Source organism: Eschscholzia californica, unplaced genomic scaffold, assembly GCF_041429995.1.
Source record: "Eschscholzia californica isolate CP2 unplaced genomic scaffold, dmEscCali1.0.p SCAF_6, whole genome shotgun sequence".
Taxonomy (NCBI): Eukaryota; Viridiplantae; Streptophyta; class Magnoliopsida; order Ranunculales; family Papaveraceae; genus Eschscholzia; species Eschscholzia californica.
This window is the reverse complement of record NW_028238483.1, coordinates 8,406,503-8,478,591: the sequence shown is the minus strand read 5'-3', so window position 1 is coordinate 8,478,591 and position 72,089 is coordinate 8,406,503. Positions and strand designations below refer to the sequence as shown.

General features: G+C 35.5%; 2 protein-coding genes and 1 long non-coding RNA gene across 6 annotated transcripts; 1 reads left to right on the top strand and 2 right to left on the bottom strand.

The window, feature by feature from the left end:
* Positions 1-38,112: 38,112 nt before the first annotated feature.
* On the top strand, positions 38,113-38,622 carry LOC147531573 (uncharacterized). Its single transcript, XM_086649750.1, has one exon. It carries the CDS (start codon positions 38,113-38,115, stop codon positions 38,620-38,622), a length of 510 nt encoding a protein of 169 aa, XP_086505876.1.
* Positions 38,623-40,282: 1,660 nt separating this feature from the next.
* On the bottom strand, positions 40,283-48,702 carry LOC147531572 (kinase superfamily with octicosapeptide/Phox/Bem1p domain-containing protein). 4 transcript variants are annotated; one of them, XR_015227929.1, is made up of 9 exons: positions 45,880-48,702; positions 45,678-45,779; positions 45,441-45,593; positions 44,387-44,550; positions 44,139-44,286; positions 42,618-42,740; positions 42,410-42,497; positions 41,071-41,520; positions 40,283-40,604 (listed from the first exon to the last, which is right to left on the bottom strand). XR_015227929.1 is itself a non-coding variant. In XM_086649154.1 (9 exons), the coding sequence occupies exons 1-8, from the start codon at positions 48,307-48,309 to the stop codon at positions 41,360-41,362; spliced, it is 3,369 nt and encodes a 1,122-aa protein (XP_086505280.1). In that variant the 5' UTR covers positions 48,310-48,702; the 3' UTR covers positions 40,283-40,604; positions 41,347-41,359. The 4 variants fall into 4 exon arrangements, 2 of the variants coding, with proteins under 2 accessions (XP_086505280.1, XP_086505281.1); XR_015227930.1 differs by having other exon boundaries at positions 42,425-42,497; XM_086649154.1 differs by having other exon boundaries at positions 41,347-41,520.
* A 2,481-nt stretch (positions 48,703-51,183) lies between these two features.
* Positions 51,184-54,448, bottom strand: LOC147531571 (uncharacterized). Its single transcript, XR_015227928.1, has 3 exons — positions 54,355-54,448; positions 51,633-51,738; positions 51,184-51,550 (listed from the first exon to the last, which is right to left on the bottom strand). It is a non-coding gene; the product is annotated as an uncharacterized LOC147531571 (long non-coding RNA).
* Between the last annotated feature and the right edge of the window lie 17,641 nt (positions 54,449-72,089).

The window sequence follows — 72,089 nt, the reverse complement described above, 5'->3', positions numbered from 1 at the left end:
CATGTGCTTTACAAGCAGTTGCATACATAGTCATGTAGTGCAATACCGTTTGTATTTGGTATTCTGACATGCCATCTATATTCCATTCATTAATGGATTTTCCATCAAATTGAACAGTCATGAATTCATCATATTTTTCTCTATTCTATTTAATTGATCTCCCATTGTTCTGAGAGTTAGATTTGTAAAATTGTTTTGTTCAACAACAGCCTCAATGTTGTCGCTTTTCCTGTAAGGAGTTGCTACAACTTCTTCGTTGTTGATTCTTATTGCTAATTGGGTTTCCGGAGGATGAACACTCCTAAAAACTTTTCCATTTTTAGCAATAAAATTCTTATAAGAAGCTTCAAGAGAAAATATGAAATCTTGATCCTCGAAGTCAGGAAATTTTTCATAACATTGTTCCATAAAAATGAAGAAATCAATAACTTCTCCTTTAAGGTAGGTCTCCTCAGTTTTGGCTTCTCTGAAAACCTAAGGTAGGTCTCCATGATCTAGAAAAGAAGAATGGAATTCCTTCTGAGTCTGATTCTGATCATGAGTCAGATGAAGAAGAATGGAATTCCTTAAAGGAAAAATTAAATACTTTAACATCTGTTAAAGATAAATCTTCAAAAGACGAAGGATCTTTGAAGGATGAATCTTTAACATATGTTAATATGTTAGACAGGGTTATTACCCATAAATGGCATATTAAAATTAAAATCATTGTTCATAGAGAATATACTCTCTCTGCAATTGCCATGGTAGACTCTGGAGCAGATTTAAACTGTATCAATGAAGGATTGATACCCTCCAGATATTTTTCAAAAACTACTGAAATTTTAAATGCTGCAGATGGTAGAAAAATGCTTGTAAATTACAAGCTACAAAATACTGCAGTTTGCAATAAGGGAATTTGTTTAGAAATGCCATTTATAATGGTAAAGAATCTTTCTCATGATGTTATTTTGGGAAATCCTTTTCTTCACATGTTATATCCCATTAAAAGCATTAATGAGAAGGGTATAACAAGTTCCATTAATTCTCAAGAAATTACATTTAATTTCGTTACTGAACCTCGTTATCACGAGATTGACTTGTTACAAAAGAAAATTCAAAGAAAAGAAAATTTTCTTAACTCCTTATCTCAGGAGATCAGTTACATGAAAATTACTGAAAAAATCAAACATCCTTTAATTCAAAGGAAAATAAATGATCTTCATGATCTTATTGTCAAAACAATATGTTCTGAAATCCCCAATGCCTTCTGGGAAAGAAAGAAACATATTGTTAGTCTGCCTTATGAGCCAGACTTCAATGAAAGGCAAATTCCCACTAAGGCAAGACCTATTGCTATGGGACCTCGCCATTTGGAAATTTGCAAAAAAGAGATTGATGAGTTATTACTCAAAGGTTTAATTAGAAAATCATACAGCCCTTGGAGTTGTCCTGCATTTTATGTTGAAAATGCTGTTGAACTTGAAAGAGGTGTTCCTAGGCTTGTAATTAATTACAAACCTTTGAACAAAGCTCTTAGATGGATAAGGTATCCAATCCCTAATAAAAGGGACTTATTAAATCGGCTGTTTTCAGCCAAAGTTATGTCCAAATTTGATATGAAATCTGGGTTTTGGCAAATTCAGATAGATGAAAAGGATAGATACAAAACTGCATTCACAGTTCCATTTGGCCACTATGAGTGGAACGTGATGCCTTTTGGGCTTAAGAATGCCCCCTCAGAATTTCAAAATATAATGAATGATATTTTTAGTCCTTATACGTCATTCTGTATTGTTTATATCGATGATGTTCTAGTGTTTTCTGAAAATATAGATAAACACTTTAAACATCTTCAAGCATTTATTAATGCTGTCAAACATGCTGGTTTAGTTGTGTCAGCAAAAAAGATCAAATTATTTCAAACAGAAATAAGATTTCTTGGCCATACCATCAAAGAAGGGACTATTTTCCCTATTGATAGAGCTATTACTTTTGCGGATAAATTTCCAGATGAAATCAAAGAAAAAACTCAATTGCAAAGGTTTTTAGGAAGTCTTAATTATATTTCTGACTTCTATAAAAACTTAGCAATTGATGCTAAGCCTTTATTTGACAGGCTTAAGAAAAATCCTCCTGATTGGACTAATGTTCATACAGAAGCAGTCCAGAAGATAAAATTAAAGATTAAGGAAATCCCTTGTCTTGCCATTGCTAATCCAGAAGCTTTTATAATTGTTGAAACTGATGCTTCTGAATTAGGCTATGGTGGAATCCTTAAACAAAGGGTTAATAACAAAGAAACCCTAGTAAGATTTACTTCTGGGATATGGCAAGGGCCAAGGAAAAATTATTCCACAATTAAAAAAGAAATCCTTTCTATAGTTCTGTGTATACAGAAATTCGAAAGTGATTTATTAAACCAAAAATTTTTGGTCAGGGTTGATTGTAAATCAGCCAAAGATGTTTTAGAAAAAGATGTTAAAAATATAGCATCAAAACAAATTTTTGCAAGATGGCAAGGCATATTGTCTGTGTTTGATTTTGACATTGAGTTTATCAAAGGAAGTAGTAATTCACTACCTGATTTCTTGACTCGTGAATTTTTACAGGGTCATGAGCAAAAAGCCTGATAATGGCAAAGGGAAAGCTAAATTTGCAGTTTCTCCCTCAAGCGCGGGTTCTCAGTCTTATAAGACTATGATTGTTAAAACAACAGAACAGCTTAAAGCTGAAGCCTTAAAGGCGACTCCTAAGGAGTTAAAATTAAGAGAAGATGCTTATTCAGCAGCAATTCAGTCTAATCAGACTAATGAATATATCTATCCATATATTCCCTACACTACTATATGGATAGCACCTATTGAGCTAAAATACGCTCATCTTTCTCCGGTAGAAGCTTCATCCTTTTATCTTAGGGAATCAGCGGACCCATTCCTTTATCCTAAGGAATACAATTTTTACTGCGCAATCCTGCAAGTGACTCAATCAGTGGAGTTTGATTCTGTCATAAGGTCAGGCGCCGAATGGGCTTATTCTAAAGCCTTTATTAAGAAAGTTGTTACCCCTGAAATTTGGCAGGGTGATTTATTTAAATATCATGAAATACCCAGAGCTGGAAGAAGAGAGTTGGATAAATATTGGTTTAACTACTTCGACTACATAAAAGCCTGGGAAGGGGCCTTCTGTTATGAGAACAGACTAAAGAAACACAGTTGGTTCCTCCAATTTCGTGATTTCAACACCACTAATCTTCCACAGTGGTTTATCAAATGGTTTTACACTTGGGGATCACACCCCATAATTTTCCCTGACAAAGTCAGGAGTATATTTGATGATTTTATTAAATCCAACCCATCACTAAAAAATCCAGAGCTTATCTTTGCAGCTCATTATCAGGTTCCGTGGATAGTTAAATGGGACGTTATTATTGCAAATTGTCCTATTAAAAAATTTGAAATAACTGTCTCTCATATCCCTTATTTGGGAAGAAGAATTCTCATTAAATGGTGGGATAAATTCGAATTCTTTAAGGATTCGATATTTTCGGAAAAGGGAATTATTTCATTTGAACCAGCACCCCCACCAAAGGCTCCTAAAAAGGATGTCTCAGATCTTCTTAAAGAACTGCTCGCGTCGTCCTCGAAGTCAGACCTAAAGAAGCAGTTGAGGGAAATTTTAAACAACTCATCTGAGGAAGAAGATGACACTGAAGATGATGACTCTATGCAAGATTCTCAGGACCCGTTTGCATAAATGTCTAAATCTCAATTATGATCGCTTTTATTAAAGCCTAGCATTTTGTAATAAGAAGGATATTATTATATCCACCACAATTATTCGCACTTTAAGGTGTCGGCATAAAATGCCAGTTATCTTTGAAACGTGCATTAGCAGTAATTAGGACCTGGCGATGGGGCCCATTGAGCACCCGGGGTTACTTTTACTTGTCGTGATGCGTCGGCGGAAGAGATATTTCAGCAATAATGCATAAAGGAAGAGATTCCTTTACTTTACTTTAATAAAGAGCAATTGTAATACGTCATTGCTTAGGTATTTTGTTTTGTTGTTTTGTAAGTGCTCCATCTATATAAGGAGACTTAGTTTATTTGTAAGATCACCTTGTAATCTTGTAAGAACAATAAGAATAAAATCCTTTTCTTCTTTCCATATTTCTCCACTCACTTCCTCCACTAACTATTACTTCCTCCACTAACTATTTCTTCTTCCACTAACTTTCTTTCTTCCATGATCTAGAAGCGAATGGTATCAGAGCCAAGTGCGTAGGGAGGTATGTAGTATATTAGTTTCATTCATGTTTTTGTTTTAATCTTTGTTTAATTCGTATCATAGTTCTAATTTCTTTTAGTTTCATTTATGTTCTGTTTTAATCTTTATTTTAAGTGTTTAAGTTAAATTTCTTTAAATACTATTATACTTATTTAGTCTTGAAGAGTAACTTTGGTGAACTAAAGCATATTTGTCCTGTGAAACCCGGGTTTCACCCTAAGTCGCGTCGCCTGGAAGTCCCGTGTAGCCGGTGAGGGCATTTTAAGGGATTGGCATTAAAGCGTTGACAGTGATCAGGCAAATATGCTTGGGCTAACTAGAGCTATGTCTAAAAGACAAGATAAGGCTAATAGTAGCTATAATAAAGAAATTTTGATAAAAGAAAATTTCGAAAAATCCTTACAAAACTGGAATTTACCAGTCCAAAGTTCTGTTTATAAACAGAAAGGAACGTTTGAATTCACCTCTGACTATATTGTAAAGACTGTAGAAGAGGCTATACCCTTAACTGAGGGTTACAATTCATTCCAACTGTTGTCAAAAAATTTGATTGATAAACATAGACAACAACAATATAAATTCTTGCATATTGGGTTAATTCAAGTAGGTTTGAAACCTGCTACCCGTTTAGGCTTAAACACGTCCGCAATTATTTGTGTACGTGATAAAAGACACAACAAATTTCATGATTCATTACTTGGAATAGTGGAGTCTAGTCTTTGTGACGGACCCATATTCTTTTCGTGTTTTCCCAATTTTACTCTGTCATTAAATGACCCCACAATTATGCACTCTCTTTGCTTAGACATTAAATCTGATGGATTTAATATGATGCAAGGAGCTGAAAACATAATCCTTATTTACAGGATTCAGTATAAAGTTATGAACACCGTAGTACCCAAGATGAAAAATATTTTACAAGATCAAAAGGGGTCTACTACTTTGTTTATAACCAATTTAGAAAAAAGTAATTTAAAGGTCCCAAAAACAATCACATGGGATCAGGTTAATTTACCTGAAAACTGGATACTTGAGAAGGCTAGTGAGCCTGTTAAAAAAGATAACCGTGAACTCGAAGAAATCAAAGAGTTCCCTGACGGTGATGTTGAAATTGTCTTCTCTAATCAGAGAATTGCAAGGTTAAAATTGGAAAGCCTAAACAACAAAGTTATTCCAGGTAGAAGTTCTACTTCGTCAGTTCCAACAACTAATTTTGAAAAAATTTCTGGAACAAAATTTACCTCAGACGGAGTAAACCAACCTGAATATAGGGTTAATTTACCCACTTCTGAAATTAATAGTGAAAGAACATCCCCCACTCCTTCTGATATGGGTTATTATAGCCTTTCGCCTATAACGATCCATGAAGAAGAAAAATTCAAATTTAAATTTCCTTTTAGGGGACTTCCAAAAGAATTATTTTATTCCAAAGAAAACAAATTTAAGAGAACATGGTTTTTCCTTGCTAAAGACTCTAAGAGTCATGAAAAATGGTTTTCTCGCTATAAAAGATTTCTAATAAAAAAAGGAGAAGTTATTGATTTCTTCATTTTTATGGAACAATGTTATGAAAAATTTCCTGACTTCGAGGATCAAGATTTCATATTTTCTCTTGAAGCTTCTTATAAGAATTTTATTGCTAAAAATGGAAAAGTTTTTAGGAGTGTTCATCCTCCGGAAACCCAATTAGCAATAAGAATCAACAACGAAGAAGTTGTAGCAACTCCTTACAGGAAAAGCGACAACATTGAGGCTGTTGTTGAACAAAACAATTTTACAAATCTAACTCTCAGAACAATGGGAGATCAATTAAATAGAATAGAGAAAAATATTGATTTTGAAAAACAAGAAAAGGCTTCAAATGTTTCTAAAAATTCAGAAACTACTTTTGAAGAAAAGGTTTTATTCAAACCAATGAGTTCTGAAAACTTTGATTTTAAGATGGATCCTCAGAATTCTGAAATGGTAGATGAGATTATGAAAAGATTAAAAAATCTTGGAATTAAAGACAATGAATGTGCTCCTCTAGAGACACATGAGTCAGATTATAATTCTGATGCTTCTTATGATGAAGCAGAAAATTCTTCAAAAACAGAAGATAAAATCAATCTTCTGGAGAATATGTTCTTATCAGAACAAAAAAATAATGAAAATCAATTTCAAGTAAATAAGCTTGCATCTTCCTACAAAAAGAAAATGGCTTATAATATTCCTGCAAAGCCCTATTATCATAGGCCTACACCTGTAGATCTTCAATTAGAACAACATGATGAATTCATGACTGTTCAATTTGATGGAAAATCCATTAATGAATGGAATATAGATGGCATGTCAGAATACCAAATACAAACGGTATTGCACTACATGACTATGTATGCAACTGCTTGTAAAGCACATGGTAATTCTGATCAAAATATTGCCAAAGCCTTAAGTCAAGGATTTACTGGTCAATTGAAAGGATGGTGGGATTTCTACCTTCCTGAAGAAGCCAAAATACATATTTCACAGGCTATTAAAACAGAAGTTAGAGACAATCAGCCTGTACAAGTTACAGATTGTGTCAATACACTTCTGTATACAATAGCAAAACATTTTATTGGCACTACATCGTTGCTTATTGATAGATCTCAAGAGCAACTGATGAATTTAAAATGTCAGAACTTATCTCAGTTCAAATGGTATAAAGACGTATTCTTTTCAAAAGTCTTCACCAGACATGATAGTCAAAATGATTTTTGGAAAGAGAAGTTCTTATCAGGACTACCTCATTTCTTTGCGGAAAAAATACGCAATCGTATTAAGCAAAGACACAATGGAATTATTCCTTATTCCGAATACACTTATGGGGATTTATCCTCAGAAGTGGTTGCTGAAGGCATTAATTTATGCAATGAAATAAAATTACATAGACAAATCCAAAAGGAGAAAGTCCTTGGCAAAAGAATTATAGGGGACTTTTGTGAGCAAATTGGCTTACCACCTATTGAAACCTCTATCGAAAATAGAGGGAAAAGGACCAATAAGGTCTATGCCAAGCAGAAGTATTTTCCCAAACAGAAAAAGAAAAAAAATTTTAGAGGAAAGAAAAGGAGGTCTGAACCTGAGAATAATTCTCGGCAAAAGACTATCCCTGTCTGCTGGAAATGCCAGAAACCTGGCCACTACGCTAATAAGTGTAGAATGAAAAAGAAAATCAATAGCCTGAATATTGATGAAGGCCTTAAGAGGTCACTTGAAAAATTACTTCTTAATGAAGAAGGAAAAAATTTTAAAGTAGCCGCTATTGCAGAAGACAATTCTGAGGAAGAATCATCTTCAGAGGGATCTGTTGATCAAATAGAAGAATCTGAGGATGACTCTTGCGAGGGAAACTGTGATTACTACAAAGCCTTATGTCAGGCAAATGGTTTATTTCCTTTAACAAAAGAGGATAATTTCATCCTTGACCTTATTGATCAACTTTCTGATCCCATTGTTAAAAGACAAATGCTTCAAAAGTATTTGGAAGATTACAATGGAAAGAAAGGTGACAAAAGGTTAAAATTTGAAGAGCCAGAGACTTATAGTCTAAAAGAAATTTTACAAAGAGCTAAGGCTTCAACATCAAAAGAAGAAACTCCTGGAGAATCTTCTCGCATTAATGAATTACTGTATGAAGTCAAAGTTCTCAAAAGAGAAATTAGTGGAAGAAGTAGTAGTAGTAGTAGATACTACTTTTGATGATCTAGAAGCGAGGTATGTAGTATATTAGTTTCATTCATGTTTTTGTTTTAATCTTTGTTTAATTCGTATCATAGTTCTAATTTCTTTTAGTTTCATTTATGTTCTGTTTTAATCTTTATTTTAAGTGTTTAAGTTAAATTTCTTTAAATACTATTATACTTATTTAGTCTTGAAGAGTAACTTTGGTGAACTAAAGCATATTTGTCCTGTGAAACCCGGGTTTCACCCTAAGTCGCGTCGCCTGGAAGTCCCGTGTAGCCGGTGAGGGCATTTTAAGGGATTGGCATTAAAGCGTTGACAGTGATCAGGCAAATATGCTTGGGCTAACTAGAGCTATGTCTAAAAGACAATATAAGGCTAATAGTAGCTATAATAAAGAAATTTTGATAAAAGAAAATTTCGAAAAATCCTTACAAAACTGGAATTTACCAGTCCAAAGTTCTGTTTATAAACAGAAAGGAACGTTTGAATTCACCTCTGACTATATTGTAAAGACTGTAGAAGAGGCTATACCCTTAACTGAGGGTTACAATTCATTCCAACTGTTGTCAAAAAATTTGATTGATAAACATAGACAACAACAATATAAATTCTTGCATATTGGGTTAATTCAAGTAGGTTTGAAACCTGCTACCCGTTTAGGCTTAAACACGTCCGCAATTATTTGTGTACGTGATAAAAGACACAACAAATTTCATGATTCATTACTTGGAATAGTGGAGTCTAGTCTTTGTGACGGACCCATATTCTTTTCGTGTTTTCCCAATTTTACTCTGTCATTAAATGACCCCACAATTATGCACTCTCTTTGCTTAGACATTAAATCTGATGGATTTAATATGATGCAAGGAGCTGAAAACATAATCCTTATTTACAGGATTCAGTATAAAGTTATGAACACCGTAGTACCCAAGATGAAAAATATTTTACAAGATCAAAAGGGGTCTACTACTTTGTTTATAACCAATTTAGAAAAAAGTAATTTAAAGGTCCCAAAAACAATCACATGGGATCAGGTTAATTTACCTGAAAACTGGATACTTGAGAAGGCTAGTGAGCCTGTTAAAAAAGATAACCGTGAACTCGAAGAAATCAAAGAGTTCCCTGACGGTGATGTTGAAATTGTCTTCTCTAATCAGAGAATTGCAAGGTTAAAATTGGAAAGCCTAAACAACAAAGTTATTCCAGGTAGAAGTTCTACTTCGTCAGTTCCAACAACTAATTTTGAAAAAATTTCTGGAACAAAATTTACCTCAGACGGAGTAAACCAACCTGAATATAGGGTTAATTTACCCACTTCTGAAATTAATAGTGAAAGAACATCCCCCACTCCTTCTGATATGGGTTATTATAGCCTTTCGCCTATAACGATCCATGAAGAAGAAAAATTCAAATTTAAATTTCCTTTTAGGGGACTTCCAAAAGAATTATTTTATTCCAAAGAAAACAAATTTAAGAGAACATGGTTTTTCCTTGCTAAAGACTCTAAGAGTCATGAAAAATGGTTTTCTCGCTATAAAAGATTTCTAATAAAAAAAGGAGAAGTTATTGATTTCTTCATTTTTATGGAACAATGTTATGAAAAATTTCCTGACTTCGAGGATCAAGATTTCATATTTTCTCTTGAAGCTTCTTATAAGAATTTTATTGCTAAAAATGGAAAAGTTTTTAGGAGTGTTCATCCTCCGGAAACCCAATTAGCAATAAGAATCAACAACGAAGAAGTTGTAGCAACTCCTTACAGGAAAAGCGACAACATTGAGGCTGTTGTTGAACAAAACAATTTTACAAATCTAACTCTCAGAACAATGGGAGATCAATTAAATAGAATAGAGAAAAATATTGATTTTGAAAAACAAGAAAAGGCTTCAAATGTTTCTAAAAATTCAGAAACTACTTTTGAAGAAAAGGTTTTATTCAAACCAATGAGTTCTGAAAACTTTGATTTTAAGATGGATCCTCAGAATTCTGAAATGGTAGATGAGATTATGAAAAGATTAAAAAATCTTGGAATTAAAGACAATGAATGTGCTCCTCTAGAGACACATGAGTCAGATTATAATTCTGATGCTTCTTATGATGAAGCAGAAAATTCTTCAAAAACAGAAGATAAAATCAATCTTCTGGAGAATATGTTCTTATCAGAACAAAAAAATAATGAAAATCAATTTCAAGTAAATAAGCTTGCATCTTCCTACAAAAAGAAAATGGCTTATAATATTCCTGCAAAGCCCTATTATCATAGGCCTACACCTGTAGATCTTCAATTAGAACAACATGATGAATTCATGACTGTTCAATTTGATGGAAAATCCATTAATGAATGGAATATAGATGGCATGTCAGAATACCAAATACAAACGGTATTGCACTACATGACTATGTATGCAACTGCTTGTAAAGCACATGGTAATTCTGATCAAAATATTGCCAAAGCCTTAAGTCAAGGATTTACTGGTCAATTGAAAGGATGGTGGGATTTCTACCTTCCTGAAGAAGCCAAAATACATATTTCACAGGCTATTAAAACAGAAGTTAGAGACAATCAGCCTGTACAAGTTACAGATTGTGTCAATACACTTCTGTATACAATAGCAAAACATTTTATTGGCACTACATCGTTGCTTATTGATAGATCTCAAGAGCAACTGATGAATTTAAAATGTCAGAACTTATCTCAGTTCAAATGGTATAAAGACGTATTCTTTTCAAAAGTCTTCACCAGACATGATAGTCAAAATGATTTTTGGAAAGAGAAGTTCTTATCAGGACTACCTCATTTCTTTGCGGAAAAAATACGCAATCGTATTAAGCAAAGACACAATGGAATTATTCCTTATTCCGAATACACTTATGGGGATTTATCCTCAGAAGTGGTTGCTGAAGGCATTAATTTATGCAATGAAATAAAATTACATAGACAAATCCAAAAGGAGAAAGTCCTTGGCAAAAGAATTATAGGGGACTTTTGTGAGCAAATTGGCTTACCACCTATTGAAACCTCTATCGAAAATAGAGGGAAAAGGACCAATAAGGTCTATGCCAAGCAGAAGTATTTTCCCAAACAGAAAAAGAAAAAAATTTTTAGAGGAAAGAAAAGGAGGTCTGAACCTGAGAATAATTCTCGGCAAAAGACTATCCCTGTCTGCTGGAAATGCCAGAAACCTGGCCACTACGCTAATAAGTGTAGAATGAAAAAGAAAATCAATAGCCTGAATATTGATGAAGGCCTTAAGAGGTCACTTGAAAAATTACTTCTTAATGAAGAAGGAAAAAATTTTAAAGTAGCCGCTATTGCAGAAGACAATTCTGAGGAAGAATCATCTTCAGAGGGATCTGTTGATCAAATAGAAGAATCTGAGGATGACTCTTGCGAGGGAAACTGTGATTACTACAAAGCCTTATGTCAGGCAAATGGTCTATTTCCTTTAACAAAAGAGGATAATTTCATCCTTGACCTTATTGATCAACTTTCTGATCCCATTGTTAAAAGACAAATGCTTCAAAAGTATTTGGAAGATTACAATGGAAAGAAAGGTGACAAAAGGTTAAAATTTGAAGAGCCAGAGACTTATAGTCTAAAAGAAATTTTACAAAGAGCTAAGGCTTCAACATCAAAAGAAGAAACTCCTGGAGAATCTTCTCGCATTAATGAATTACTGTATGAAGTCAAAGTTCTCAAAAGAGAAATTAATACTCTTAAATCTAGAGTAACTTCTCTTGAAATTAAAAAGGATAAATCTATTCCTTCTGAGTCTGATTCTGATCATGAGTCAGATGAAGAAGAATGGAATTCCTTAAAGGAAAAATTAAATACTTTAACATCTGTTAAAGATAAATCTTCAAAAGACGAAGGATCTTTGAAGGATGAATCTTTAACATATGTTAATATGTTAGACAGGGTTATTACCCATAAATGGCATATTAAAATTAAAATCATTGTTCATAGAGAATATACTCTCTCTGCAATTGCCATGGTAGACTCTGGAGCAGATTTAAACTGTATCAATGAAGGATTGATACCCTCCAGATATTTTTCAAAAACTACTGAAATTTTAAATGCTGCAGATGGTAGAAAAATGCTTGTAAATTACAAGCTACAAAATACTGCAGTTTGCAATAAGGGAATTTGTTTAGAAATGCCATTTATAATGGTAAAGAATCTTTCTCATGATGTTATTTTGGGAAATCCTTTTCTTCACATGTTATATCCCATTAAAAGCATTAATGAGAAGGGTATAACAAGTTCCATTAATTCTCAAGAAATTACATTTAATTTCGTTACTGAACCTCGTTATCACGAGATTGACTTGTTACACAAGAAAATTCAAAGAAAAGAAAATTTTCTTAACTCCTTATCTCAGGAGATCAGTTACATGAAAATTACTGAAAAAATCAAACATCCTTTAATTCAAAGGAAAATAAATGATCTTCATGATCTTATTGTCAAAACAATATGTTCTGAAATCCCCAATGCCTTCTGGGAAAGAAAGAAACATATTGTTAGTCTGCCTTATGAGCCAGACTTCAATGAAAGGCAAATTCCCACTAAGGCAAGACCTATTGCTATGGGACCTCGCCATTTGGAAATTTGCAAAAAAGAGATTGATGAGTTATTACTCAAAGGTTTAATTAGAAAATCATACAGCCCTTGGAGTTGTCCTGCATTTTATGTTGAAAATGCTGCTGAACTTGAAAGAGGTGTTCCTAGGCTTGTAATTAATTACAAACCTTTGAACAAAGCTCTTAGATGGATAAGGTATCCAATCCCTAATAAAAGGGACTTATTAAATCGGCTGTTTTCAGCCAAAGTTATGTCCAAATTTGATATGAAATCTGGGTTTTGGCAAATTCAGATCGATGAAAAGGATAGATACAAAACTGCATTCACAGTTCCATTTGGCCACTATGAGTGGAACGTGATGCCTTTTGGGCTTAAGAATGCCCCCTCAGAATTTCAAAATATAATGAATGATATTTTTAGTCCTTATACGTCATTCTGTATTGTTTATATCGATGATGTTCTAGTGTTTTCTGAAAATATAGATAAACACTTTAAACATCTTCAAGCATTTATTAATGCTGTCAAACATGCTGGTTTAGTTGTGTCAGCAAAAAAGATCAAATTATTTCAAACAGAAATAAGATTTCTTGGCCATACCATCAAAGAAGGGACTATTTTCCCTATTGATAGAGCTATTACTTTTGCGGATAAATTTCCAGATGAAATCAAAGAAAAAACTCAATTGCAAAGGTTTTTAGGAAGTCTTAATTATATTTCTGACTTCTATAAAAACTTAGCAATTGATGCTAAGCCTTTATTTGACAGGCTTAAGAAAAATCCTCCTGATTGGACTAATGTTCATACAGAAGCAGTCCAGAAGATAAAATTAAAGATTAAGGAAATCCCTTGTCTTGCCATTGCTAATCCAGAAGCTTTTAAAATTGTTGAAACTGATGCTTCTGAATTAGGCTATGGTGGAATCCTTAAACAAAGGGTTAATAACAAAGAAACCCTAGTAAGATTTACTTCTGGGATATGGCAAGGGCCAAGGAAAAATTATTCCACAATTAAAAAAGAAATCCTTTCTATAGTTCTGTGTATACAGAAATTCGAAAGTGATTTATTAAACCAAAAATTTTTGGTCAGGGTTGATTGTAAATCAGCCAAAGATGTTTTAGAAAAAGATGTTAAAAATATAGCATCAAAACAAATTTTTGCAAGATGGCAAGGCATATTGTCTGTGTTTGATTTTGACATTGAGTTTATCAAAGGAAGTAGTAATTCACTACCTGATTTCTTGACTCGTGAATTTTTACAGGGTCATGAGCAAAAAGCCTGATAATGGCAAAGGGAAAGCTAAATTTGCAGTTTCTCCCTCAAGCGCGGGTTCTCAGTCTTATAAGACTATGATTGTTAAAACAACGGAACAGCTTAAAGCTGAAGCCTTAAAGGCGACTCCTAAGGAGTTAAAATTAAGAGAAGATGCTTATTCAGCAGCAATTCAGTCTAATCAGACTAATGAATATATCTATCCATATATTCCCTACACTACTATATGGATAGCACCTATTGAGCTAAAATACGCTCATCTTTCTCCGGTAGAAGCTTCATCCTTTTATCTTAGGGAATCAGCGGACCCATTCCTTTATCCTAAGGAATACAATTTTTACTGCGCAATCCTGCAAGTGACTCAATCAGTGGAGTTTGATTCTGTCATAAGGTCAGGCGCCGAATGGGCTTATTCTAAAGCCTTTATTAAGAAAGTTGTTACCCCTGAAATTTGGCAGGGTGATTTATTTAAATATCATGAAATACCCAGAGCTGGAAGAAGAGAGTTGGATAAATATTGGTTTAACTACTTCGACTACATAAAAGCCTGGGAAGGGGCCTTCTGTTATGAGAACAGACTAAAGAAACACAGTTGGTTCCTCCAATTTCGTGATTTCAACACCACTAATCTTCCACAGTGGTTTATCAAATGGTTTTACACTTGGGGATCACACCCCATAATTTTCCCTGACAAAGTCAGGAGTATATTTGATGATTTTATTAAATCCAACCCATCACTAAAAAATCCAGAGCTTATCTTTGCAGCTCATTATCAGGTTCCGTGGATAGTTAAATGGGACGTTATTATTGCAAATTGTCCTATTAAAAAATTTGAAATAACTGTCTCTCATATCCCTTATTTGGGAAGAAGAATTCTCATTAAATGGTGGGATAAATTCGAATTCTTTAAGGATTCGATATTTTCGGAAAAGGGAATTATTTCATTTGAACCAGCACCCCCACCAAAGGCTCCTAAAAAGGATGTCTCAGATCTTCTTAAAGAACTGCTCGCGTCGTCCTCGAAGTCAGACCTAAAGAAGCAGTTGAGGGAAATTTTAAACAACTCATCTGAGGAAGAAGATGACACTGAAGATGATGACTCTATGCAAGATTCTCAGGACCCGTTTGCATAAATGTCTAAATCTCAATTATGATCGCTTTTATTAAAGCCTAGCATTTTGTAATAAGAAGGATATTATTATATCCACCACAATTATTCGCACTTTAAGGTGTCGGCATAAAATGCCAGTTATCTTTGAAACGTGCATTAGCAGTAATTAGGACCTGGCGATGGGGCCCATTGAGCACCCGGGGTTACTTTTACTTGTCGTGATGCGTCGGCGGAAGAGATATTTCAGCAATAATGCATAAAGGAAGAGATTCCTTTACTTTACTTTAATAAAGAGCAATTGTAATACGTCATTGCTTAGGTATTTTGTTTTGTTGTTTTGTAAGTGCTCCATCTATATAAGGAGACTTAGTTTATTTGTAAGATCACCTTGTAATCTTGTAAGAACAATAAGAATAAAATCCTTTTCTTCTTTCCATATTTCTCCACTCACTTCCTCCACTAACTATTACTTCCTCCACTAACTATTTCTTCTTCCACTAACTTTCTTTCTTCCATGATCTAGAAGCGAATGGTATCAGAGCCAAGTGCGTAGGGAGGTATGTAGTATATTAGTTTCATTCATGTTTTTGTTTTAATCTTTGTTTAATTCGTATCATAGTTCTAATTTCTTTTAGTTTCATTTATGTTCTGTTTTAATCTTTATTTTAAGTGTTTAAGTTAAATTTCTTTAAATACTATTATACTTATTTAGTCTTGAAGAGTAACTTTGGTGAACTAAAGCATATTTGTCCTGTGAAACCCGGGTTTCACCCTAAGTCGCGTCGCCTGGAAGTCCCGTGTAGCCGGTGAGGGCATTTTAAGGGATTGGCATTAAAGCGTTGACAGTGATCAGGCAAATATGCTTGGGCTAACTAGAGCTATGTCTAAAAGACAAGATAAGGCTAATAGTAGCTATAATAAAGAAATTTTGATAAAAGAAAATTTCGAAAAATCCTTACAAAACTGGAATTTACCAGTCCAAAGTTCTGTTTATAAACAGAAAGGAACGTTTGAATTCACCTCTGACTATATTGTAAAGACTGTAGAAGAGGCTATACCCTTAACTGAGGGTTACAATTCATTCCAACTGTTGTCAAAAAATTTGATTGATAAACATAGACAACAACAATATAAATTCTTGCATATTGGGTTAATTCAAGTAGGTTTGAAACCTGCTACCCGTTTAGGCTTAAACACGTCCGCAATTATTTGTGTACGTGATAAAAGACACAACAAATTTCATGATTCATTACTTGGAATAGTGGAGTCTAGTCTTTGTGACGGACCCATATTCTTTTCGTGTTTTCCCAATTTTACTCTGTCATTAAATGACCCCACAATTATGCACTCTCTTTGCTTAGACATTAAATCTGATGGATTTAATATGATGCAAGGAGCTGAAAACATAATCCTTATTTACAGGATTCAGTATAAAGTTATGAACACCGTAGTACCCAAGATGAAAAATATTTTACAAGATCAAAAGGGGTCTACTACTTTGTTTATAACCAATTTAGAAAAAAGTAATTTAAAGGTCCCAAAAACAATCACATGGGATCAGGTTAATTTACCTGAAAACTGGATACTTGAGAAGGCTAGTGAGCCTGTTAAAAAAGATAACCGTGAACTCGAAGAAATCAAAGAGTTCCCTGACGGTGATGTTGAAATTGTCTTCTCTAATCAGAGAATTGCAAGGTTAAAATTGGAAAGCCTAAACAACAAAGTTATTCCAGGTAGAAGTTCTACTTCGTCAGTTCCAACAACTAATTTTGAAAAAATTTCTGGAACAAAATTTACCTCAGACGGAGTAAACCAACCTGAATATAGGGTTAATTTACCCACTTCTGAAATTAATAGTGAAAGAACATCCCCCACTCCTTCTGATATGGGTTATTATAGCCTTTCGCCTATAACGATCCATGAAGAAGAAAAATTCAAATTTAAATTTCCTTTTAGGGGACTTCCAAAAGAATTATTTTATTCCAAAGAAAACAAATTTAAGAGAACATGGTTTTTCCTTGCTAAAGACTCTAAGAGTCATGAAAAATGGTTTTCTCGCTATAAAAGATTTCTAATAAAAAAAGGAGAAGTTATTGATTTCTTCATTTTTATGGAACAATGTTATGAAAAATTTCCTGACTTCGAGGATCAAGATTTCATATTTTCTCTTGAAGCTTCTTATAAGAATTTTATTGCTAAAAATGGAAAAGTTTTTAGGAGTGTTCATCCTCCGGAAACCCAATTAGCAATAAGAATCAACAACGAAGAAGTTGTAGCAACTCCTTACAGGAAAAGCGACAACATTGAGGCTGTTGTTGAACAAAACAATTTTACAAATCTAACTCTCAGAACAATGGGAGATCAATTAAATAGAATAGAGAAAAATATTGATTTTGAAAAACAAGAAAAGGCTTCAAATGTTTCTAAAAATTCAGAAACTACTTTTGAAGAAAAGGTTTTATTCAAACCAATGAGTTCTGAAAACTTTGATTTTAAGATGGATCCTCAGAATTCTGAAATGGTAGATGAGATTATGAAAAGATTAAAAAATCTTGGAATTAAAGACAATGAATGTGCTCCTCTAGAGACACATGAGTCAGATTATAATTCTGATGCTTCTTATGATGAAGCAGAAAATTCTTCAAAAACAGAAGATAAAATCAATCTTCTGGAGAATATGTTCTTATCAGAACAAAAAAATAATGAAAATCAATTTCAAGTAAATAAGCTTGCATCTTCCTACAAAAAGAAAATGGCTTATAATATTCCTGCAAAGCCCTATTATCATAGGCCTACACCTGTAGATCTTCAATTAGAACAACATGATGAATTCATGACTGTTCAATTTGATGGAAAATCCATTAATGAATGGAATATAGATGGCATGTCAGAATACCAAATACAAACGGTATTGCACTACATGACTATGTATGCAACTGCTTGTAAAGCACATGGTAATTCTGATCAAAATATTGCCAAAGCCTTAAGTCAAGGATTTACTGGTCAATTGAAAGGATGGTGGGATTTCTACCTTCCTGAAGAAGCCAAAATACATATTTCACAGGCTATTAAAACAGAAGTTAGAGACAATCAGCCTGTACAAGTTACAGATTGTGTCAATACACTTCTGTATACAATAGCAAAACATTTTATTGGCACTACATCGTTGCTTATTGATAGATCTCAAGAGCAACTGATGAATTTAAAATGTCAGAACTTATCTCAGTTCAAATGGTATAAAGACGTATTCTTTTCAAAAGTCTTCACCAGACATGATAGTCAAAATGATTTTTGGAAAGAGAAGTTCTTATCAGGACTACCTCATTTCTTTGCGGAAAAAATACGCAATCGTATTAAGCAAAGACACAATGGAATTATTCCTTATTCCGAATACACTTATGGGGATTTATCCTCAGAAGTGGTTGCTGAAGGCATTAATTTATGCAATGAAATAAAATTACATAGACAAATCCAAAAGGAGAAAGTCCTTGGCAAAAGAATTATAGGGGACTTTTGTGAGCAAATTGGCTTACCACCTATTGAAACCTCTATCGAAAATAGAGGGAAAAGGACCAATAAGGTCTATGCCAAGCAGAAGTATTTTCCCAAACAGAAAAAGAAAAAAAATTTTAGAGGAAAGAAAAGGAGGTCTGAACCTGAGAATAATTCTCGGCAAAAGACTATCCCTGTCTGCTGGAAATGCCAGAAACCTGGCCACTACGCTAATAAGTGTAGAATGAAAAAGAAAATCAATAGCCTGAATATTGATGAAGGCCTTAAGAGGTCACTTGAAAAATTACTTCTTAATGAAGAAGGAAAAAATTTTAAAGTAGCCGCTATTGCAGAAGACAATTCTGAGGAAGAATCATCTTCAGAGGGATCTGTTGATCAAATAGAAGAATCTGAGGATGACTCTTGCGAGGGAAACTGTGATTACTACAAAGCCTTATGTCAGGCAAATGGTTTATTTCCTTTAACAAAAGAGGATAATTTCATCCTTGACCTTATTGATCAACTTTCTGATCCCATTGTTAAAAGACAAATGCTTCAAAAGTATTTGGAAGATTACAATGGAAAGAAAGGTGACAAAAGGTTAAAATTTGAAGAGCCAGAGACTTATAGTCTAAAAGAAATTTTACAAAGAGCTAAGGCTTCAACATCAAAAGAAGAAACTCCTGGAGAATCTTCTCGCATTAATGAATTACTGTATGAAGTCAAAGTTCTCAAAAGAGAAATTAGTGGAAGAAGTAGTAGTAGTAGTAGATACTACTTTTGATGATCTAGAAGCGAGGTATGTAGTATATTAGTTTCATTCATGTTTTTGTTTTAATCTTTGTTTAATTCGTATCATAGTTCTAATTTCTTTTAGTTTCATTTATGTTCTGTTTTAATCTTTATTTTAAGTGTTTAAGTTAAATTTCTTTAAATACTATTATACTTATTTAGTCTTGAAGAGTAACTTTGGTGAACTAAAGCATATTTGTCCTGTGAAACCCGGGTTTCACCCTAAGTCGCGTCGCCTGGAAGTCCCGTGTAGCCGGTGAGGGCATTTTAAGGGATTGGCATTAAAGCGTTGACAGTGATCAGGCAAATATGCTTGGGCTAACTAGAGCTATGTCTAAAAGACAAGATAAGGCTAATAGTAGCTATAATAAAGAAATTTTGATAAAAGAAAATTTCGAAAAATCCTTACAAAACTGGAATTTACCAGTCCAAAGTTCTGTTTATAAACAGAAAGGAACGTTTGAATTCACCTCTGACTATATTGTAAAGACTGTAGAAGAGGCTATACCCTTAACTGAGGGTTACAATTCATTCCAACTGTTGTCAAAAAATTTGATTGATAAACATAGACAACAACAATATAAATTCTTGCATATTGGGTTAATTCAAGTAGGTTTGAAACCTGCTACCCGTTTAGGCTTAAACACGTCCGCAATTATTTGTGTACGTGATAAAAGACACAACAAATTTCATGATTCATTACTTGGAATAGTGGAGTCTAGTCTTTGTGACGGACCCATATTCTTTTCGTGTTTTCCCAATTTTACTCTGTCATTAAATGACCCCACAATTATGCACTCTCTTTGCTTAGACATTAAATCTGATGGATTTAATATGATGCAAGGAGCTGAAAACATAATCCTTATTTACAGGATTCAGTATAAAGTTATGAACACCGTAGTACCCAAGATGAAAAATATTTTACAAGATCAAAAGGGGTCTACTACTTTGTTTATAACCAATTTAGAAAAAAGTAATTTAAAGGTCCCAAAAACAATCACATGGGATCAGGTTAATTTACCTGAAAACTGGATACTTGAGAAGGCTAGTGAGCCTGTTAAAAAAGATAACCGTGAACTCGAAGAAATCAAAGAGTTCCCTGACGGTGATGTTGAAATTGTCTTCTCTAATCAGAGAATTGCAAGGTTAAAATTGGAAAGCCTAAACAACAAAGTTATTCCAGGTAGAAGTTCTACTTCGTCAGTTCCAACAACTAATTTTGAAAAAATTTCTGGAACAAAATTTACCTCAGACGGAGTAAACCAACCTGAATATAGGGTTAATTTACCCACTTCTGAAATTAATAGTGAAAGAACATCCCCCACTCCTTCTGATATGGGTTATTATAGCCTTTCGCCTATAACGATCCATGAAGAAGAAAAATTCAAATTTAAATTTCCTTTTAGGGGACTTCCAAAAGAATTATTTTATTCCAAAGAAAACAAATTTAAGAGAACATGGTTTTTCCTTGCTAAAGACTCTAAGAGTCATGAAAAATGGTTTTCTCGCTATAAAAGATTTCTAATAAAAAAAGGAGAAGTTATTGATTTCTTCATTTTTATGGAACAATGTTATGAAAAATTTCCTGACTTCGAGGATCAAGATTTCATATTTTCTCTTGAAGCTTCTTATAAGAATTTTATTGCTAAAAATGGAAAAGTTTTTAGGAGTGTTCATCCTCCGGAAACCCAATTAGCAATAAGAATCAACAACGAAGAAGTTGTAGCAACTCCTTACAGGAAAAGCGACAACATTGAGGCTGTTGTTGAACAAAACAATTTTACAAATCTAACTCTCAGAACAATGGGAGATCAATTAAATAGAATAGAGAAAAATATTGATTTTGAAAAACAAGAAAAGGCTTCAAATGTTTCTAAAAATTCAGAAACTACTTTTGAAGAAAAGGTTTTATTCAAACCAATGAGTTCTGAAAACTTTGATTTTAAGATGGATCCTCAGAATTCTGAAATGGTAGATGAGATTATGAAAAGATTAAAAAATCTTGGAATTAAAGACAATGAATGTGCTCCTCTAGAGACACATGAGTCAGATTATAATTCTGATGCTTCTTATGATGAAGCAGAAAATTCTTCAAAAACAGAAGATAAAATCAATCTTCTGGAGAATATGTTCTTATCAGAACAAAAAAATAATGAAAATCAATTTCAAGTAAATAAGCTTGCATCTTCCTACAAAAAGAAAATGGCTTATAATATTCCTGCAAAGCCCTATTATCATAGGCCTACACCTGTAGATCTTCAATTAGAACAACATGATGAATTCATGACTGTTCAATTTGATGGAAAATCCATTAATGAATGGAATATAGATGGCATGTCAGAATACCAAATACAAACGGTATTGCACTACATGACTATGTATGCAACTGCTTGTAAAGCACATGGTAATTCTGATCAAAATATTGCCAAAGCCTTAAGTCAAGGATTTACTGGTCAATTGAAAGGATGGTGGGATTTCTACCTTCCTGAAGAAGCCAAAATACATATTTCACAGGCTATTAAAACAGAAGTTAGAGACAATCAGCCTATACAAGTTACAGATTGTGTCAATACACTTCTGTATACAATAGCAAAACATTTTATTGGCACTACATCGTTGCTTATTGATAGATCTCAAGAGCAACTGATGAATTTAAAATGTCAGAACTTATCTCAGTTCAAATGGTATAAAGACGTATTCTTTTCAAAAGTCTTCACCAGACATGATAGTCAAAATGATTTTTGGAAAGAGAAGTTCTTATCAGGACTACCTCATTTCTTTGCGGAAAAAATACGCAATCGTATTAAGCAAAGACACAATGGAATTATTCCTTATTCCGAATACACTTATGGGGATTTATCCTCAGAAGTGGTTGCTGAAGGCATTAATTTATGCAATGAAATAAAATTACATAGACAAATCCAAAAGGAGAAAGTCCTTGGCAAAAGAATTATAGGGGACTTTTGTGAGCAAATTGGCTTACCACCTATTGAAACCTCTATCGAAAATAGAGGGAAAAGGACCAATAAGGTCTATGCCAAGCAGAAGTATTTTCCCAAACAGAAAAAGAAAAAAAATTTTAGAGGAAAGAAAAGGAGGTCTGAACCTGAGAATAATTCTCGGCAAAAGACTATCCCTGTCTGCTGGAAATGCCAGAAACCTGGCCACTACGCTAATAAGTGTAGAATGAAAAAGAAAATCAATAGCCTGAATATTGATGAAGGCCTTAAGAGGTCACTTGAAATATTACTTCTTAATGAAGAAGGAAAAAATTTTAAAGTAGCCGCTATTGCAGAAGACAATTCTGAGGAAGAATCATCTTCAGAGGGATCTGTTGATCAAATAGAAGAATCTGAGGATGACTCTTGCGAGGGAAACTGTGATTACTACAAAGCCTTATGTCAGGCAAATGGTCTATTTCCTTTAACAAAAGAGGATAATTTCATCCTTGACCTTATTGATCAACTTTCTGATCCCATTGTTAAAAGACAAATGCTTCAAAAGTATTTGGAAGATTACAATGGAAAGAAAGGTGACAAAAGGTTAAAATTTGAAGAGCCAGAGACTTATAGTCTAAAAGAAATTTTACAAAGAGCTAAGGCTTCAACATCAAAAGAAGAAACTCCTGGAGAATCTTCTCGCATTAATGAATTACTGTATGAAGTCAAAGTTCTCAAAAGAGAAATTAATACTCTTAAATCTAGAGTAACTTCTCTTGAAATTAAAAAGGATAAATCTATTCCTTCTGAGTCTGATTCTGATCATGAGTCAGATGAAGAAGAATGGAATTCCTTAAAGGAAAAATTAAATACTTTAACATCTGTTAAAGATAAATCTTCAAAAGACGAAGGATCTTTGAAGGATGAATCTTTAACATATGTTAATATGTTAGACAGGGTTATTACCCATAAATGGCATATTAAAATTAAAATCATTGTTCATAGAGAATATACTCTCTCTGCAATTGCCATGGTAGACTCTGGAGCAGATTTAAACTGTATCAATGAAGGATTGATACCCTCCAGATATTTTTCAAAAACTACTGAAATTTTAAATGCTGCAGATGGTAGAAAAATGCTTGTAAATTACAAGCTACAAAATACTGCAGTTTGCAATAAGGGAATTTGTTTAGAAATGCCATTTATAATGGTAAAGAATCTTTCTCATGATGTTATTTTGGGAAATCCTTTTCTTCACATGTTATATCCCATTAAAAGCATTAATGAGAAGGGTATAACAAGTTCCATTAATTCTCAAGAAATTACATTTAATTTCGTTACTGAACCTCGTTATCACGAGATTGACTTGTTACACAAGAAAATTCAAAGAAAAGAAAATTTTCTTAACTCCTTATCTCAGGAGATCAGTTACATGAAAATTACTGAAAAAATCAAACATCCTTTAATTCAAAGGAAAATAAATGATCTTCATGATCTTATTGTCAAAACAATATGTTCTGAAATCCCCAATGCCTTCTGGGAAAGAAAGAAACATATTGTTAGTCTGCCTTATGAGCCAGACTTCAATGAAAGGCAAATTCCCACTAAGGCAAGACCTATTGCTATGGGACCTCGCCATTTGGAAATTTGCAAAAAAGAGATTGATGAGTTATTACTCAAAGGTTTAATTAGAAAATCATACAGCCCTTGGAGTTGTCCTGCATTTTATGTTGAAAATGCTGCTGAACTTGAAAGAGGTGTTCCTAGGCTTGTAATTAATTACAAACCTTTGAACAAAGCTCTTAGATGGATAAGGTATCCAATCCCTAATAAAAGGGACTTATTAAATCGGCTGTTTTCAGCCAAAGTTATGTCCAAATTTGATATGAAATCTGGGTTTTGGCAAATTCAGATCGATGAAAAGGATAGATACAAAACTGCATTCACAGTTCCATTTGGCCACTATGAGTGGAACGTGATGCCTTTTGGGCTTAAGAATGCCCCCTCAGAATTTCAAAATATAATGAATGATATTTTTAGTCCTTATACGTCATTCTGTATTGTTTATATCGATGATGTTCTAGTGTTTTCTGAAAATATAGATAAACACTTTAAACATCTTCAAGCATTTATTAATGCTGTCAAACATGCTGGTTTAGTTGTGTCAGCAAAAAAGATCAAATTATTTCAAACAGAAATAAGATTTCTTGGCCATACCATCAAAGAAGGGACTATTTTCCCTATTGATAGAGCTATTACTTTTGCGGATAAATTTCCAGATGAAATCAAAGAAAAAACTCAATTGCAAAGGTTTTTAGGAAGTCTTAATTATATTTCTGACTTCTATAAAAACTTAGCAATTGATGCTAAGCCTTTATTTGACAGGCTTAAGAAAAATCCTCCTGATTGGACTAATGTTCATACAGAAGCAGTCCAGAAGATAAAATTAAAGATTAAGGAAATCCCTTGTCTTGCCATTGCTAATCCAGAAGCTTTTAAAATTGTTGAAACTGATGCTTCTGAATTAGGCTATGGTGGAATCCTTAAACAAAGGGTTAATAACAAAGAAACCCTAGTAAGATTTACTTCTGGGATATGGCAAGGGCCAAGGAAAAATTATTCCACAATTAAAAAAGAAATCCTTTCTATAGTTCTGTGTATACAGAAATTCGAAAGTGATTTATTAAACCAAAAATTTTTGGTCAGGGTTGATTGTAAATCAGCCAAAGATGTTTTAGAAAAAGATGTTAAAAATATAGCATCAAAACAAATTTTTGCAAGATGGCAAGGCATATTGTCTGTGTTTGATTTTGACATTGAGTTTATCAAAGGAAGTAGTAATTCACTACCTGATTTCTTGACTCGTGAATTTTTACAGGGTCATGAGCAAAAAGCCTGATAATGGCAAAGGGAAAGCTAAATTTGCAGTTTCTCCCTCAAGCGCGGGTTCTCAGTCTTATAAGACTATGATTGTTAAAACAACGGAACAGCTTAAAGCTGAAGCCTTAAAGGCGACTCCTAAGGAGTTAAAATTAAGAGAAGATGCTTATTCAGCAGCAATTCAGTCTAATCAGACTAATGAATATATCTATCCATATATTCCCTACACTACTATATGGATAGCACCTATTGAGCTAAAATACGCTCATCTTTCTCCGGTAGAAGCTTCATCCTTTTATCTTAGGGAATCAGCGGACCCATTCCTTTATCCTAAGGAATACAATTTTTACTGCGCAATCCTGCAAGTGACTCAATCAGTGGAGTTTGATTCTGTCATAAGGTCAGGCGCCGAATGGGCTTATTCTAAAGCCTTTATTAAGAAAGTTGTTACCCCTGAAATTTGGCAGGGTGATTTATTTAAATATCATGAAATACCCAGAGCTGGAAGAAGAGAGTTGGATAAATATTGGTTTAACTACTTCGACTACATAAAAGCCTGGGAAGGGGCCTTCTGTTATGAGAACAGACTAAAGAAACACAGTTGGTTCCTCCAATTTCGTGATTTCAACACCACTAATCTTCCACAGTGGTTTATCAAATGGTTTTACACTTGGGGATCACACCCCATAATTTTCCCTGACAAAGTCAGGAGTATATTTGATGATTTTATTAAATCCAACCCATCACTAAAAAATCCAGAGCTTATCTTTGCAGCTCATTATCAGGTTCCGTGGATAGTTAAATGGGACGTTATTATTGCAAATTGTCCTATTAAAAAATTTGAAATAACTGTCTCTCATATCCCTTATTTGGGAAGAAGAATTCTCATTAAATGGTGGGATAAATTCGAATTCTTTAAGGATTCGATATTTTCGGAAAAGGGAATTATTTCATTTGAACCAGCACCCCCACCAAAGGCTCCTAAAAAGGATGTCTCAGATCTTCTTAAAGAACTGCTCGCGTCGTCCTCGAAGTCAGACCTAAAGAAGCAGTTGAGGGAAATTTTAAACAACTCATCTGAGGAAGAAGATGACACTGAAGATGATGACTCTATGCAAGATTCTCAGGACCCGTTTGCATAAATGTCTAAATCTCAATTATGATCGCTTTTATTAAAGCCTAGCATTTTGTAATAAGAAGGATATTATTATATCCACCACAATTATTCGCACTTTAAGGTGTCGGCATAAAATGCCAGTTATCTTTGAAACGTGCATTAGCAGTAATTAGGACCTGGCGATGGGGCCCATTGAGCACCCGGGGTTACTTTTACTTGTCGTGATGCGTCGGCGGAAGAGATATTTCAGCAATAATGCATAAAGGAAGAGATTCCTTTACTTTACTTTAATAAAGAGCAATTGTAATACGTCATTGCTTAGGTATTTTGTTTTGTTGTTTTGTAAGTGCTCCATCTATATAAGGAGACTTAGTTTATTTGTAAGATCACCTTGTAATCTTGTAAGAACAATAAGAATAAAATCCTTTTCTTCTTTCCATATTTCTCCACTCACTTCCTCCACTAACTATTACTTCCTCCACTAACTATTTCTTCTTCCACTAACTTTCTTTCTTCCATGATCTAGAAGCGAATGGTATCAGAGCCAAGTGCGTAGGGAGGTATGTAGTATATTAGTTTCATTCATGTTTTTGTTTTAATCTTTGTTTAATTCGTATCATAGTTCTAATTTCTTTTAGTTTCATTTATGTTCTGTTTTAATCTTTATTTTAAGTGTTTAAGTTAAATTTCTTTAAATACTATTATACTTATTTAGTCTTGAAGAGTAACTTTGGTGAACTAAAGCATATTTGTCCTGTGAAACCCGGGTTTCACCCTAAGTCGCGTCGCCTGGAAGTCCCGTGTAGCCGGTGAGGGCATTTTAAGGGATTGGCATTAAAGCGTTGACAGTGATCAGGCAAATATGCTTGGGCTAACTAGAGCTATGTCTAAAAGACAAGATAAGGCTAATAGTAGCTATAATAAAGAAATTTTGATAAAAGAAAATTTCGAAAAATCCTTACAAAACTGGAATTTACCAGTCCAAAGTTCTGTTTATAAACAGAAAGGAACGTTTGAATTCACCTCTGACTATATTGTAAAGACTGTAGAAGAGGCTATACCCTTAACTGAGGGTTACAATTCATTCCAACTGTTGTCAAAAAATTTGATTGATAAACATAGACAACAACAATATAAATTCTTGCATATTGGGTTAATTCAAGTAGGTTTGAAACCTGCTACCCGTTTAGGCTTAAACACGTCCGCAATTATTTGTGTACGTGATAAAAGACACAACAAATTTCATGATTCATTACTTGGAATAGTGGAGTCTAGTCTTTGTGACGGACCCATATTCTTTTCGTGTTTTCCCAATTTTACTCTGTCATTAAATGACCCCACAATTATGCACTCTCTTTGCTTAGACATTAAATCTGATGGATTTAATATGATGCAAGGAGCTGAAAACATAATCCTTATTTACAGGATTCAGTATAAAGTTATGAACACCGTAGTACCCAAGATGAAAAATATTTTACAAGATCAAAAGGGGTCTACTACTTTGTTTATAACCAATTTAGAAAAAAGTAATTTAAAGGTCCCAAAAACAATCACATGGGATCAGGTTAATTTACCTGAAAACTGGATACTTGAGAAGGCTAGTGAGCCTGTTAAAAAAGATAACCGTGAACTCGAAGAAATCAAAGAGTTCCCTGACGGTGATGTTGAAATTGTCTTCTCTAATCAGAGAATTGCAAGGTTAAAATTGGAAAGCCTAAACAACAAAGTTATTCCAGGTAGAAGTTCTACTTCGTCAGTTCCAACAACTAATTTTGAAAAAATTTCTGGAACAAAATTTACCTCAGACGGAGTAAACCAACCTGAATATAGGGTTAATTTACCCACTTCTGAAATTAATAGTGAAAGAACATCCCCCACTCCTTCTGATATGGGTTATTATAGCCTTTCGCCTATAACGATCCATGAAGAAGAAAAATTCAAATTTAAATTTCCTTTTAGGGGACTTCCAAAAGAATTATTTTATTCCAAAGAAAACAAATTTAAGAGAACATGGTTTTTCCTTGCTAAAGACTCTAAGAGTCATGAAAAATGGTTTTCTCGCTATAAAAGATTTCTAATAAAAAAAGGAGAAGTTATTGATTTCTTCATTTTTATGGAACAATGTTATGAAAAATTTCCTGACTTCGAGGATCAAGATTTCATATTTTCTCTTGAAGCTTCTTATAAGAATTTTATTGCTAAAAATGGAAAAGTTTTTAGGAGTGTTCATCCTCCGGAAACCCAATTAGCAATAAGAATCAACAACGAAGAAGTTGTAGCAACTCCTTACAGGAAAAGCGACAACATTGAGGCTGTTGTTGAACAAAACAATTTTACAAATCTAACTCTCAGAACAATGGGAGATCAATTAAATAGAATAGAGAAAAATATTGATTTTGAAAAACAAGAAAAGGCTTCTTCTAGATCATGGAAGAAAGAAAGTTAGTGGAAGAAGAAATAGTTAGTGGAGGAAGTGAGTGGAGAAATATGGAAAGAAGAAAAGGATTTTATTCTTATTGTTCTTACAAGATTACAAGGTGATCTTACAAATAAACTAAGTCTCCTTATATAGATGGAGCACTTACAAAACAACAAAACAAAATACCTAAGCAATGACGTATTACAATTGCTCTTTATTAAAGTAAAGTAAAGGAATCTCTTCCTTTATGCATTATTGCTGAAATATCTCTTCCGCCGACGCATCACGACAAGTAAAAGTAACCCCGGGTGCTCAATGGGCCCCATCGCCAGGTCCTAATTACTGCTAATGCACGTTTCAAAGATAACTGGCATTTTATGCCGACACCTTAAAGTGCGAATAATTGTGGTGGATATAATAATATCCTTCTTATTACAAAATGCTAGGCTTTAATAAAAGCGATCATAATTGAGATTTAGACATTTATGCAAACGGGTCCTGAGAATCTTGCATAGAGTCATCATCTTCAGTGTCATCTTCTTCCTCAGATGAGTTGTTTAAAATTTCCCTCAACTGCTTCTTTAGGTCTGACTTCGAGGACGACGCGAGCAGTTCTTTAAGAAGATCTGAGACATCCTTTTTAGGAGCCTTTGGTGGGGGTGCTGGTTCAAATGAAATAATTCCCTTTTCCGAAAATATCGAATCCTTAAAGAATTCGAATTTATCCCACCATTTAATGAGAATTCTTCTTCCCAAATAAGGGATATGAGAGACAGTTATTTCAAATTTTTTAATAGGACAATTTGCAATAATAACGTCCCATTTAACTATCCACGGAACCTGATAATGAGCTGCAAAGATAAGCTCTGGATTTTTTAGTGATGGGTTGGATTTAATAAAATCATCAAATATACTCCTGACTTTGTCAGGGAAAATTATGGGGTGTGATCCCCAAGTGTAAAACCATTTGATAAACCACTGTGGAAGATTAGTGGTGTTGAAATCACGAAATTGGAGGAACCAACTGTGTTTCTTTAGTCTGTTCTCATAACAGAAGGCCCCTTCCCAGGCTTTTATGTAGTCGAAGTAGTTAAACCAATATTTATCCAACTCTCTTCTTCCAGCTCTGGGTATTTCATGATATTTAAATAAATCACCCTGCCAAATTTCAGGGGTAACAACTTTCTTAATAAAGGCTTTAGAATAAGCCCATTCGGCGCCTGACCTTATGACAGAATCAAACTCCACTGATTGAGTCACTTGCAGGATTGCGCAGTAAAAATTGTATTCCTTAGGATAAAGGAATGGGTCCGCTGATTCCCTAAGATAAAAGGATGAAGCTTCTACCGGAGAAAGATGAGCGTATTTTAGCTCAATAGGTGCTATCCATATAGTAGTGTAGGGAATATATGGATAGATATATTCATTAGTCTGATTAGACTGAATTGCTGCTGAATAAGCATCTTCTCTTAATTTTAACTCCTTAGGAGTCGCCTTTAAGGCTTCAGCTTTAAGCTGTTCCGTTGTTTTAACAATCATAGTCTTATAAGACTGAGAACCCGCGCTTGAGGGAGAAACTGCAAATTTAGCTTTCCCTTTGCCATTATCAGGCTTTTTGCTCATGACCCTGTAAAAATTCACGAGTCAAGAAATCAGGTAGTGAATTACTACTTCCTTTGATAAACTCAATGTCAAAATCAAACACAGACAATATGCCTTGCCATCTTGCAAAAATTTGTTTTGATGCTATATTTTTAACATCTTTTTCTAAAACATCTTTGGCTGATTTACAATCAACCCTGACCAAAAATTTTTGGTTTAATAAATCACTTTCGAATTTCTGTATACACAGAACTATAGAAAGGATTTCTTTTTTAATTGTGGAATAATTTTTCCTTGGCCCTTGCCATATCCCAGAAGTAAATCTTACTAGGGTTTCTTTGTTATTAACCCTTTGTTTAAGGATTCCACCATAGCCTAATTCAGAAGCATCAGTTTCAACAATTTTAAAAGCTTCTGGATTAGCAATGGCAAGACAAGGGATTTCCTTAATCTTTAATTTTATCTTCTGGACTGCTTCTGTATGAACATTAGTCCAATCAGGAGGATTTTTCTTAAGCCTGTCAAATAAAGGCTTAGCATCAATTGCTAAGTTTTTATAGAAGTCAGAAATATAATTAAGACTTCCTAAAAACCTTTGCAATTGAGTTTTTTCTTTGATTTCATCTGGAAATTTATCCGCAAAAGTAATAGCTCTATCAATAGGGAAAATAGTCCCTTCTTTGATGGTATGGCCAAGAAATCTTATTTCTGTTTGAAATAATTTGATCTTTTTTGCTGACACAACTAAACCAGCATGTTTGACAGCATTAATAAATGCTTGAAGATGTTTAAAGTGTTTATCTATATTTTCAGAAAACACTAGAACATCATCGATATAAACAATACAGAATGACGTATAAGGACTAAAAATATCATTCATTATATTTTGAAATTCTGAGGGGGCATTCTTAAGCCCAAAAGGCATCACGTTCCACTCATAGTGGCCAAATGGAACTGTGAATGCAGTTTTGTATCTATCCTTTTCATCGATCTGAATTTGCCAAAACCCAGATTTCATATCAAATTTGGACATAACTTTGGCTGAAAACAGCCGATTTAATAAGTCCCTTTTATTAGGGATTGGATACCTTATCCATCTAAGAGCTTTGTTCAAAGGTTTGTAATTAATTACAAGCCTAGGAACACCTCTTTCAAGTTCAGCAGCATTTTCAACATAAAATGCAGGACAACTCCAAGGGCTGTATGATTTTCTAATTAAACCTTTGAGTAATAACTCATCAATCTCTTTTTTGCAAATTTCCAAATGGCGAGGTCCCATAGCAATAGGTCTTGCCTTAGTGGGAATTTGCCTTTCATTGAAGTCTGGCTCATAAGGCAGACTAACAATATGTTTCTTTCTTTCCCAGAAGGCATTGGGGATTTCAGAACATATTGTTTTGACAATAAGATCATGAAGATCATTTATTTTCCTTTGAATTAAAGGATGTTTGATTTTTTCAGTAATTTTCATGTAACTGATCTCCTGAGATAAGGAGTTAAGAAAATTTTCTTTTCTTTGAATTTTCTTTTGTAACAAGTCAATCTCGTGATAACGAGGTTCAGTAACGAAATTAAATGTAATTTCTTGAGAATTAATGGAACTTGTTATACCCTTCTCATTAATGCTTTTAATGGGATATAACATGTGAAGAAAAGGATTTCCCAAAATAACATCATGAGAAAGATTCTTTACCATTATAAATGGCATTTCTAAACAAATTCCCTTATTGCAAACTGCAGTATTTTGTAGCTTGTAATTTACAAGCATTTTTCTACCATCTGCAGCATTTAAAATTTCAGTAGTTTTTGAAAAATATCTGGAGGGTATCAATCCTTCATTGATACAGTTTAAATCTGCTCCAGAGTCTACCATGGCAATTGCAGAGAGAGTATATTCTCTATGAACAATGATTTTAATTTTAATATGCCATTTATGGGTAATAACCCTGTCTAACATATTAACATATGTTAAAGATTCATCCTTCAAAGATCCTTCGTCTTTTGAAGATTTATCTTTAACAGATGTTAAAGTATTTAATTTTTCCTTTAAGGAATTCCATTCTTCTTCATCTGACTCATGATCAGAATCAGACTCAGAAGGAATAGATTTATCCTTTTTAATTTCAAGAGAAGTTACTCTAGATTTAAGAGTATTAATTTCTCTTTTGAGAACTTTGACTTCATACAGTAATTCATTAATGCGAGAAGATTCTCCAGGAGTTTCTTCTTTTGATGTTGAAGCCTTAGCTCTTTGTAAAATTTCTTTTAGACTATAAGTCTCTGGCTCTTCAAATTTTAACCTTTTGTCACCTTTCTTTCCATTGTAATCTTCCAAATACTTTTGAAGCATTTGTCTTTTAACAATGGGATCAGAAAGTTGATCAATAAGGTCAAGGATGAAATTATCCTCTTTTGTTAAAGGAAATAGACCATTTGCCTGACATAAGGCTTTGTAGTAATCACAGTTTCCCTCGCAAGAGTCATCCTCAGATTCTTCTATTTGATCAACAGATCCCTCTGAAGATGATTCTTCCTCAGAATTGTCTTCTGCAATAGCGGCTACTTTAAAATTTTTTCCTTCTTCATTAAGAAGTAATTTTTCAAGTGACCTCTTAAGGCCTTCATCAATATTCAGGCTATTGATTTTTTTTTTTCATTCTACACTTATTAGCGTAGTGGCCAGGTTTCTGGCATTTCCAGCAGACAGGGATAGTCTTTTGCCGAGAATTATTCTCAGGTTCAGACCTCCTTTTCTTTCCTCTAAAAATTTTTTTCTTTTTCTGTTTGGGAAAATACTTCTGCTTGGCATAGACCTTATTGGTCCTTTTCCCTCTATTTTCGATAGAGGTTTCAATAGGTGGTAAGCCAATTTGCTCACAAAAGTCCCCTATAATTCTTTTGCCAAGGACTTTCTCCTTTTGGATTTGTCTATGTAATTTTATTTCATTGCATAAATTAATGCCTTCAGCAACCACTTCTGAGGATAAATCCCCATAAGTGTATTCGGAATAAGGAATAATTCCATTGTGTCTTTGCTTAATAAGATTGCGTATTTTTTCCGCAAAGAAATGAGGTAGTCCTGATAAGAACTTCTCTTTCCAAAAATCATTTTGACTATCATGTCTGGTGAAGACTTTTGAAAAGAATACGTCTTTATACCATTTGAACTGAGATAAGTTCTGACATTTTAAATTCATCAGTTGCTCTTGAGATCTATCAATAAGCAACGATGTAGTGCCAATAAAATGTTTTGCTATTGTATACAGAAGTGTATTGACACAATCTGTAACTTGTACAGGCTGATTGTCTCTAACTTCTGTTTTAATAGCCTGTGAAATATGTATTTTGGCTTCTTCAGGAAGGTAGAAATCCCACCATCCTTTCAATTGACCAGTAAATCCTTGACTTAAGGCTTTGGCAATATTTTGATCAGAATTACCATGTGCTTTACAAGCAGTTGCATACATAGTCATGTAGTGCAATACCGTTTGTATTTGGTATTCTGACATGCCATCTATATTCCATTCATTAATGGATTTTCCATCAAATTGAACAGTCATGAATTCATCATGTTGTTCTAATTGAAGATCTACAGGTGTAGGCCTATGATAATAGGGCTTTGCAGGAATATTATAAGCCATTTTCTTTTTGTAGGAAGATGCAAGCTTATTTACTTGAAATTGATTTTCATTATTTTTTTGTTCTGATAAGAACATATTCTCCAGAAGATTGATTTTATCTTCTGTTTTTGAAGAATTTTCTGCTTCATCATAAGAAGCATCAGAATTATAATCTGACTCATGTGTCTCTAGAGGAGCACATTCATTGTCTTTAATTCCAAGATTTTTTAATCTTTTCATAATCTCATCTACCATTTCAGAATTCTGAGGATCCATCTTAAAATCAAAGTTTTCAGAACTCATTGGTTTGAATAAAACCTTTTCTTCAAAAGTAGTTTCTGAATTTTTAGAAACATTTGAAGCCTTTTCTTGTTTTTCAAAATCAATATTTTTCTCTATTCTATTTAATTGATCGCCTAAAGAGAGAAGATAAACTCATGTTCAAATGATTTCTTCAACTCATGCTTGAATGGGGTTCTGAATATGATAAGGGGGAGGGAGATCTCAGATCTGAGATTGGAATAAGTTTTGAACGGGGTTCATCTTTCTCCCTCTCATGTTCAAATGGGTTTACGTTCTCCTATAAGTTTGAATAAGGTGGTTTATCTTTCTTCAATAAGTTGGTCTTATTTTTCTTCTTTTGATTGAAGAAGAAAACTCCCAACAGTTTTTTAAAGAAAGAGAGGGAAAGGATGAAAAAAAGGAGGGAGATAGAAGAGAAAGAGGATAAAATGGTGGTAGTGGCATTGGCCAGAAATTATGGTGGTAGTGGTCGGCATTTGTTCGTGAAAGGAGGTGGAACTGAAGATTAAAAGCTAAAATACAAAACAAATTTAATATTGGGGTCGTGGGTTGGAGGTCCAAAAGAGGGGGAAATCTGGTCCAAGGCCCACCCATAAAGATCTATAGGTATTTCGTCCTTTGTCCAAAGTTCCCAAAGTACCCACAATCTAAATATTTAATATAAAAAACATACCCAACCGCATTCCCGCCCAAACGTCCTATCAAACCTTCCATATTCAAGTTTTTATTAACTTTCCAAGAGCGAGAAAAAGATACTCTGGAAGATAAAGCTAATCCTACTTGCTCTCTTTTATTTTCTCTCTCGCTACACCCAAAAGCTTTCTCACTTTCTCTCTCTCCCTACTAACGTAACAGAACCCCTCTATTTCTCTCTCTTTTAACACAAATCAAACTCTTTCTCTCTCTCTCTCTCTCTCTCTCTCTCTCTCTCCACTCAATCATCTTTTACACTCATGTGAAAGGAGCTTCCTAAAGTAGTCATCTACATCATCTTCCAGCAATCTTTGTATGTATCATCGTCTTCTTCACCATCTTTGCATATAATATCATCTTCTTCAAATATCAGTCATCTTCATCATCTTCCTATATCATTCATCAATCCATGTATCAGTCATCTTCATCAACTTCATCATTAAGTAAATTATATCCATTCATCTTCATTAATCTTTCAAAGTTTTCATCCTTATCACCTTGTTTATATGTTTTTCAAGTACAAATTATCTATTAGATAGAGTCAAGAAACATAAAATGATTAACCGTATATTTTTTTATGTATTTGTGTTTGTTTCTCTCTCTATACTTTATATTGTTCAAGCATTATATATAATTTTGAGTACATGTTGCAGATTGTATGTTCATTTTTTTAGATAGTTTGTATATTTTTTAAATAGTTTGTACTTATTTCAAATTGTATGTATTTTATATAAGTTGCACCCTACGTTGCATTGTATAAGCTGCCACTTTAGGTTTTAACATCTGAAAAATTAGGTCATGGACTATTAGAAATGTTGAACGCATAAATGACTTTGTATGAAGCTTATATATAATGCATTTCTAATTCAATGTTTGTATGTTGCATTTGGTAGTTTGTACAATGCATTTTTAAGTGGGCAATCCATTATAGTCATACTAGTCAGTAACTTTAGGTTTTAGCGTATGAAAAATTAGGTTATGGACGATTAGAAATGTTGAATGCATTAATGACTTTGTATGAATCTTACATGTAATGCATTTCCCATTCAATGTTTGTATATTACATCTGGTAGTTTGTACATTGCATTAATAAGTGTGTAATCCATACTAGTCAGCCACTTTAAGTTCTTAGCATCTGAAAAATTAGGTTATGAACTATGTATAAAGGACTTTGTATGAATTTTAGATGTAATACATTTCTAATTCAAGGTTTGTATGTTGCATCCGGTAGTTTGTACAAGCCCACAAAAGACATATGTACCTATTCGAATCCTATTTAAACAAGTCAAATCCACTTCATTTTTAAGTGTGTAACTCATATTAGTTAGCCACCTTAACTTTTAAGCATCTGAAAAATTAGGTTATGGACTATTAAAAATGTTGAATGCATAACTGACTTTGTATTAATCTTAAATGTCATGTATTTCTAGTTCAATATTTGTATATTACATCTGGTAGTTTGTATAGTTCATTTTTAAGTGTGTAATCTGTATCAGTCAGCCACTTTAGGTTTCAGCATCTGAAAAATTAGGTTATGGACTATTAGAAATGCTTAATACATAAATGACTTTGTATGAAGCTTAGATATAATACATTTGTAATTCAATATTTGTATATTGTATCTAGTGTTTTGTATACTGTATTTTGAAGTGTGTAATCCATTTTAATTAGTCACTTTGGGTTCTAAGCATTTGAAAATTAGGTTATGAACTATACACAAATTCGTTTGTATAAATCTTAGATGTAATGCATTTTCAATTCATTGTTTATGTAGTGCTTCTGGTGGTTTGTACAGTGCATTTTTAAGTGTGTGATCCATACTAATCAGTAACTTTAGATTCTTAGCATCTGAAAAATTAGACTATAAACTATGCATAAACTACTTTGTATGGATCTTAGATGTAATGCATTTCTAATTGAATTATTGTACATTACATCTGGTAGTTTGTGCATTTTTAAGTGTGTAGTCCATGTTACTCCGTCACTTTAGGTTTTTACCATTTGAAAAATTAAGTTATGCCCTATTAGAAATGATGAACGCATAAATGACTTTGTATGAACTAAGAAATAACGCATTTTGCAATTCAAAGTTTGTTTATTGCATCTAGTAGTTTGTACTGTGCATTTTTAAGTGTGAGTAACAAGTTTTTAGGTATGAGTAATGCATTTTTAATTGTGAAATTGTTGTGATGCTGCACTTTTAAGAGATTTACAAACGAATGTGAAGAGAAAAATTTACACCCAGTACAAATCGGGATGGCATCAGGTGCATTGGGATCTCCATTTAGACTAGATGTGGATTTTATAATCTTTTTTGGACTTTTATAACATTCTGGGAGATGGGTGGACTACTAATCCTAATAGGGCCCATTTTTTTTACCTTTACACTATTTTTTCTTTAATTTTGGACCTAAAATAAACATGCCAGGTGATGATGTGAAGTAACCCCCAATACGTTTAGGCCTAGACCCATTTACCCAATGTTTTTCGACTTCACATCCATGCCCCTGTTTTGTATAAGTTTTCTTTTTGATGAAATCTATTTTGTATAAGTTAGCTTCCGTAATTTATTGTAACCCCTAAAATATGACCAATTAACTAAATGACCTCCTGATTATCAAGGACGGTAATCAGGAGGTCATTTAGTTAGTTGGTCATATGCAATGCTATCCTTAGCATCAACCTCCGAAACAATCAAGATGATATACCAAGATGGACATTAACCAAATCAGGATGTTTTAATAATGTTTTAATGATGACATATGCAATGCTATCCTTAGCATCAACCTCTGAAGCAATCAAGATGATATACCAAGATGGACATTAACCAAATCAGGTAATTTCTCGATAAAATCAATGTATTACTATTTAAGAACGGAAAACATGAATGTTATGCAGGAACAACTTGACTGGGGATTTATATGGAATTTAAATACTATTCCAAGGGTGAAACTATTCCTTTGGAAATGTTGTACTAATAGCCTACCGGCCAAAGCAAAAAATTGGCAAATTCATTGGTGAACAATTTCACTGTATTAACTGTGATGAATACGAAACCTTAGACCATGTGATGCTTCACTGTACTTTTGCTAAAGCAATTTGGTTCAATTATGGTGTGAGAACTAATCAGATTAGCTCGACTAATCAATGGATAAAACAATGGAAAACTCTTAATGAGGATACTACCAATCATTACGCCAAAATACTATGGTTCATTTGGAAAGCTAGATGTGAAAACAGTTTTAACACGAACAAACAGAATCCTCGACAAATCATAGATCGTATCAATAATGTGTCTATCACTCCACTCAAGATTGAGATGGCGATTACTAACAAATGCAGGAAATCTACTAAGGAACAAAAATGGAGACCTCCATCGACACCATATTTAAAGCTAAACGTTGATGCCTCGTTTACAAAAGCTACAGACCCGGCAGGAGTTGGATGTATTATCAGAGATGAGGAGTCAAAATTTATTATAGCTGCAGCATCGTCAGTGCGCAGCCAGAATGCGGAAGAATGTGAAGGACTGGCCATACTATCGGGAATGCATTGGGCTTTACAACTTAATATTACCCATGCCCATATAGAAAGTGATAACCAAGCACTGATAAATTTCATCAATGGCCAGAGTATCGGTTTACAATGGCAATCCTTAAAGATATTACAGCAGATCAAATCACTCATGAACAATTTCGAAAGAATCATGTTCACCTATATTTCTAGGGAAGGCAATGCTCCAGCGGATGCGATTGCGAAATGGGGAAGAAAGAATGTAGTTAGGAAAGAATGGAATTCTGTACCGTCTTTTATTTCGCATTTACTTTAGTTGGTTGGTTTGTAGTACTCTTGTTGATTTAATGCAATGTTCCCTCATCAAAAAAAAAAAAAAAAACTAAATGACCTCCAATTGACCAGCTTTCCAGAAAGATCTATGGAACGTGTACTTATCGGTTAACATTAATAACTAATTTTGTTTTATTTCTTTTTTCAAGCATTAACTTTACATCTCTCCCTCAAAAAGAAAACTTTACATCTCAACATATTCCTTCTTAATAGCTCATTCCATACTGATTCACCCACCTGAAAAAGTAAGTCAACCGACCACCTATTGACGAGTATCTCTCTTTTTCTTCTTTCTCTCCATTCCCCGTTCTCTCCCTTCCTTGTTACTCTCTTTCTTCCTCTCCCTCTAACTTACGTAGGAGGGAGCGAGGAGCAACTTTAGAAAAAAAAAAAAAAACTCGCCTGTAGTAATAGCTTATTACTCTCGAGTTGTACGTGATTGGTCGAAACAGAACACTGCTCGACTAATACACTCAAAAGAGGCTACGCGCACAAACACAAAACTAGTTCGACCTCAAAACGCACCCCTTCGCGTTGTACAGAACAATATTATTCTTGCTTTACGGACACCTTCATGGGTACATGGTCTCTCCTTAATGCATCTCCTTTAACATATAAATCGCTTCATTGGGAGACTAGGGTTTTGCGGATTCATTTCCTGTGCAATATTTTGTCCATTTGGCCTAGTTGCTCTGGTTGCATATTGCTATTGACATCTTGTTTTCATCTTCTTTTAATTATTTCAGAGAACAATAACGCAACAAGCTTCATGGTCGGTTATAGTCAGCTACACTTTCACAGGTCTTAAGTTAGGTCATATTTCTCATGTTATCTTTTCCTTCAGTGAAGATAAAGTAGTTGCCGCAGCGTGGGGACTTTGGCTTCCAATAGCAACAATGTAGAACAGGATTGCCTTAAAATTAGAGGGTATTTCAGCCAACTAAAAGCAATTGCGCCTTCTAGCGCTGAAAGGCATCTTTTATTGCCAGTAACTGATCGCTCTACTAGGAGAAGAACATCTTTTATAATCTCCATCGTTTCTCCTTCAGATGGTTTGGGCGAGAGTCTTCCTTTTCTCTCTCTCTCATCTCTTCCATGACGGACCTCCATATACTGTCTCCTTGTACAAAATGCCGTCCCGTAATGCTATTCCCACATACAGCCCTGAAACTTACTCCCCCATACTTGGCAGCTATTTAGCAGGTTCCAAATGAAACCTCCAATCTGATTTCGTCCACCTAAAAAATTCCCACCCCTAAAATAGATTCAATTAAAACACATAGAATTCAACTATTTCATTGGCTCTATGGGGTTGTTACTGGCAGACAACTCTGCCACATAGATGAGGTTCCATCTGCACTGCAGTTTCCCAAACCCTAACCCATTATCTTCTAGGTGTCTACTAAAAAGACGGGCTAAACAACCAGGAATAGAGATGAGGGTTTGGGTTTATTATGAAAATGAAACAAGCTTATTTTACTGGCAACATGAACTACTTCGATTACTTCAGATGGAATCAGGAAAACCCAGAAACGAATACAAAGAAAAGTATATCAAATTAAGGCATTTTCGTGGAGAAAACAGAGAGACGAGAAAGTAACCCTGGGAGCCAAAATATTTCAACTACTGTAAAGACGGGACAGTTTGTACTAGCTAATATAATATATAGTAGTTATAACTTCTTTTTTCGCGTTCTTGTTAGGTTTCTCTTTTATACATCTGCCTGAATGAATGTATATAGTAATCATAAAAACAAGGAGTACGTTTTAAACAAACAAAAATTTTGGGTTCGAACGTTTGACCACTTCAACCTAAGCACAAGCTAATAAACTGTGAAATATCTCTAGAACTTCCGACATCGCGATACCATCAATGTTTTGCTAACCAGGTCTGCACCACTTCAAGGCTGGAAGATAGTATTCACAAACATCTGAAGTTCTATACAGTACCGTAATAATAGTAATCCTGCAACACCAATTCGAAAGATCTAAATTCAAATACAAAGCAACTTAATTTAAAGAAGCACAAAATTTTTTACATGGAAAAACAGCCAAAATCCCAAGGCCAAATCTTATTTTGTTAAAAAACTATCCATTGATTATTTGGGTTTGAGTTGCCTATACAAGGTTTGTCCAGAATTTCCACAAGTTCGCATAGAGAGCCAAAACCTAAAAAGGATATTTATTTGTGAAGAACAAGCGTGAAAAGGCATTGACAGGTCTCTATAACCAAGACCATGGGGAAATTGGGTGTGAGGCCCAATTCCCTAATTCCAATAACAAGCATTGCAGTCTTGGGACCATATTAAAATGGCAAAGAAGAACGGTGTTCTCTGCTGCTGATCTTAGCCGTCTTCATATTGGTCCCCAGAAGTCCCGTGTAATCAAAGCTTAAAACAAAATCTCGAAGTAAATGCAGTTAGAGGACTCACATTCCATAAAGCAGCCATTGCTCTCCTTTTTGTAATAATGAGTCTTCCGATCAAGGCTGGATAAATTATAGAGAACTATCTAGAACAAGGACTGGTATAAGACTACTAAAAGGTTCACTTATAGGTAACGACGCAGGAAATTGCATTCATCAGCCTGCGTATTCCAAAAAGAGCAAGTGACCTTGACACTGCATCAACCCTATATATACATTCCTTTTATCTTTTTTTTCATCATCATTGAGATCATGTACATGATAAGAAAATGGAACTACGCACTTGAGGACATGAATCATTTGCTCGTAGCAGACATTTTCCTCAGCCTCTGGGATATTTCAGAGAACGATGGCCTCTCCCCAGGCTCAGAAGACCAACAAGATTCCATCAAAGACTTCCATTCTGGATCACACCACGATGGAACTTCTGGACGTAATGAATTATGCACTACTCCTCCTGCAGATAAAAGGACAAAAAAGTAAGCAGCACATTTTACAATGATTCATCAGTCAAATAGGTTAAAGAACATTATATCGTTTGTATGAAACAATCAATGACATTGTATCTCGACTATTACAAACGAAAAATATGGCAAAATATACGGAGGTATGTTTTCTCATTAGATCCTCATTTGAGGTAACAAACAACTAAATCAGCATTGCATTTTCCAGCAAGACGCCGCATCAACAAGAACTAAGTAGTTAGATTCGATCCCGATTCTGTTGGGGAATCCCAGTCGTAGAGGAGTCGCTCGGGAGTCCCTCGAATAGAGATTATAAATCTTATACATCAGTATACATGACAAAAAGAGATATAGTTGAAATTAATAGGATTTTTTATTACTTAAAACCAATCGCACATGCTGGCCTGCTGGTATGAGTTCCACAAGTTGTGCAGCTTTCTTAGTTCCTAGAGAATTTTACCCTTTTAATTCACCTTTAAGATCATACCAACTCAAATTTCCAGTGGAAGTATTAATAATTTATAACATGACAAAAAGAGATATAGTTAGATTACAATTAATTAATAGTTATAATCTTCTAACTTCGGCACAAGCAAAACCACGCATACGATTTATAGGAACACGGTATACAAGAAGTCGAGAATATTCTCAAAAGCAATGAAATCACTATCAATCCATTCTGCATAACAAATCACATTCTCCAAGCAGGTAGAAGTCTCATAAACCAAAATTAAACCTATATAATAAGCACGCAACCGAATAGAAAAAAGGGGACCAGCATTCATCAGATGATTGTTTTACTGGCATATTGGTGAACCATAAGACACATCAAGCTAAAAGCTGATAAAACTAGGGAATTGAAATCCAAGAAACTACTTATACCAATTAGAGAAGCACCATGCATATCTGCATAAGGTTCCTCGCCCGTAAGCAATTCCCACATGACAATTCCGAAGGAGTAAACATCAATCTACAAGAATAAACCAAATGAATAAACTGAATAACAAATTCTAAACAAGACCCTCGTACATACTCCTAAAACACATTGTAGAGGAAAAACTTGGCAAGCCAGAGAAAACGGTGATCTTACCTTTTCCGATACCATGTTACTTGTACCACTAAGAAGTTCAGGTGCCATCCATGGAAGAGTCCCACGAACACCTCCTGAGACTAGTGTATGTTGCTTTACCTTCGATAAACCCAAATCACCAATCTGAAAGAAATAATAAATGTTGGATAAGTTAGACAACTCTTTTGATTCGGAATAATATTTGGATCCAGAATAGTATATTATTATATTCATAAATGTAGCTAGCAAGCCACTTCACAAGTCATCCAAGGTATGAAATCTCGGTGTCGTTAGAAATTTTGGTAGACATGGAAATGGAAATATTTCGGTCATTTTGACCGATATATTATGATATTTATTTCCATGACAAGGCATTGTTAAGAAAAACTTAACTAAATTTCGGTTTAGACAGAAATTTAGGTTTCGACGGAAATTTGGTAGGCGCGGAAATGGAAATATTTCTCTCAAATCGACCGAAATGTTTCTGTCAAATCGACCGAAATATTTCAAATTTAATTCCTTGGTGTCATGAATATATTTTGAGGGTTCAATATGAAAAATGAACCCTTTTTGTAGGTAATTTTTGAAGTAGCTGAGTCTGGAAAGTTATGGTATGAACTTTTCCTTCAGCCAATGTTAACAAGATTAGCGGAAGGATGAGAGTTGACTTTAATATAAAGAATTACCAAAGTTCAATTGTTTTAACAGGTGAACTTTTAACTGATGCTTGAGCCAATTAATCGCATCAAATTGGTATGAGATCCACATTGCTGGACTTGATAGATTTCGTAGCTCTAAATCAAATATCAAGAAGAGTGGGAGAGCTTCTACTTTTTATTAATTTCATAGTAACTGTGGTGCATACTATTATCCACACATTAGGATTTCTTACCCTATATGTGGAGCATGTCCCCCCTTCATTACGTAATTTTTTTTTTCCATTTTGATTCGATTTTAGGATTATAAAAATTAAAGTGAGAAGCTTCTTTACAAAGAGATCTAGAGTCTGGTGCCCCCTCCCTACTGCCATTCTTTTGCCTTTTCTATAACCAAATTATTACTCTTAGAGAGACACCATGTTGTTTAAGAAAGTTGATTTGTATCTTTATTGTAGTTCTCTACTTTGAATGAAGTTAAACCGTCTTAGATGGGTATAGATGATACCATCTAGTCTCCATATCTGACAACTAGCTGGTTAGATAGCTATGTTCCTATTATTTGATCATGTGAATTGTAGTCATGACATGCATTATAATTTGTGATTCACAAACCCACGTCGTCCCATCTAAAATATATAAAAGGGGACCTGGTAAAAAAATTAGATGTGTTGAGTTAAATAATCTTAATAAACAAGTAATGAAGTTTTATCTTATTCTTAATGAAATTTGAGTGAACATTGAAATATGGAACTTGGTCAACCGTACAACCTTTAAAGGTCTCCATAACTTGAAAAGGGAAAGAACAGTTTCACAATGTAAAGTAAGTAAACTTCTTGCCATGAGAATCAAGAAAAAAGAAGAATATACTACCACTTGAGCATACCTTGCAGACAGGTCTATGAGGATCTCTCATATTTACCAATAGATTTTCACACTTCAAATCGAAATGCACAATGTTCTTTTCATGCAAATACTCCATGCCGAATGCAGCATCCATAGCTATAATTAGCCTCTTGCGGCGATCAATTGTTCTGCATAGTGGCATTAAAAGGTCAAAACTGAGCTTTTAGGTTCATCTCTCATCCAAACGAACTAAAGGGAACGCGAAACACATTTATATAGCATAGCTACCTGTCTTTCTTCCGAATAAATTGTTTCAGTGACCCATTTACCATGAACTCTGTTACAGTAGCCAAGCATCCATCAGGACTATCACGAACTATACCATAGAAAGAAACAACATTGGGGTGACGCAATCCACTCAACTTTGATGCCTCCTTCCAGAAATCAGCAATCTATCACAGCAACAAACAGAAAACAAGCAAATAAAATGTAAGACAGCGTAAGTAAGAATCTCGCAAAATCAACTCCAAAGAGGGTTGAACAATAAACTCACTGGATATCTGATGATGAGACGAAATGCTTTTAAATTCAATATATAAATAAAAATTTATATTAGTAAATGATTGAATGATAAAATAGTTTGTAAAATAACCAAATCTCTTCTCACTAAGAAGTAACTTCAACTATATACATGGATTAGCTTTCAGGGTGAATGGTTGCACAAAACAATATAGCAGCAGTTTATGAACTTCTGAATGTTAAAAGCTGATTTTTCAGTTTCCTATGAGAGAGAAAATGGGGAACACTCTACCATTTTGTCAACAAATAGCAACAATTTTATTAAATAAGACCAACCAAGATTCATTCACAAAGAAATACTTATCTCTTATTTAATATATAAAATATTTTCATACTTCCGAGCAGTGACCTAGACTCTAGACTTGCATTAGGAGAGGAATATCTATGGAAAGCGGCACCATCTAGAAAGTGAGGGCCATGCTTCCCAATAGACTAAGAACCCACCACATGTCTGAAAGATCACATTTATGCTCACCAGGTGCCTATTCAATTGAGTTCAGAAAGAAAATATCCAATAAGATGAAGTGGTCATGTCCAAGGAAGGCCATTGGGTGAATATGCCTTAGCAGGCAAACCTTAATATTGGATAAGAATCCTACCCTTCGGCCAGAAGGTAGCAAAACTAAATTTCAGAAGTCATCCTTGTTGAGATTATAGAAAGGCCTTTAAAGATCTATTTTGTAGTGATGAAGGAGACAAAAGCTAATTTAAAATGATTGAAATGATATGATATGGATAATCAGTAAAAAGGTATCGAGACAACCAGACGCTCTCTCTCCGAAGGTCTTCCAGCAAAGCAGCTCGCCTTGATCCTTTTTATTGCAACATCAGAACCCTTCCACTTCCCATAATAAACAGAACCATATGTCCCAGAACCCAATTCTCGAATTTCCTCAAGATCATCATTTCTTATTGTCTAAAGAAAAAGAAACAAACTAATGAATTGATGGTAACAAGCCGTCTAAATATCGACATTCATGGTAAGAAGAAAAACAACTACCTGTAGTCCTTCAGCTAACGCTTCTTCCTCTGCCTTCGTTGGCTCGATCTTCGAAATATTTTTATGGTCATTGTCAGAGTCGTCCTCCATATCAGGTGTAGTCTATTTAGCAAGAATAAATTGTAGTCAATCCTAATATTAAATGGCATGTACACAAAGTCACAAACAAACAACAGAAAAATAAGTAAACAGAGATTCTCACAACTTCACCCTCAGCTTCTCCTTGCACTCCTGCTTTTACCTCCTCACCATCTTCTAAAGCAACCTTTTTGACTGACGCAACTAACTCGGGAATAAAACTCGAGTATTTGACTGTGAGTTTCTCGTGATCAGAAATGGCACGGAGTCCAGTTTCACCAACTCCCAAGTTTCCAATACCCACTGCGTTAGTTTGTAAACCATTTGAATTGGAGTTTGTCTCCTTTATATCCGGAGAAGAGATATTTACGCAATTAAAATCTTCAACCTTTTCTTCCACTGTCATTCCAGAAGCCTCTTCCAAACAACGTTTCTCCTCTAGCACCATAGGTCCAGCAGGACCAGTACCATTTGTGGGAGCTGGGATGTACCGTGAAGAACTGGAAGAATGATTGGCATCATTAATTGCAGCTCTAGGTGAATAAGTGTGGGGAACAGGTTCTACAAGCATAGACAACTCTTGTGGAGAACAAACAGAATTCGCTGGAAACGAATTTTGGTTTTCCTGGTTAGGAGCTCTCAAATTAAGCTTTGGAGCATAGCCATGTTGGAATTCCGGAGTTGAAGTCCCTTCATAGCCAAACATCTTCTGTTGAGGGCCAACCCAGGGGTTCTGATTATCCAACCCATTATGAAACCGAGGACTGCTCTCATGCACCCCTCTTACAAACCCTGAAGTAACTGAACCATTGGCTTGAGGCAACATATTCAAAGCTTCATAAGATGGAACATTGTGCAACGGGTTATGCACTTTTATCCACAAAGAAGGTGTTGGTGTGGGTGCGGGTACGGGTGTGGGCACAGGCGTGGATGCAGGGCCATGTGATACTTGATAAAGATTATCGGCACCATATGCCGCTGGCATATTCCCGTATCTGACTCCACGGTCTTCAGAAATAGGAACATGAATTTGAGGTGGAACCCCCACAGCTTGATCATGAAACCCTTCATTCCCGAATTCAGATCCCGCTCGAACATACCGCGGATCTTCATGACTGACACAGTTGGAGGATGCTTGATGTCCATCGACGCAGTTACCATGCAAATGATGAAAAGATAGACCGGGCCCATCAACCACATACTGCTCATTCACCCTTCCAGCTCCAGATATATGTCCTCTAGCTTCTTCCCGCCTGTTACTCAATTGATGGTGCATCACCCATCCTCTATCATGACCATGAGCATCAATATAGAGGTGGTCATTCCCCATCCCATAATCTAACCTCCCGTCCTGATTCACCATATATGCCTCTCTACCATGAGTACACTGTACACAGGGATCACCTAACTGATGGAATTCATTACCGATATTTGGCTGTGGTTCTAAATGTTGTTGCCTCCATCGAGAATCTGGATAGCGAGCAGAATCTGGCATATTTGGGCATCTTTGGAAAGTCATCCTGCAGTTATCACATATACTATTCCCGCCTTCAATAACACTCGAAGTATTGCTTAAATTACCAGGAAAACCACCATTATCAACTGGTATTGCTCCAGGCGGAAGCCAGACTACATTTTCAGGAAAGGGTGGTTGATGTTCATATGGAGAAGGAGGAAGCTGATGATTCAGAGAATGATCTGGTGGTAATTCTCCAAATCCCATACGATAGCGGCCCGAACCTGGTGAGGTCGGGTACTCGGTCATAGTCCTTGGATCATGGTGCCCATGATGTCTAGGTGAATAATATGCAGGACTCATAGAAGTCTCAATCTGATGTTGCCCAGATCCCAAATGAGGAGGAATTCTGAGTTCTCTCAAATTAAATTGAGGTAAAAGGGCATCAGAATTTCTCTGATTATGGATACCAAATTCAGGAGTAACTGGATTAAAGAACTGTTCTGACCCAACCGGAATAGTAACCGGTGATTCTGGTGACGGTTGTTTTCTAGGGCTTTCGTTTAAACTATTTAGAGCATCAACATACCTTCTTTCAGTTTCTCTATCATCTGTTTCAAAATGACCCACCATAGATGAAGAATCATAATCTGGGTGTGAAAATAAAAACATCCTGAGACGAGTAAATCCATCACCAGAACCAAGTTTATCATACTCTTCCATCATATTAGTTACATCATCGTCATTAACAACCGAAACTAGGGCATCAAGATCTTCATCAGGTTGCTGATACTTCAATGAAGTTGCTCCTTCAAACAATTCCTTCATTCTTAACATTAGCTCTTCATAATTTATCTCTCTAGGTAAACTCACAATCCTCGTCTCTCCTCCAACATATCGGAGCTTCCCATCTTGTGGCCGGGGCAAAATACTACCACCAAAACTACAGAGAAATTTTACACGAGGTGCTTCATCTGGAGATGTAACCGGAGGAGGAGAATCCATATTATTATTATCAGTAACAACCTGATTTTGATTCTGATCAAATAAAACTAGGGTTTCGGTCTCTGATGAAGATTGATTCAACCGATTACACATGAGTTTGATGTTAAAATAAATAAGTACCTGAATAATCAGCAATAAACACAGAACAAGATCGAATAATAACTAATCGAAATACCTCTTTATATCGAAACCAGATATTCTCCATCTGAAATCTCGATTTCCTCTCCTCGAAACCCTTATCTATCTCAACCAGTAGTGGGTTAAGGAGAGAATCATTTTATTTTTATTCGATCCTATTGATTGATGAGTGAGAAAATCACGAAAGAGAGCGATAGATTAGATATTGAAAATTAACTTAATACCTGAACGATCGCCATTACAGAAATTTTGAGGACAGAGAGAGAAGAATTTTAGAGCGAGGGAGAAAAATTGAAGGCGGTGATGATGATGAGGAGTGAGAAAGGAATAAATGAAACCGCCATTGTCGTTTCTTTCTCTCTCTCTCTCTTCCAACCTTTGTTCTGTTTGATTTTGGCCGCTTGTAGTTAGAGAGCAATGGATAGCTATTTACAGAGCTAGTTATTTGGGGACGCTTTTTTTTATATTCAAAAGAGAACATTTAGTTTTTTTTTTTTTTTTTTTTTTTTTTTTTTTTTTTTTTTTTTTGTTGAGAAAAAGAGAACATTTAGTTATAAGCCATATATTATTTTCTAAGAAAGGGCCTAAATTTAGATAAAGTCTCTCAAAATAAATCATCTCATAAAACTCTAAACCTTAAACTAGTAATTGACTTATTGAAAGCTCCGTTTAAATCGAGACATAGAGAAAAAAAATAAGTTTTCAAAGAAGATTGGTGATGTATTGAGCTCAAGTTCATACTGCTTAAGGTTGTTAGATTTCTTAATATTTTCCTACAACCGAAATTATCCATCTCTTTTCTCCGTAGTGAAAGGGGTCTCTAAAAACTAAAAGAAAACAAACTATTGATATTAGTTTAATTACGAAGCTGTCACAAACAAAACTTTCTTTTTATTTTGAAATTTGTCGTGCTTTCGCTTCCTAACTTATTAAAGAAAAAAAATCACGGTCAGCATGAGGTAGTAGCAAGACCAGATATGCATCGATGGATGATAATGGCGTCTCATTGATAAAAGAAGAAAAAACAAAAGAGATATAATCCATATCTACAACATTGATGGAGAGCAAATGCAAGAATTTTTCTGTAGAAAAGCCTTCAGCATCCTTTCTTCTAGTGATCTTTGGGATGTTCTTATCTTTAAAGTAGGTTTTGATTCATCTTTAAGTTCAGCTCTACTTATTTTATTGAGAAGTGTACATTTTTTAAACAAACAACTCTGATATCTGCTTTTAGAAAATTTGTTGAGCAACGTCGGTTGAATCGACAATATTTGAAAATACTGATGTTGCGTTCTTGATGGTCAGACTCGTTAAAAGGAGATGACAATCTTGTAACTAAGTAATATAAATGGATCACATATTTTTTTTTTTTAAAACTCCTTGAATTAAGGAGAATAAACTTAAATATTTTTTTTATGGATGGTTGATTTTTTCTTAAATCAACAGCCATAGGCTCCATCTCATATTATCCAGTGTGAACTTGAGCTCATTCAATCACCACTCTTCAAATAAATCAAAATCCAAGGTTTTGTTGTGCGGATATCATTATTGTTCATATTACAACATGGATGTGATTTTCTTTTTCTATAAATCTTGGATCATTCAAGACCAGGATTTCCATGAGTCGGGTGACTCGTGATAGCTTATGAATATTAATCTCTTATACAACGAAACTTCAAACTTCTTCATTGACAAAGGTTCTTGAACTACCAAATTCTTCTGTTAATGAAGCTTCATCAAGCTGATTTTCTTTATTAATAACGTTTGTGGGATTGCGGAAGTATTCACCGGTGATGGTAGGGTTTGAAGATGAAAAATATATATTGATTATTATATGAAGAACATAAAAAAAACATTCACCTGTAAATACCAAAACTATTTTGGAGAGAAACAAAGGTAACAAAATTATTTTGCTCTTTAAAGAGACTTTCATCATCTCTAGATAACACTCACCGTGATTTTTTGGAAGGGTGCAATGCCCACCTGCCAGGTTGATCTCCACGTGGCGTGATTTCCTTTGGGCAAATATTTATCTTCTTTTTTCTCTTTTTTACCCTTGCATTGTTTATGACGTCTTCATATTAAATCTTGGATGTTAGGAACAAATATATGAGTTTCATATGATACAGTTGGATTTTGACACGTTTGTTACCTTAGTTAAGTGGACGGTCCGAAATTAATAACATCTGATGCACTGAAATGAAATAATATGAGGTTGAAACACCAAATATATTTTAATCAACCTACACTGTTGACACGTATCCCAATAATCCAACTCCCAAAGTGCTGTTTTAAATCATTTTTGGGTTTGTCAAGCTTTCTTATTCTACATCCTATCACATTTTACCACGACAAACAATCAATTATTGTTGGCCACGCCCACGCCAGAGCAAAATGTGAGTGTATTTTTGGAGATTCCTCCACATAACCGTTTGAGAAACTAGAGAGGTACGAGATCTTATGGTTTTAGGGCGAAGGTAGTTCCTTTGTCGGAATTTCTCCTTTTATGTTTCACTAGGGTATAGCCCGTGCCAGAGGCACAGACAAATTTATTAATCATGTTCCGCTTTAGTTTTACATTATTTCTTTTTTATTTTAGTTGTCTCTCCTTAAGTTCTTAATGTTGTAGTTTTCTTTTGTGATGACATTTTTTCGTTTTATGTGTCTTTTTGTTCGCTCCAGTCGCAATATTAAGAAGTGAATAGTCTGGGAAGGAGAGCAATAGATTTTTAAAAAGAAACTTTTCTTAATAGTGGCAATAAGCTATAATCTGTTAACATAAAATAAAAAAATTTATCACAATAAGAAGTGAATCATCGCAAAGAAAAATACAACCAATTAGTAATTGTAGTTTGAACCCAAAAAGATGTGAACTTCAGTCTTTCTATAGGTAATAATTAAGCAATCAACAACCATCATTGTCAATCTTAAGAAATCATTTGCTTCAGCAGCAAATTAAAACATTTAGTACTTGAAGATTTAAGATCTTCACTATATTTTATTCGCTAAGATGTTTGAGCATGAGGATGGTGCAGATTACTAACTGATCGATCAAATTGTTGTAGTTTCGGTTCCAGAGTCAGTTTCAATGGGCTCTGTCACATCATTATTCTTCTGACCCTGTCAACCTTGACGAAACGTTATCAATGGCGGAGTTCAATTGGATTATCTTTGCATTTAGAAACTCATGACTCTTCTATAATCAAAAGAAATTCAAACATTAGGGAACATATTTGTACATCAAAATCTTAAACAACAGTTCAAAGGCAAATTGTTACCTCGAAACTGTCATCGTATTAAGTTGGGCTCTTCGCTCGGCGAAATTCATCTTCATGCTCATTTACAAGAGATGTCCTTATCTAATCGAAGGAACTTAAGAAAAATCTGGAATGAAACAATAACAAAAATAACATCAACTTCCGAACTTAGCAGTTTGGGCACAATCTTCTTAGGATTGGGGACTGCCTGACCCCAGCCTACCGATCTAAGCTGACTAATTCAACAGTGTTTTCAATAACTCTTGTGTGTGTTCGATATGGAACTCGGGCTTACCTAATCGGCGAGATACTTGAGTGGATGAATTAATAAGAAATACTTAACTTTTGCCAGGAACACACATAAACTAACATGACTTCTACTAAAATTTGGATAAATTAGAATTGAACCATTACATATTTAAATGTGAGTGAACTGTCTTAAAGTTGATATTGTTAGAAATGATTAGTCTTGCTGATGATATTTTCCTCGGCTGAGATGAGTCTCAATACGAGACTCTAGTTGAACCATAACAAAAGAACTAGGAATAGACTAATTCATCACATAGGGAAGGTACGCAAAAGAAAAATCTAGAAGCTTGAAGTAAAGAAATCAAATTACTTGTGGAGCAAAGATATATGCAAAGTTCCTAAAACTGCACCTACTATAACAAAACCAACATCAAAATCACCGCCTCCACCTCTCATATCATCACTTAGATATCGAAAAGAGATAATTTATTGATAGAAATTCATCTAAAGACGTAACTTAAATACTAACCATGAGATTTTCAAATTGAAAGTGGGTATATACTCAACTACCCATTGAAGCAGTGAGTCAAATAACACAAAAGGTAGTTCTTCATTAACACCCTTCATAGATATAACGTTACGATTACTTGCTAAATGATGCGTTATCTGAATTTCTATCCAAATCATTTTCAACATCTTATGTCATCAATTTTGGTTTAGAAATTAATTTAAAAGCATATTCATTCCTTATTCTAAAAAAAAAAAAAAGAACGGTTCCAAATTGTCAATATCGAAATTTTCTTCCCAAACTATAAACATTTTTCAGATCATCAGTATTTCGCTTTAGTACCAATTTGATTTGAGGCCCTACTCTTGAAGTTGACATATAATGATGCAAAGTAAAATCCTAATGAAACTTGAACGATCAACTATTGGGGAGATAATTTCAAGCAACCCTGTAAAACAGAAGCAATGAGGCAAGAGCAAGATCACTACCTCATCTAACAATATCACAAGACACTCTATTGGCGAAAGTCACCGCCTACAACCAGAGGTTTCAGCGGTAGTATGGAAAAAACAACCAGTTAAAAAAATTCATCAATTTCTTTAAAATTTCATCTCATTAGAATTTTTGGGTTCCTAGTCCAAAAATCTACCCCTAAACACACATTTAGTCCCCCCTAATATTAATATAGGATTTTAAGCCAAAATAATAATTATAATAGATATTTAGTCCAAATTAGTTAAAGTATGTCTAGACTTCAACGTTACAGTATTTTTCTGTTTAAAAATTCTTGTTTTGTTTCATAAATTACCTGTTATTTATTGTTAAAATTTCATACTTTACTTCATGTTTTCCATACTTTATTTCATTTTTTTATATGTGTCATACATAACACGTTATTTATCAACAATGTTTCTTCCAAAACGAAAAGGACTAAAAACCTATTTTCTGGGAAGATTGGACCTTAAATTTTTTTTGAACTTTATTTTGGACTTAAAACCCATGGACCCTTACTGATTTGTCCGTCTACCAAATTATATGCGTACTAAATTTGAGCATAAGTTTTATTCTTTCTTATATGCTTGATGGTAATGTTATATGATTTTCTTTTGGATATTAATGATATTTATATGCCTACTAAATTTGAGCATAAGTTTCAATGGACAAATCAGTAATTCACAAATGGGTTTATAGGATTTCGTCATCGATCAAACTGAGATTGCAATAGTTGAGATCTCCAATCTGGGTGATACAACTATCATAACATTAAGAAGCTAAAAGTAAGAAAATAAAGTTGATAATTCCTTCTCTCTAAGTGAGTATCTTTTTACTACTTCACTTTTGTAGGATAGTTTATGAGATATTTCAATGTTGTTACGGATGAGTCAATGAGATATTGTCTGTTGCTAGTGCTTTGACTTCCTGTACTTTTGGTTGTTGTACAAAGTATTGTCAATTATGTGAATGTGAAATGTTAAATTTGGAAACGACCCTCGGAATGTCTTATATGTTATACCCATAGAGTGTATTTTTATCAATCAAAAAAAAACACTCATACAGTGCATACATCATCTTTTTGCTCATTTTGTGCCCATGGATCTATCTACACTCAATATCTAAAACTTGACTCCCTATTTACAAAAGGGAAATTTCCTCTCTATGTCCTATCGAATTATTTTTCCTTAATATAAAAGGGTTATTGTTACCCACTTGTGTGTTATAGAGCATTAACATTGTACTTCATTCAATGTAATAAAGGCAGACTTTCTTAAGGAAACACTTGCCAATACCATACATTATATACTTAGAGAAAGCATATTATTTGGTAGGCATACCCTATTTCGATTTACTGAGGCAGAATCAAAATATGAATTCAAATGAGGCAATAATCAGTAAAGCCGAAAGGAATATAATGCATCAATAGCGAAGACACTGAATTCAAATGAGTCAAAAACCGGTAAATCCAAAAGAAAGAAAATGAAAAAGTACATGTAAACCAAGACGGTTTTCAGCCTTAACCATTGAACCTACGATGAGTATTATTGGTATTTCTAGTTCGAACATAACTTGAGGGATTACGTATGAAGAGAAATTAAATTCTTGAGGGATTACCTGGAATTAAAGGAGAAGAGGAATTGAAGGAGAAGAAGAGTGATGGCAATCAATTGAGGGTTTTCCGGTTGAAATCAATTAACCTAAATTGGGCCAAAGCAACATAAACGACTATGATGTAATAGTTTTCAATCTGGACGGTTGAAATAAAAAGGGACAACATCCTAAATAATTATAAGGGCTTCTAGGCAATAACATTAATTAAAAAAGAATGTTTGTCCCAGTCAGCGTTTTCCCTTTTGTCTTATTATATAGATTTTCTCTTCAAACTATTATTAACATTGTGGAGTAGCATGAGAGGAAAAGATGCGGTGGTTAGGGTGACGGACTTTTCGACTCCGATTGATCATCTCTTTCTTCGTGATTAGAGAATTCGATACCACAAGTGTGGCTGACTACGGTGATCTTGATCTGAAAAGACGACGTTGATCCTTCTCTATTAATTTCTCTCTTCTTTCTTCTCGTTTTCACGTCTCTCTCGGTATTAAACCATCATGAACTCTCTCGTTATTTTATGACATCGGAAACCCTAAACTCTAGGTTCAAATAAATGATCGTCTATTCGACTCGATATTAAGGGAACTCGGATTAAACTTGATTGTCAGATGGATTATTTGTCGATGGATCTTGTTGAAAAGATTAAAGTTGGTTGTAGGCAATATTCGAAACAACATTTGATATTGTCAGTACCAAAAGTGTCCAAGAAAATTGGTGATGTTCTTGATGATACCGTAATTCATCTCTCCTGATTATATATAATTGTATAATAAGATTCACGACCTTTAGGGTCCTCTCATTTGTGATATTTAGGATCTTTTTATTTTGTAATCTTTAGGGTCTTTTTATTTTGTTTTTGTAATATTGTACTCCTTTACCTTCATATTGTCTTTACTTTTGTAAGTTTCGGGTTGTAATTTACGATAGTATATCCATGTAGTACTCAAAGGAGTCAAACTCTCCAAACCATGTAATGTATTGGATTTAAATCCTACATATGAATGAAAGTTCTGGTTTATCTCAAAAAAAAAAAAGATTAGTCATTCGTGATTACAGATAGCTATATAAAGATCTTTAAAGGTATTTAAGAGCATGAAAGTAAATTCTTATAGTCTACCATTTTTCGTTGCAGCGATTAAACACCCTTTTTAAGCTCATAAATAATATAATTCGGACTTTAGACTTCTTTTACGTTGTTGGGCTAGGCCTCTTTCATTCTGGTTTAAATCAGACGGTTATCGTGCTCATCACATCTTCATGATGTATCAATGTTTTGTAACGACTAATGTAGATCGTAATCGATTTCTCCAAGAAAGTAACTTCTTACTTTAATTTATTTATAATATCTTTAACACAAGTCAATAAATGATATATTGCAGTTCCAGGTAAATCCAAATTGTGACTTCCGACGTTTTCAAAGTTGATGCACAACCAACTCACCAAGCAATTGTTTGCTATTTAATTATGTTCACACATTAAGACACAAAAAAAATGTGAAGAGGTCGCGAATGGAGATATTTAAATTTACTCTCCTTAATTACCTGACATAATTTTATACGGAGTGAATTATATTTGTACATAAAATAAATTTTAATGACCATAAAACCGAATACATTTTTTTAGCATTTTATTTAGAATTCTTTTCTGTGTTTTCAAAGTCCCTAGCATAATTGAGATGACTCAAAGTCATTACATAATCGAGATGGGTTTTATTCCATCATCTTAACATATCCATGGCGCTTACAACAAAAAAGACATATCCATGACATATATTTTTATTTTATTCTTGAGGGAATCTATGTCATACAATGTAATGAAATGACAAAAAGTAAAATAAAAAATAAAAAATAAAACCCAACACTGATTTTAATGTTCAGAAATGTGACAATGCAAATCTCCATAAAACATTAAGATGAATTACTAAAATATTTATTGTGTCAAGTATATGTTAGAAATTAGTGTCAACCTAATATTCTTTTATATTTAAAAAAAAATAATATTGTTTTATATTTAAAAATTAGAAAGTACAATTACAACGTGGAGACAAACATGGGCTTTAGGTGTTGTACCCCTTCGAATAGGACTTTAATTTTACTCTTAGGGATTGAATGTTTATATCGAGGTGGATGGCATGTTTGAGGTTTCTTCCGCTATTATTCAAATCAAGTATCAGAAATTATTTTTCCCATAATTTATGCATGTTCAATCCCTATGATTTAGTACATTCTGCTTTAAAAAACATCGAGCAGAGTATTACTTATACGAGATTTTTTTTTATAACATTTAAATCCATTAAAAGCTAAGGGCTAAATGTCAATTACCATCGAAGTAAAAAGTGGACTAATCTTGCAAAAACAGTCAAGATATAGGTAAGATTAAGTGGGCCAAATCATGGTCCGAACCATTTGCTTCACGCGGGATATAATGAAGTGCCCATAGAGGAAAGTCTTCGAGCACAACTTGAGCTTCTAGAAAGTAGGGTTTGATTTGCCACGGGATCGAGTCGTGACCGTCCACCATTTCCTCTATAACTAGTTTGCAGTCTCCTTCGAAAATCACATTTTGTTGACCTAATTCTCTTCCCATCTGAACCGCTAATATCAGAGTTCTTACTTCACTTTCCAGACCAGTTCGTCCAATGATTATTTGTGCATTTTTTTTGAGTGTTTATCCTCTCTAATCTCTTGCTAGGACAGCTATGGATGCTCCACATCTGTTGACGGCTCCATCAAAGTTTATCTTTATCTGATGAACTGGGGCTGGAATCCAAAAGTTTTGGTGTGGATAGTGACTTGTGTCCACTTGGATATTGGTCAAACCTGATGCATGTGTCTTAACTTGATGGAGAATATAGGTTAAGTTCAGATCTGTATTATGGAAGATCAGATCATTTCTCCCCTTCCACAAAAACCAAAGCAGGTGTGCTATAATAGTTATCTTTCTCTCATCCTTTGTAATGGTTTATGAAATTTATTAACTCCTTTGGATCTATCAACTGAGGTAAGGAATCATGGGTGGAGGCTAAATCATGAAGAGCCAAAAACTTGGACCAACTACTGAAGAAATGATGAGTTGTTTCAATATCCATCCCGCAAAGTCTACATGTTAGATCTATATTCTGATTACTTATCGTGATAGATTCCAATACAAGTAACCCATTATTCATTAGTTTCCATAGAAATAAGTGAACTTTAGGCTCTATATGGTAAATTTTCAAAACTTGACCCAAAGAAAATCATTGCCAACCCCTTGTATTTTGATGTTGTGAAATTACTTCCATACTTTTAAGGTATTCACATTAGTTGTAAAATGACTTTCATGAAAGTTTACCATACTTTTAAGGTGTTCACATAAGTTGGTCATCTAGAGGATTGCTGAGAAGGTGTATCTTGAGAATGAGTTCCACCAAGTTTAGTGAGAATAGATTTCTGATTAGTGGTTCATTGAATTGATTGCTACTAATTAGAGTAGAAACAAAAGAATGAATGTATGTTCTTCTATAATTAACTTCAAGTTTATATCCTGTAATTGTAGGTGCCCATGGATCTGAGTACGAATGGATCTACCATCTCCTACTAACCAACAATATCTATCCTGAAGTACCTCAAAGATCTAGAGGATTGAAGACCATAATGGTGAAGCATTTTGAGTTTTATTTACCAACCAACAGTCGTTTATTGTATTGTATTTTCATATAAATTCTGAACCCAGATTGCTTGTGGATAGTGAGGAATCTTCAAGATAATTTAGCCACCAGAGATTCATTAACCTTGGCAAAAGACCGGACACCTAGACCTCCCAACTCCTTAGGCTTTTGAATAAGATCCCATGATAAAAAGTGCATTCTCCGTTGATCTTCTTCTTCGTCCCACCAAAGTTTCATTTGAGTCTCTCTAATTGATTTATGATTCCATAAGGAATTAAAAAGAGAACGAAGAAATAAGTACATATGGCATTAAGGCCAGACTTTATAATTGTTGTTCTACCTGCCTGTCTTGTTAGCCTCATCTATCATCCCGATAATTCAGTCATGAATTTTTGGATAAAGAAATCATCGGAGTGGATTTGATTGCGGGGCTTTAGAATAAGTGTTCCCAAATATTTTCTAAGTCTGTCATAAGTGGAACCCTGAGTTTGTTAAGAAACTTTTCTTTGGCATTGATGCCCACGGTCGAGTTGAAATACAGTGAGGATTTAGCAAAGGTGACTGCTTGACCAGAGAAACCCTATAAAGCTCCATTATTTCGACGACTACACTAAGGTTTTTGTCTGTGGCTTCTCCCATAATGATTAAGTCGTCGACGAATAATGAGTGACTCGTGGTGAAGGAGATGTCCTTCGACCAAAGATGCAATGCGAGCAATTTGTCGGATATGACAAATGATGAAAAAGATCATCAAGTCCGGATGATTTAGTGGTCGTAGTGTTTAGCTAGAAACCAACTACGGTCGTCGAATTACGAAGTAATTCGCAGCTAACTACGATCGGATCCTACATCGGGTTACACAAAAGAATGTCTATTTGATCTAATCACATGACTAGGGGGTGACACATATAATCATGGAAGAGTCCCATAAACATGTCTCATAGGCCTAAAAGAAGGTTAGGCAAAGTTAGCACGAAAGGCCCGAAAGAAGGGATTTTGGGCCGGGGCATAAAAGTGAAGATTTAAGGCCCGGATTGGGGCCGGCCTTGGATGGACGGTTGCCTTAATGGGGCCGACCAGATCTGCCCAGTTAGGCTTGATTTGGACGGCCACAACTAAGGAAACAAGGAAAATAGAAACTACTTTCTATTTTCGACTATTTCCTTAATCTTATCCAAAAGGGACTTTTAGGAAACCTAATTAGGGTTGGACTCTAACTTAGGACTCTATATAAGGTCTCTTAGGGACTTGAACAAGGTGTGGAATTTCTCAAGAAGCTCTCAACCTCTACAACATCAAGTAGAGAGAGAGAGAGATATAATTCTCATGCTATCTAACTAGTCAATTAAGAAGAAGGAGTTCTTCATATCAAACCATCATTGGAGTTCTTAATATGAAAGTGGGAGATCAAATCGATCATTAGGGTGTCTTGAGTAGAGGAGCAACACTTGGTCTTCACATTCGATTGGACAGGTTCGAGGGAAAATTTAGCGATTAAAGTAATCTTTAAACTCTTAGTTAATTATTAGCTTATGCATGTGATCCAGGGAATACTAGTGTTAGAAATTAGATGTATGAGATTCCACTTAGAACACTAGTAGACACCACAACTGATGGGCCTAAAAGGTTACCCTAAATAGGTCACCCCCTGCAAGTATACGGGTGTCAAGTAGTAAATTCCAGTAAGACCTGTTCGTTCCTCAGAGACTAAGTGAAACCTATTCTAAGACTTGGAAGTAAGACGGTTTTGAAAATGGTTTCGGTTTTGGTGATAAAATAACGAACAAAATAATAAAACAAATTATGATACAACGAACTTAAATTGGGGAGAGAGGCCTAGGATTTTAGAATCCATCTTAACATATATTAATGATGACCTAATCATGCATATCTTTTTTTATCACTTAAGTTTTGGTAACAGAATGTACCAAACCCCGGAAAATATTCGACTTAAAGCTGACTACCCTAAAGTTTAAACTCCAAGTATCGAAATGTCGAACTCACAACTATTATCTATCAATCATTAAGCATGACTCATTAAAGAACTTAACCTAAACATGAGCCATCAAATCAAAAGCATAGGTAATGAAGAAATATTCGAATATTCGAATCTATGAAATTTTTACAACGTTGGAATCATTAAGATATTAAGCATAAAAATATATATCATCGAAAATAACATGTCAAAACTTCATCCAAAACCTTAGACAAAAAGTGTTAGCTAATCATGATCAGGATTAAAAGTAGTAAGTATGATGAATTGGAAAGAAAAAGGAGAAGAACTAAACTTTTGTCGCTGAATTTTCCACTGGCAGCCAAACAGGGCCTTAGGGAAGATTTCCTTCTGTTTTTCCCAGAATTCTGCCAAACGCACCCTCAGGGAAAACGATTTTCTCGTCTTTTCGAAAATAGATTCCCTGTGGAAAAATTATTCTCTCACCTTCTTCAATTCTCTTTCTCTCTATACTTTCTGAAATCTCTCTTTTATCTCCTTCTAAACTGTTCCCGTCTCTCTCTATAACTCTCTGTTTCTTGATTTCTCTCACAAAAATCAGAAACACAATAGAAAAGAAGAAGACAATGATAATACTTCTGATTTTATTTAATTTCTCTTTCTCTCTTCAACAACTCTTTCTGTTTCTCTCTATATCTCTCTACAATCACTCTACAATCACTCTATTTCTCTCTCACAAAGAAAATAAAACGATTGGATGTTAGTGAAATAATGAGATGATGAAGAAAATTAGATGATAATTTCTGTTCATTTCTTCCTCTCTGATTTAATCTAGTTTGGTTAAGCTTAATACAAGTTGATCCCCCCCAACCGAGATGCCTCTCCTCTCTGTCCTCTCTCTATTTTATACAAAAACAGAGGAGAAAAATTCAGCCTATCAACTCCATCACCTTCCTTCTCTGGAAAAATATCATAGAGATAAATCTATCTCCCTCTCTAAAATCTTCTTCGAATATCTCTATCATTAAAACTTTCCTTCTCTGCCTATAAATGATCCAGCCGAATCTCTATCTTCTTTCTATATAATGAAATCATCTCTGTCAAAGAAAGAAAGGAAGAAAATTTCCTTCTCTCTCTACTATATATATCTTCAACCGAATCTTCATTTCAACTCTCTCTCAATCTTCTACCAAATCCTTTTCGATTTCCTTCTCTTTCAAGCTCTCTCTCTCACTGTCATGTTTAATAAGAAGAGAGAAGATATACTCACGACGATCTCTCTTTCTTTCCAATCTTTCTCGGTTTGATCTCTCTCTCTCTCTATCTCTCTCTCTCTCTATTTACTGTTTGAATTAATCTACTTTAATTCCAGAAAGAGAGAGAGATGAATATCTTCTCCTCATTCCATAATCCATCTCTCTCGATTCACCCTCTCTCTCTCTCTATCAAATCTCTCTCTCGGCTATTTCTTAACAAAAAAAGAAATATCTTTCCAAAAAGACTGGAGAAGATAAGAGTTGGTCACGGTTCTGTTGCTTGCTGGCAGATTAGAGCTGATACGGTGTGGCGGGGAGCAGGTTAAGAATGTGCGATGCACTTCAGATATCAAGCCACGTGCACGCAGAGAAAGCAGCCGTTAGATTTTGTACCTTGCGGAGGATGTATCGTGGTAACGTGCGATGCAGTACATGCAATCAAAGCCTGGTGAATATCCCAAAAATGTCCCGCTAGAGCCCACTATAGTACCGAAATTTTCATCCAGAGGTCCCCCGTCTGCGCCACGTGTCTCTGAAGGTCCCGATTAGACCCCAACTTTGACCTGGTCCATTTTTCACATCCAGACTCCGATTTCACTTCTGCTTTCGCCGATGGATTCGTATTGGACTCTACTTTCACATGAGCACTAATATTGACCAGAATACCCTTGTCATTAAAATGACCAAAATGCCCCTCAAGTATGTCTTTATCACGATGTTTTCGCATTGAACTTCGTAAATGAGGCCTGAGAAAGAAAATCAAACAAATCATCAGAGTAACCGCTCGAACTGGACTAACTAACCCGAGTTAAGAGATTCAGATGGGACATTTTCATGTCTCATCAAACATCTCCAAACTTAGATTTTGCTAGTCCTCGAGCAAAATAGAAAAATAAAGTTAAACCCACTTCACCACTTTCGTAAGGAATCACGATTGCACTTAGCACGTGCAACAAGCCGTTAAACCTCTAGGTTGCCCTAGAGGACGAGTTTTGTCTCGTGAGGGTTTGCAGTGAATGTACCCACAAAATTCAATGTTTCAAAATCTAAAAGGGTCTAAATATGACAAGGACTAAAAATGTTAAGCCGATAGAAATTTTTGAAAGCTAATAGAAATGAAATCCAAGTCAACCAAACCATACAAATGCTAAAAACCTTCACTAGTAATCTTGACTCGAAGTGCAAGTGACCAGCCAATATGAGCATCATTTCAGTTCCGAACAGACAAGACCTCGATCACTTTCTCAATACATTTCGCCTCGACTTTTGCCTCACGGTCATACACTCAAAAATTAAAGTCACTCAGAAATGGTTCACTCGATGTGTAAGTATGAATATGAAAGGAAAACTCAACACATGAAAAAGACGGACTATAATAAAAAAAAATTTCGTGAACGACTGATCTCATAGGAAGGAAACAACCACTAATACGGGATGGGGAAGCTTACCAACTCTTCTCACATGATCAACTGTCTAACAGTGCTTCCAGAGGTCGATAGACACTAATGAGGATATGACTAGAACTCCTGAGAACTCGACGTCTTTAAATCTTCAAGAACTACTTTTGGATAAACACTTAAACACAAACAAACACTTTTTCTTCTTTTTTTTTCTCATTTTTTTTCTTCTTTTTCAATAATTTTTTTTTTCCTGTACGCTAGTACTATACTCAAAATACAAATACTACTTTCTTGACATTATTCTTTCCTTGGTAATATTCACTTCACTTTGCTTCATGCCTTATTCTTAGGGTTTTAAATGATAAATGGATTTGTATCTTCCTCTAGTTGACATTGTTTTCAAGTTTCCAGACTACAAGAGAAAGGTTTACTTCCTGATGACATCCCTAGTGGTTGTAAAATGTGAACTCAAAAGATCAACTGAGCTCCAATGAATATTGCGAGGTTGAGTAGCTCTTCATTCTACTCAAAATTAGCTCAGAAGAGATCACTCAAAACAAAAGGAAAGGCTCAGAATCTCACATAGGTTAAGTCTCCACTAATGATCGATTAGGTTCTCTCAGAAAAGTCAACTCTTCACCTATCTAACACTCACATGGCTAGTGCACAGACAACCTCAAGACTCGAAATTCGTGAAACAACCTTTAGTAAAAGTACAGTACAACCAACTAGACTCTATGAACATTAACAAGCAAAAACAACTAGACTCACATTTTCAATCTAATTTTGAACCCTTTTGAATTTTTGAAATAAGGACTTAGCAAAAAATTCATTCCCCTACCCCCAAACTTAAACCGAACATTGTCCTCAATGTTCTGAAGACTATGCAAAAAATAACAGCGTGAAGGGAAAGATATTACCTGATTCCAACGTCCTAACCGTGGGTTGCCTCCCAGAAAGCGCTAAGTTTAACGTCTTCAGCCAGACGAAACAGATGATTCGAAAAATAGAAAAGATTATACCTACTGGATTACGGATATGTTACTAACTGTAAACCAATAATCGATACATTTGTGGGTCCACCCAAAACACAAAGTTTTCAGTGAATGATAGTCTCACACTTTTTTGAATTGATGATAGTGTTAGTGAGACTATCAAGAAAGAAGGGCAATCCCCAAACTTAGACGACAATAAGGTCGTTAAATTTGGTACTGCACCAGAGAGATCACAGACCGGATAGAATGGGTCTTCATATGGATGATCGACAGAGGGAGTGAGTGCTTCAAAATCTACACATGGTTTTGAGGGACAAAATACAAAGCAATCTAGAGGACTATCAATGACACCCGGACTTGAACTAGGGTTCTCTAAAACAGGTACTTTGGGTTCCTTCAATGGAGAAACCCTGTTATCAGACTCACAATCCCTAGAAGTCGAGTTAGACAGTCCAATAATAATCATGTTATCATCGGTGTCCCTAAAGAACTCTAAATTTTCGCCTAGGTCAGGCGAGTCAATGTTCTCATTTAGTAAATTAGTCAACCAAGATTCATCATCCTCAGTTGGGAGTTTCGGCTTCTCATCATCTTCAACTCTAGCAACCTCTTCATTTTGATCTGAAGGGATTTCAAACTCAGCACACTGAAAGGATATTTCAATATTGGGCTCCACCTTTGCTGAGATTTTGGGCTCAATAACGATGTTTTCGGGAGAACTATAGTCCTCTAAAATTGTAACCTCATCATCATACACAGGGTGTTGTGTATTGTACTCTATATTATCCTGGTAATCCTTTTCTATAATACTAGTTCTCCTATTGAGCATTTCTTGTATAGTTCTGCACATATTGTCAGTCTTTTGTTCAAAAGTCTGACAAGTCTTTTGAAGATCACTCATAGTTTCGGCCAACGAAGTTGATGATAAAGATGGAGAGTCAACAGTTTCAACGTTATCCCGTTGATGTTGAGACACGTTTAAAGCATAAGACTCTTCAGTAATCCTCCTTAACATACTCATAGTTTCGGCCAACGAAGATGATGCTAAAGATGGAGACTCAATAGTTTCACCGTTACCCCATTGAGGTTGAGACATGTGTGGCGTATAAGACTCTCCATTCCTCCTAGCTAGCATACTCATAGTTTCGTGCAATAAAGAGGAAGAGTTAACAGTTTCACCGTTATCCCATTGAGGTTGAGATACGTGTGAAGCATAAAACTCTTCGTTATAATGCATGTAAGAGTCATTAGTTTCAATGTTATCCCATTGAGGTTGGGACACATTTGGAGCATAAGACTCTCTACTATAATGCATGTAAGATGATCTATCAAGATATCTATAATGTGGTTCATAACTTTCTTGAGGTTGATAATAAATACGACCATGGTAGATTTGAAGAACTTTCGTCCCTTCTGTCATTATGTTGGGACCACGATCTATCCATTTCTCATTTTAATATTTTTTTTTTTTTTTTTTTTTTTTTAAAATCGAAAACCGAGGAAGCACTACGAAGATCCTAGAAGGAAAACAACCACAATCAAGCTGACTCAACCAAGCAACCTAAACAAAATCTAGACGACTGACAGGTTGGTCAATTTCACTTAAAAGTCTAGACAACTCCTATATTGTAACAAAGCCTGAACTATAATTGTTATGAGGGTTACTCCGTCAAAGTAATACGGTCAAACAATTCTTGGAGACGACCAACGATGAATGTTGTGAGCCGTCCAACCTTCAGTAACGTTTCCTCTTCTCGAGGTGACCTTTTAAAGAATTGAGTGACTTTTTCCTTTGAGGAATGTCCAAATAAAAATTAAGTCCTTGAATTGTTTCAAAGATCCTATGACTTCGATACCTTAAGGCCAATGTCTAAACCAGATTTTAATTTAAGTGAGGTTTGGGATTCGCAACGTTGTTTCCTAAATGGGCAAGAGATCGGTGATGAAATCCGACTCCTATCTTGTAATGGGGTTTGTGCCCTTACTAAAGACGATTAAACTAAGCAGTTCGTCAAATCAATTAGGCACACAAAAAAACATACAAGTACCCACTTACAGAGGATTCGTGGGGGGTCAGAGAAATTACCTCCCGTTCAAGACGAGCGATGACCTTTGAGGACGACCCGGGCCACTCTTCCCTTAAGTGTCCGAACCCGAGGCTTCGTTTGATTTTCGGTTACAATTTACAAGCCCTCTAATTTAGGGTCAAAACTTTAATCCAAATAAAAAAAAAACTAGAAAGTCTAAAGTCTCTCTCACCAAAAAAAAATAAAATAAAAATAAAACTATAAATTTCTTCTTTTCGACTCCTCCTCCTTGTTTGCGCCTTCTCTTTCGCTCCTTAATGCCCTACACACCAAAAATAGAGAAGCAAGTCAAAGTGGCCAAAATCAAAACTTACCAAAAATAAAAACTTTCTAAGATTAGAACAAATTTAAAACATAATCCCCGGCAGCGGCGCCAAAAACTTGATGGGCCTAAAAGGTTACCTTAAATAGGTCACCACCCCGCAAGTATACGGGTGTCAAGTAGTAAATTCCAGTAAGACCGGTTCATTCCTCAGAAACTAAGTGAAACCTATTCTAAGACTTGGAAGTAAGACGGTTTTGAAAATGGTTTCGGTTTTGGTGATAAAATAACAAACAAAATAATAAAACAAATTATGATACAACAAACTTAAATGGGGGAGAGGGGCCTAGGATTTTAGAATCCATCTTAACATATATTAATGATGACCTAATCATGCATATCTTTTTTTATCACTCAAGTTTTGGTAACAGAATGTACCAAACCCCGGAAAATATTCGAGTTAAAGCTGACTACCCTAAAGTTTAAACTCCAAGTATCGAAATGTCGAACTCACAACTATTATCTATCAATCATTAAACATGACTCATTAAAGAACTTAACCTAAACATGAGCCATCAAATCAAAAGCATAGGTAATGAAGAAATATTCGAATCTATGAAATTTTTACAACGTTGGAATCATTAAGATATTAAGCATAAAAATATATATCATCCAAAATAACATGTCAAAACTTCATCCAAAACCTTAGACAAAGAGTGTTAGCTAATCATGATCAGGATTAAAAGTAGTAAGTGTAGACGGTGAGAAGTCTACGGGTCGGAAGTCAGAAGGTCTGTAGCGGAAACGTCTTCTGGAATTCCAAACGTCGAGTTCTTGATTGATGGGCACCAGCAACGTGTGAAAGAAACCTGCAAAAGAAGGTGAACAGACACAAACAAACCCGTGAAGGCTTGGGGGGACACCGGGATGGTGCCTGCCAAGGGCCCTCCGACGGTCAAGTCAGCAAAGTATTACAGTGAATAATAAATGAAAAGCCGAGGGTATAACTGTTGATGTATAATCGGAGAGTGGCTAGGCTCGTAGAATGACCGGAGTTCGAATCTACGGGAGTGAAATGATCAGAGGTATGAGAGTAGATGTACAAGTAACGTCGAACAAGAAGAAGGTTGTGATCTCCTCGAAGACGTCTGGAAGCGTCGAGCAGGAAGCGTCGAGCCGGAAGCGTCGAGCAGGAAGCGTCGAGGAGGAAGCGTCGAGCAAGGATAAGCTTTAACACCCTTGAGGCGTCTAGTAGTGTCCACGACCAGAACCAGGTGAACTTGTATGCAAAATGTCTCAAGGACAGTCGAAGAACAGAGAGCGAGTGGAGAAGAAGAAGTAGTATGAGTTGCTTTGCTCTGCTTTCGATGTCCTGAGAAATGAAAGTGCTCCTCTTTATATAGGCTTGAGGAGTGATCCGTTGGGGGGGAGTAAAGGCTTGACCGTTACAGAGTAAATGCATGGTAAGATACCTGGGATGTGTTGACGTGTGCACGAGTTGTACATGCACAACGGTTGTGCATGTTCTCTGGTAATGACTCTCAGCGTGCATGTGCATGGTCTCCTTTTTTATGTGAGACGTTACCATGTTATGCCTTTCATTAATGGGGGAATATTCGTTGCTGGAGTTACATTGACCAAATCTGATATCTTTGTCATTATGGATATATTTGACATGTAGAGGATCTCTTCATTAAATAATCTCTTACACGTGGTACGTGGAGATATAGACGTGTCGAACGCCAGACGTGCGGAGATTCGGGAGTGTGGAGCTTTATGCACGTGGAAACTCTTTGCACGTGATTGGGCCTTGACACGAGTTTTAGGGTCTAGTTGACGAGTGCCCATTATGAGACTTCTGGGCTGGGCCCAAACAAGGACAAGCGAGCCGGGTTGGGCTTGACGTCTCGATGGACATTTTATCGTCGAGGGCCCAGGTGTAGTTTTTGGTCAACACAGTTTGTCCCCCACTCTCTAAGTAAATGGTCTATTTCCTTGGAGAGTAGATGAGGAAGATGGAACGAGGGCGGTCTCGTTGGTCAGATGATTTATGTGTCAGGCGTGTGAACCAGCTAACAATGTTGTAGCCTTGCTTGGGAGGAGAAGTCCGAGAGACCTTCCTCGTCGTCGGGCAGGTTTCGAGATGTCCCTCGCGTTATTGGACCACGTTGAAGGTTCGTTTGAATCGAGGCGCTTCGAGGGTCTTCCCCACGCTCCCCGGGCAGCGCGGAGGCTTCCTACGCTGCCGGGGTTGCGTGGAGACCATTTTCATGCTGCCGGGGCAGCGTGGAGAGTCCACTGTTGTCAAGGTACGATGCCGGGAGTTCTTTTTTCGGGGTGACCGAATTTGGTGACTTGGCAGAGTAGTGCCATGTGGACGCCTAGGTGGCGTTTATGTCATGGATCGTCAGGATCTTGCCATGTGGCGATATGACCTATGAGTCGACGTGGCCCTTTGATCAGGGGTTGGGAGCCCTATAAAAGGGATCCTTAGGCCTTTGAAGCTCATTGTTTGTGAAATTTTTTAGAGCTCTGGATTTCTAGAAGCGGCTTTCTCCTGTTCTTCGCGTTCTTCGTGATCTTCATACCTTCCTCAACAAGTAAGTCATTTTTCCATTTTTTGAAATTTCGATCCTTCGATCTGTTTTCGTCGTTGGAATTTGCTATTTTTCGTTTGTCTTACCGATCAGCATGTTCTTCCATATTAGTGCTTGTATGAAACTTCCCGTATGCATGTGAACTTGTAGTAAACGTATGCACCCACTCGTAGTAGTTATAGGGATACACGGGAACCTGTAGCTGTTGTGTAAACTAGGAGTAGTTGTAAATGTGCATGCAAACTGGTAGTAGTTGTAGTACAAGTAAACTTGTAATTCGTATTGGCGCACGAGTGAACCGGTGAAGCATGTAGGAGTACGCGTAAATTAGTAGCACTCTTGGGTGTACATGTAAAACTTGTAGTAGCGTAGTTGTATACGTAAACTTGTGAGGTGGAGGTGTGTACACGTACTCATGAGGAGGATGCGTGTATAGTCTCTGACGTGTATCTGTGCACAAGAGAAAAAATTGCCCAATCCTGTAAGTAGTACGGAAAATACCTCAATTTAACGTGACTCGTCTATACGCGTTCTTGATTCGCAAGTGTCTTTATTTTGTACATGCCTCCATTTTGCACGCGATTTTCAGTTAGTCTGTCTTGTACTCGTGTGAGGCATTCCTGAGTGTGTTTTCCCTTTGATACGTAAGATGGCCAGGACTTTCCCATACAACCGTGAACAAAGTAGCGCTGAGCTTTCTTCGCATTTAGGTGGAGAGCCTCATGTTGACTCGTCTTCTGATGACGAGATCGATGCGGAAAAACAACTCTCGGTGCTGACTGAGGAGTGCGTAGAAAACCTCAGGATGAGCTATCAAATTCCAGCAACTCTAAAGATGAGAGCGCCTGAACCTGGTGAAACTGTAGTCGAGTCGCGTCGGCCTGGATATTATGCCTTTTATGAGAACTTTCTGGAAGCGGGCATACGATTCCCCATTTCTTGTCTGGTGAGGGATGTGTTGGTTAGGTTTGGGATAGCCCCCACTCAACTCATGCCGAACGCGTGGAGGTTGTTGATGGCTTTGGAGAAGCTTGGGGAGAATCTGAACGATCCTTTAACCGCGCAAGATGTAACTGCCCATTATTTCATGAAAGCAAATGATCATGGATCAAGGCAGTATCAACTCAAAGTCCGTCCAGGGATGCAAAAAGTTATAGTCGGTTTGCCACGTTCTGAAAAGAATTGGCAGCGCCGGTTCTTCTTTGTCAAGAGGGACGGCGTGTTTGCCCCGCGCGAGAGCGGGCATGTCTCGTTCAAATGGAGAAATGCTCGTGAGTGTCGTTCATATTGTCGATTACGCTTTCACATGCTTTGTTTTTGTGTGTTTGGTTTTCACATGTTTTGTTTTCACACGTTTTGTTTCGCGTGTTTTGTTTCACATGTTTTGTTCCACATGTTTTGTTTAACATGTTTTGTTCCACATGTTTTACTCTGACATCTGCTCTGTGTAATGTAGAATTAGCAGACGGGAATTTGCACGGATTTTCTCGTGACGATCAGATAGTCAGGCTCCGGAATTTCTGGGAGGAGCCCGTATTGAGGAGGAGTTGGAGGAGGTTGGTTTTCGGAGAGACTGAGTCTGTAGCTCCTAGACGCGCACAGGGTACGTGTTCTGCTTTTTGCGCTCATCAGCTTTCTCTAGCCGTTTGACTTTTACCTGTTTCCTTCGCGCGCGTAGATGTTTTCTTTAGCTGTTTCCTTTGTTTCCTACAGGTGGAAACATGGCTCCAAGACAGAGTTTGAAGGTACCATCAGCTAAGGAGGTGGCCTCCAAGAAGAAAATTCCAACGAAGAAGCCGAGGGTCGAAACGTCTCCCGAGCGTGTGCTCGTTCATCCCCCTACTTCTGGTGTTGGGCCCTCTTCCTCGAGAGTTAATATGCATGAGGCAGACTCTGGAGCGATGCACGTGGATTTTTCCTCCTTAATGTCGGTGTTCGAAGATCCACCCTCCCTTCAACGTGTTTCTAGCTCCTTAACTTCTGAGAGTGATAAAGCCTATCTTAAGAAGATAGGTGTTCAGAAGGCGTTGGAGCAGACGGCGCTTAGTGGTTACCAGGTTTGTAGTTCATAAAGTGTTAGAGCAGACGTCTACTACATTATCGGCATCCCGACTTGTATGTGTTAACATCCATATTCCTTGTTGTAGGCGATGATGAGTGCGAACTACGCCCAAGAGCATATTAGTTCTTTGAACGCGCAGATCGAAGCGGAGAGTAGTCGCCACGCAGAGTCGGAGAGATCCATGCAAGGGCGCTATGAGGAGTTAGAGGCCAAGTACTCCAAGTTGAAGATCTCGCATAAGAAGTGTGCGGGAGTGCTTAAAGAGATGACTTACAATACCGTGGCAGTAGCTCGAGGCGAGATGATGAAGGAGTATGTCGCGAAGGAGCACACGGAGTGGGACTTGGAGGGGGAGATTGAGCGTTATGAGGCCCTGAAGGATGTTGATTACCACCTAGATTATTGCTCTGACTAGAGATGTCTTTTGAGTCGTGGACTCTATTTCTTTCTTTGCTTCTCTGTTTTTGTTTCAGTACTAGTTTGATAGACTTCGTGAATGGGTGAGTTTTTGCCCCATTCTTTTTAAGTATTTCGACTTGAACTTGGTGAGACGTTGATTCTCACTTGTTATATTCTGAATGAAGTATTTTGTTTACGCTTATACTGTGCACACAAGTTGTGAACGTTCTTTGTATGAGCAAACGGGTTGCCTTTTATAAGTCGTGTTGACTTATGTTTTATAAATGTGGAGCATGCCGAATTTGTGCATGTAAAAAGACAAGTAGAAGTAAGAGACTTAGATTTTAAGTGAATTAATACCTCAGAAAATCCTTTATTGATACGTGTGAAGTTTTCGTACATTAGTACGAGTACAAGATAATCGGGTTGTCGTATGTAACCCTTTTACAGGAAGGGTAGCAATCGGGTTGCCGAGTACATGTAAAACAGATGAGCAATTGGGTTGCCACTTTGTCGATGCGTGCGAATGTAGACAGACAAACGGATTGTCTTGTAGTTGAGTTTGTTGTACATTCACACCTGGTTTATGTTATCTTTTTCATGCGTTTTTATTGCTTCTTCATCTGTTGCTTCTTCATATGTCTTTACGTGCATTTCTTCATCTGTTGCTTCTTCATATGTCTTTACGTGCATTTTATTGCTTCTTCATCTGTTGCTTCTTCATATGTCTTTACGTGCATTTCTTCATCTGTTGCTTCTTCATATGTCTTTACGTGCATTTTATTGCTTCTTCATCATGCTTGCTTTTTCCCACATCTCTTTGTCCTGTGAAAATACATCATGAGTGTGTTCCCCCCAGCCTAAGTGTAGTACTGGACTTTGTGCTGGACTTAGGCTGTGTTAACCTTCGGCAAGAGGTGTCTTCGATTTCCTGTGGGGGAAGAAACAAGTGGTCAA

Bases quoted from the DNA above. Each gene is read 5' to 3' on its own strand.
- LOC147531572 (XM_086649154.1), bottom strand. From the start codon at position 48,309: ATGTGTAATCGGTTGAATCAATCTTCATCAGAGACCGAAACCCTAGTT. The intron at 44,551-45,440 runs GTTGTCTCGATA...TTGCTGTGATAG, and splicing joins CTTCGGAGAGAGAGCGTCTG to ATTGCTGATTTCTGGAAGGA. The intron at 41,521-42,409 runs GTATAAGTAGTT...TTTTATCTGCAG, and splicing joins GCATGGTGCTTCTCTAATTG to GAGGAGTAGTGCATAATTCA.
- LOC147531573 (XM_086649750.1), top strand. From the start codon at position 38,113: ATGGCGATTACTAACAAATGCAGGAAATCTACTAAGGAACAAAAATGG.